General features: G+C 41.4%; 3 pseudogenes; 2 read left to right on the forward strand and 1 right to left on the reverse strand.

Annotated features, from left to right (window-relative positions):
- The first annotated feature begins 26,136 nt into the window (after positions 1-26,136).
- LOC118881526 lies at positions 26,137-27,909 on the forward strand (annotated as a pseudogene).
- A 10,097-nt stretch (positions 27,910-38,006) lies between these two features.
- On the reverse strand, positions 38,007-56,439 carry LOC118881600 (annotated as a pseudogene).
- Positions 56,440-64,848: 8,409 nt separating this feature from the next.
- On the forward strand, positions 64,849-65,319 carry LOC118881977 (annotated as a pseudogene).
- The last annotated feature ends 6,770 nt before the right edge of the window (positions 65,320-72,089 follow it).

Raw genomic sequence — 72,089 nt, forward strand, 5'->3', positions numbered from 1 at the left:
TGCGCACTTGAGAAAAATGTGTATTCTGTTGTTTTTGGGTGGAATGTCCTATAAATATCAATTAAGTCCATCTTGTTTAATGTATCATTTAAAGCTTGTGTTTCCTTATTTATTTTCATTTTGGATGATCTGTCCATTGGTGAAAGTGGGGTGTTAAAGTCCCCTACTATGATTGTGTTACTGTCGGTTTCCCCTTTTACAGCTGTTAGTGTTTGCCTTATGTACTGAGGTGCTCCTATGTTGGGTGCATAAATATTTACAATTCTTATACCTTCTTCTTGAATCGATCCCTTGATCATTATGTAGTGTCCTTCTTTGTCTCTTGTAATAGTCTTTATTTTAAAGTCTATTTTGTCTGATACGAGAATTGCTACTCCAGCTTTCTTTTGATTTCCATTTGCATGGAATATCTTTTTCCGTCCCCTCACTTTCAGTCTGTATGTGTCCCTAGGTCTGAAGTGGGTCTCTTGTAGACAGCATATATATGGGTCTTGTTTTTGTATCCATTCAGCCAGTCTGTGTCTTTTGGTGGGAGCATTTAATCCATTTACATTTAAGGTAATTATCGATATGTATGTTCCTATTCCCATTTTCTTAAATGTTTTGGGTTTGTTATTGTAGGTGTTTTCCTTCTCTTGTGTTTCTTGCCTAGAGAAGTTCCTTCATCATTTGTTGTAAAGCTGGTTTGGTGGTGCTGAATTCTCTCAGCTTTTGCTTGTCTGTAAGGGTTTTAACTTCTCCATCAAATCTGAATGAGATCCTTGCTGGGTAGAGTAATCTTGGTTGTAGGTATTTCTTCTTCATCACTTTAAGTATATCCTGCCACTCCCTTCTGGCTTGCAGAGTTTCTGCTGAAAGATCAGCTGTTAACCGTATGGGGATTCTCTTGTGTGTTATTTGTTGTTTTTCCCTTGTTGCTTTTAATATGTTTTCTTTATACTTAATGTTTGATAATTTGATTAATATGTGTCTTGGCATGTTTCTCCTTGGATTTATCCTGTATGGGACTCTCTGTGCTTCCAGGACTTGATTAACTATTTCCTTTCCCATATTAGGGAAATTTTCAACTATAATCTCTTCAAATATTTTCTCAGTTCCTTTCTTTTTCTCTTCTTCTTCTGGGACCCTTATAATTCGAATGTTGGTGCATTTAATGTTGTCCCAGAGGTCTCTGAGACTGTCCTCAGTTCTTTGCATTCTTTTTTCTTTATTCTGCACTGCAGTAGTTATTTCCACTATTTTATCTTCCAGGTCACTTACCCGTTCTGCCTCAGTTATTCTGCTATTGATCCCTTCTAGAGTATTTTTAATTTCATTTATTGTGTTTTTCATCATTGCTTGGTTCCTCTTTAGTTCTTCTATGTCCTTGTTAAATGTTTCTTGTACTTTGTCTATTCTATTTCCAAGATTTGGGATCCTCTTTACTATCATTATTCTGAATTCTTTTTCAGGTAGACTGCCTATTTCCTCTTCATTTGTTAGGTCTTGTGTGTTTTTACCTTGCTCCTTCATCTGCTGTGTGTTTCTCTGTCTTCTCATTTTGCTTATCTTACTGTGTTTTGGGTCTCCTTTTCACAGGCTGCAGGTTAGTAGTTCCTGTTGTTTTTGGTCTCTGTCCCCAGTGGCTAAGGTTGATTCAGTGGGTTGTGTAGGCTTCTTGGTGGAGGGGACTAGTGCCTGTGTTCTGGTTGATGAAGCTGGATCTTTTCTTTCTGGTGGGCACGTCCACATCTGGTGGTGTGTTTTGGGGTGTCTGTGGCCTTATTATGATTTTAGGCAGCCTCTCTGCTAATGGATGGGGCTGTGTTCCTGTCTTGCTAGTTGTTTGGCATAGGGTGTCCAGCACTGTAGCTTGCTGGTCGTTGAGTGAAGCTGGGTCTTGATGTTGAGATGGAGATCTCTGAGAGATTTTTGCCGTTTGGTATTATGTGGAGCTGGGAGGTCTCTTGTGGATCAGTGTCCTGAAGTTGGTTCTCCTACCTCAGAGGCACAGCCCTGATGCCTGGCTGGAGCACCAAGAGCCTTTCATCCACATGGCTCAGAATAAAAGGGAGAAAAAATAGAAAGAAAGAAAGAAAGAAAGAGGATAAAATAAAATAAAATAAAGTAAGGTAAAATAAAATAAAGCTATTAAAATAAAAAATAAGAAAAAATTAAGAAAAAATTTGTTAAGAGAAAAAAAAATTTAATTTTTTAAAATAAAAAATAAGAAAAAATTACTAAGAAAAAATTTATTAAGAAAAAAAGATTTTTTAAGTAAAAAAAAAAAAGGACGGACCAAACCCTAGGACAAATGGTGAAAGCAAAGCTATACAGACAAAATCTCACACAGAAGCATACACATACACACTCACAAAAAGAGGAAAAGGGGAAAAAATAGTATATCCTGCTCCCAAAGTCCACCTCCTCAATTTGGGATGATTCGTTGTCTATTCAGGTAGTCAACAGATGCAGGTACATCAAGTTGTTTGTGGAGCTTTAAACCACTGTTCGAGGCTGCTGGGAGAGATTTCCCTTTCTCTTCTTTGTTCGTACAGCTCCCGGGGTTCAGCTTTGGATTTGGACCTGCCTCCACGTGTAGGTTGCCTGAGGGCGTCTGTTCTTCGCTCACACAGGACGGAGTTAAAGAAGCAGCTGCTTCAGGGGCTCTGGATCACTCAGGCCGGGGGGAGGGAGGGGTACGGATGCGGGGCGAGCCTGCAGCAGCAGAGGCCAACATGACGTTGCAGCAGCCTGAGGCGTGCCGTGCGTTCTCCCGGGGAAGTTGTCCCTGGATCACGGGACCCTGGCCGTGGCGGGCTGCACAGGCTCCCCAGAAGGGCGGTGTGGATAGTGACCTGTGCTCGCACACAGGCTTCTTGGTGGCGGCAGCAGCAGCCTTAGCGTCTCATGCCCATCTCTGCGGTCCGCGCTGATAGTCGCGGCTCGCGCCCGTCTGTGGAGTTCGTTTAGGCGGCGCTCTGAATCCCCTCTCCTCGTGCACCAGGAAACAAAGAGGCAAGAAAAAGTCTCTTGCCTGTTCAGCAGTTCCAGACCTTTTCCCAGACTCCCTCCCGGCCAGCTGTGGTGCGCTAACCCCTTCAGGCTGTGTTCACGCTGCCAACCCCAGTCCTCTCCCTGCGATCTGACCGAAGCCCGAGCCTCAGCTCCCAGCCCCCGCCTGCCCCGGTGGGTGAGCAGACAAGCCTCTCGGGCTGGTGAGTGCTGGTCGGCAGTGATCCTCTGTGCGGGAATCTCTCCGCTTTGCCCTCCGCACCCCTGTGGCTGCGCTCTCGTCCTCGGCTCTGAAGCTTCCTCCCTCTGCCACCCACAGTCTCCGCCCACAAAGGGGCTTCCTAATGTGTGGAAACCTTTCCTCCTTCACAGCTCCCTCCCACTGGTGCAGGTCCCATCCCTATTCTTTTGTCTCTGTTATTTCTTTTTTCTTTTGCCCTACCCAGGTACGTGGGGAGTTTCTTGCCTTTTGGAAGGTCTGAGGTCTTCTGCCAGCGTTCAGTAGGTGTTCTGTAGGAGTTGTTCCACATGTAGATGTATTTCTGATGTATTTGTGGGGAGGAAGGTGATCTCCATGTCTTACTCTTCCGCCATCTTGCCCAGACCCCTCCTTTCACTTTAAATTTAAACCAGATCGTTCATCTTTTTTACTGATGTGGTAAATGGAACCTCTTCTTCTACTATATTCTAACTAGTTGCTATTTAGAGGCTATTTTGTTCTACATGTAATTTTGTACCTGCCACTTTACTGATTGTCTCGCTACCTGCAAGATTTTTTCATTCGATTTTTTGGAGTTTTCTGAGTATACAATTATATACCATCTCCAAAATATTGATGGTTTTATCTTCCCTTTTCTAATTTTTAAATTCCTAAAATTATTCTTTTATCTATAATTGCATTGACCTCCAGAAGAACATTAAATAATATGATGCTAGTGGACTGCTTGTCTCCTCCCTAACTTAAACAAGAATGTTTCTAGTGTTTTCCCATGAATCCTGGTACGTATGTCTGGGTTGAGATGGATGTATTTTATCCTTTTAAAAATGTGCCCAGCTCTTCATTTTTACTCAATACTAAGTAGCAGGTTATCCTTGGTTTAAAATGCACACTTTTTATAAAGAACCTATCACACCTATTTACCAGAACTTTAGATCTGGGACTAAATAAAGTGTAGTTCAACTTCAATGTCCATCTACCAGCTAGTCTTCATAGTCCTATTGAGTCTCATGTAAGTCATTGATAAAGTGGGGGTAATACTCCCCTCATAGAATACTGATAAATTTAATTAAGAATAAATCTAAAGCACCAACATAGTGTCTGACATATACTAAATGCTGAATAAGTTGTAATTTTTTCAATTCTCCTTAACAATACAGTCCTCTCTGAGTTTTCTTCTTGATGTAATCATGATGAGAATTTTCCTTGATCCAGAGGATAAATCTTATTTGGTTAAAACATATTATATTAATATTATTAATACATTTGATAAATGTTAATATAGTTAACAAAATAGAATTTTATTTATATGTTTGTAACATGGATTTTTTAGATTGGTCTTACCCGTATTGGATTTGGGAATTTAAAATATGCTTGCATTGCAATATTTTTTCTATATTTTGGAACATCTACTGTGTTGATGTCTGGGGGTAGGTGGGGATTTCTCGCTCAAGGTAAGAGCCATGGATTCTCGAATTCCAGACCACGTTAGAATGTGTTGACACTGCACTGCTTTTAGTCAGCACAAGGAGGCAGCATTGGAAAGGAAACCATAGCAAAGCTTTTCTCTAGCTCATGAAATGTTGATATGATTGGAGCCTGAGTTAAAACACTTTTGAAGGAGTTTAGTTCTTGCCATTTCAGTCTCTTTAGAGACTTATTTATAAAATAGTGGGTGTGTTAAAAAGAACATAGTAATCCTTCAGTAAATGATATGAGTCAGCACAGCTAACCCCCTCAGCCCTCATGTCTTTACTCAGATACTGTCCCTGACCACCCTATGTGAAACTGCAGCCTCCCACTCCTGACCCACCTTACTGTGTTCTACTTCTTTTCCATGCCATTTATTAAGTCTGCTATATTAGATAATTTAATCTATCATGCTTATGGTTTATTTGGTTTCCCTCTAGTCCCCTACTAGAATGTAAGCTCTATATAGTGGCATTCTCTCTTTTGTTCATTGATGTATCCCAAGTGCCTAGAACAGTGTCTGGCACAAAGTAGATTCCTAATAAGCGTTTGCTGATTGAATGATTGCATGGTGGTGGTGATGGTGGTGATGTTGGTGGTGGTGGTGTTGATGGCAATAGTGGTGCTGATAGTGGTGGTGGTGTTATTTATAATGACAGTGGCAAGGGTGGTGGTGGGGAGGTATTGGAAGTAATGAGGCAGTGGTGCTGGAGGGGCAATGGTAGTGGTGGTAGCAATGGTTGAGGAAGGGTGCAGTGAAGATGAGGGGAGGCAGGTGACAGTGGTTGAGATGGTGATGATTGTCATGATGTTATGGTTGGTTAGGATCCCCTGAGAAGTTGGAATCTAAGCCTGAGGCTGGATGAAGATTTCTAGAGGCCCCAACACCTAAAAGGGCTTGTCAGCACATGAGCACAAGCCCTCAGTTTCTAGGCCGAGGTGGGGAAGATTGTTCACACACACAAACAAGAATCTGTCTTCCCAGCCCTCCAGGAAAGGGTGTTGTGCAAGGGAGTGGCGGAGAAACCAGAAAGACACATGCAGTTATCACTTACCCAACTCATAACTCAGGCTTTCAGGTTTAAAAAAAAAGATTTTCTGACAACACATTTCAGGCTCTAAGGAGAAGAAAATATATTGAAAATTATGGCTAGGCCCAAGAAGAAGGTTGCAGACAGGCCTGCAGGAGACTTCAAGGCAAGAGGATCAAGGAGGAACTGCTCACCTCACATCTAAATATGTAAAATGATAAATCGACTATTAAATGAAATGCGTCTGTGCTACACTAACATACACACCCTCATAAAGGCCTGCAAGACATGGTTAGACGCCCAGAACTCCATACCAGATCAGGGAGAAGACCCCAGCGGCCCCTCCCTCCTCACCCAATCTCAGAGGGGCTTCTCACACATGTGCTTGGACACCTCAATCTTCACACCTCATATCTAACCACACCCTGCACAAAAGCTGCCCCTTGGTCTCCCTCTTACCTAGGGCTGTGCACAAGGGCAGTGCAGTGCACAACTGGGAAGACAGGCCTGGCAAGCATGCTTAGGGTATCTGAGTTGGGAATTCCAGAATCCAGATACCGGGAGTACATACTCCTGGTGTCAAAGGAAGGGCGCAAGGTCTTCCAGATGCTTGGCCAGGTGGGCTCTTCCCACTCTGAGAGGGCCATGGTGAGGGCTAAAAAGGAGCCTCCAAAGCCCAAGGCCTGGGGTCAGTGACCCTCTTCTCCTGGCTGCAGGAACCACTGGGACCATTATTGCTTTGTTTGGCTCACGAAATGCATCTCTGTTCAAAGAAAGTCTGAAGAATGAAGTCATAGTGAGGTCCAATACAGCTGGGGGAATGCAGAAGAAAGGACCATGGGCACGAACTGACAGTGCTGACACTAACATCTTGGAAAGTCACTGCCATGCTTTGGCAACCCCTCTCCACTCTCCCAACATCTCTCAGGTCAGCACAAAGGGAAGGAATGCCTGGTCTCAAAGAACACCTCATTTGGCCTTGTGTAGAAGCCTGGCAGCCTCCTGCCCTGGCCCATTTTCTCTCCTATAAATGTGAAGGACTCTCAGCCTTTGCTCGGGATCCTCTTCCTTCTCTCAGTTGCTCTCCGACACCTCCCACTCCCCGCCTCCAGCAATCCCTTCATGTTCAGAGATTAACTGTCAATTATCACACAGCTGCATTTCTCTCCCCAACTTCAGGGCTAAAGCTCCTGCCATGTCCGCGGGATCATCTGAGATCTGCTTCTTATTCCCAATATATTCAAACAACCTCACTTTCTTCCCCCAAACAGCAGTTCTGCACCTGCTTCCCACACCATGTGATGGGTGGATCTATCTAACTTTCTCTTCTCACTTAGGCTCAAAATTTCTTTTAGATAGAGGTAGTGGTTGCAAAACATTGTGAATGTACTATGTGCCACTGAATTGTACAAATGGTTAGTTTTAACTTTTGAAGCGTCCCTGCAGCCCAGAGTCACAACAGCCAGTGATGCCTCCCAAGTTAGCTAAACCTTCCTTCCATTTACTACATGGCCTCCTGCTGTGGGTCCCCATTGCTGCCAAAAGGGCATGGAGGTGAATGCCTTGATTTTGTGCCAGAGCTGGGGGACAGGGGCCATGGGCATGAATGAACCCTGTCTTGTGAACCACTCACAAAGCTTCCACAGCAAGCTCTTTTGACAAGAGGCACCCATGCCAGAGAAGATATGTCCTTTGCAAAATGTCTTCTGGGAATTCCCCCAGGACCTCCCAGCCATGATGTTCCTAGCTGAACACTGTGCCTCCTCCAGTGACTACAGATCCGTCTTTAAACCTTCATGGGTGGGCTATGCGTCCCTTGCTTTAAATGGGCAGGATTCATGGAGTCTGAAGTCTTGTGTCTTGGCCTACATAACATCAACATCTCCAGCCCCTGGAAGATGGAGCAGCTGTAACAGATTCATTCTTGAGACATGGAGTCAGGAACCCGATGTCTTTTCTATCTGGCCTTCTTGTTCTTCCAGGTATACACCCCTGATCGGAGGAGGTCTTGAGGACAAGGCACTTCTTGGACACTCTTTCAAAAGGCAACATGCATTTCAATTATATCGCCCCGCTGAACTGACTTTCCCAGGGCTGCACCAGTGTTCATTGTTGTCAGGTTGTACTTTCTGTCCTTCTTGGCCATGTAAAGAGACTGTATCTCAGCTCTAGCTCCCTGAGATAAAGGTAGAATGTACACCTTATCTCTGTTCCACTCCTCCCTTGCTTCCCCCCTTGGGAACAGGCCCCCAATTAGGGACAATGGATTCACTTGACTGCCTGGCAAATTGCAAGAACCCTCTGTGCCTGTGCATTAATGCACACTGCTTTGCCAGACAGTCCTCTCCCTCACTGTGCTCAGAAGTTGCCAATCACAGGGCCAGCCGCCTGAAGATTTATAAACCACATTTGTGTCCAAGGACCAAGTTTTACTGTGAGAGCCATGGCCTTCCCTCTGCCAAATTCTGTTCTCTGAAGATTAGTCTAATTTAACCAGCTGTTGCTAAGCCTAGACTCTAAGTTTTTCTTTAGTTCTGAGTAATGGTTGCCATAACATCAGTACTACCAGCCCAGGGCTTCTCAAACTTCAACTAAGGCAAAAGAATCACCCAGAAGGCTGGTTAAAACAGATTCTTGAGCTCCACCCCTGGAGATTCTGATGCAGTAGGTCTGGGGCAGGACTTATGAATGTTCATTTCTAACAAGCTTGCAGGTGATAATGATGCAACTGGTCCTCTGCCCACACTTGTGAGCAGCATGGCACTATGTATGCTGAGGTGCTGAGATCTAGTAATCTCTAAGCCTTTGCTGTGTGCCTGGCACTGAACTAAGCATTTATTATTGGGATGACCCATTTCATAGATGAGGTACAGAGAGATTAAATGACTTGTCCAATGTTCCAAGCCTAGGAAGTAGTGGAATTGTGTTCAGATCCTTGTCTGCCTGCTCTACCATCTATACCCACCATCGCTGATCATAGGTATGGCCTGCCCCTCCATATTACCTTGAGATATCTGCAGCACCCTGTAGGTAGTCTCACTTCTTCCAGCCTCCCCACTCCAATACAACTTACTGTTAAGATAACATTCTCTCTTCTTTTTAATTGCAGAAAGATATGCATAATGTAAATTTTACCATTTAAACCATTTCTAAGTGTATAGTTCAATGACATTAAAAACATTCACATTGTTGTGCTACCATCACCACCATCCATCTCCAGAGCTCTTTTCATCTTGCAAAACTGATATTGCACCCATTAAACAATAACTCCCCATTTCCCCCTGCCCCTAGCCCCAGCAATCACCATTCTACTTTCTGTCTCTATGAATTTGACTACACTAGATACCTCATATAAGTGGAATCATACAGTATTTTCCTTTTGGGACTGGCTTATTTTACTCAGCGTAATGTCCTCAAAGTTCACCTGTGTAACATGTGTCAGAATTTCCTTCCTCTTTAAGGTTAAATAATATTCCATTGTATGTGTGTACCATATTTGTTTATCCATTCATCCATCAATAGACATTTGGGAGACTTCCCTGGTGGTGCAGTGGTTAAGAATCCGCCTGCCAATGCAGGAGACACAGGTTCAATCCCTGGACCAGGAATATCCCACATGCCACGGAGCAATTGAGCCCAATTGCCACAACTACTGAAGTCCGCGTGCCTAGAGCCCGTACTCTGCAATAAAAGAAGCAACCACAATGAGAAGCACGTGTACCAGAATGAAGAGTAACCCCTGCTCACCACAACTAGAGAAAGCCCGTGCAGCAGTGAAGACTCAATGCAGCCAAAAGTAAATAAATAAAATAACAAATTTATTTTAAAAAATAGACATTTGGGTTGCTTCCATCTTTAGGCTATTATGAAAAAAGCTTTTATGAACATGGGCGTACAAATACCTCTTTCAATTCTTTTGGGTATATACCCAGAAATGGAATTATTACTGGATCATATTGTAATTCTATTTTTAATTTTTTGAGAAATCACCATAACACTCTCCCAAGTGGCTGCACCATTTTACATTTCTATCAGTAATGCACAAGTGTTCCAATTTTTCCACATCCTCAACAACTCGTTATTTTCTGGGCTTTTTTTTTTTTTATCTTAATAAGTGTGAAGTAGTGCAAGATAACATTCTTAAAGCAAAGTCTGATTGGTCATTTGCTTCTTGGGCTCCAGATGTGTAAACAACACAGGGTTGGTACAGAAGGGAAGACACAGATGACCCACACTAACTTCTGCATTCAAGAATCCATTAGCAGGGGGAGCTTCAAGATGGCGGAAGAGTAAGATGCAGAGATCACCTTCCTCTCCACAAATACATCAAAAATACATCTACGTGTGGAACAATTCCTACAGAGCACCTACTGAACGCTGGCAGAAGACCTCAGACCTCCCAAAAGGCAAGAAACTCCTCACGTACCTGGGTAGGACAAAAGAAAAAAGAAAATACAGAGACAAAGGAATAGGGATGGGACCTGCACCAGTGAGAGGGAGCTGTGAAGGAGGAAAGGTTTCCACACACTAGGAAACCCCTTCGCGGGTGGAGACTGTGGGTGGCGGAGGGGGGAAGATTCGGAGCCACGGAGGATTGTGCAGCAACAAGGGTGCGGAGGGCAAAGCGGAGAGATTCCCGCATGGAGGATCAGTGCCAACCAGCACTCACCAGCCCGAGAGGCTTGTCTGCTCACACGCCGGGGCGGGCGGGGGCTGGGAGCTGAGGCTCGGGCTTCGGTCGGATTTCAGGGAGAGGACAGGGGTTGGCTGCGTGAACACAGCCTGAAGGGATTAGTGCACCACAGCTAACCGGGAGGGAGTCCGGGAAAAAGTCTGCAGCTGCCGAAGAGGCAAGAGACTTTTTCTTGCCTCTTTGTTTCCTGGTGCATGAGGAGAGGGGATTAAGAGCGCCGATTAAAGGAGCTCCAGAGATGGGTGCAAACAGCGGCTATCAGCACGGACCGAAGAGACGGGCATGAAACGCTAAGGCTGCTGCTGCCTCCACCAAGAAGCCTGTATGCAAGCACAGGTCACTGTCCACATCTCTGCTCCCGGAGTCTGTGCAGGCCGCCACTGCTAGGGTCCCGTGATCCAGGGACAACTTCCCCGGGAGAACGCACAGAGCGCCTCAGGCTGTTGCAACGTCACTCTGGCCTCTGCCCCCGCAAGCTCGTCCCGCATTCCGAACCCCTCCCTCCCCCCTGCCTGAGTGAGCCAGGACCCCTGAAGCAGCTGCTCCTTTAACCCCGTCCTGTCTGAGCAAAGAACAGAGGCCCTCAGGCGACTTACACCCAGAGGCAGGTCCAAATCCAAAGCTGAACCCCAGGAGCTGTGCAAACAAAGAAGAGAAAGGGAAATTTCTCCCAGCAGACTCAGGAGCAGAGCATTAAATCTCCACAGTCAACTTGATGTGCCTGCATCTGTGGAATACCTGAATAGACAACAAATCATCCAAAATTGAGGAGGTGGACTTTGGGAGCAAAGATATATATATATTTTTTCCCTTTTTCTCTTTTTGTGAGTGTGTATGTGTGTGCTTCTGTGTGTGATTTTGTCTGTATAGCTTTGCTTTTACCATTTATCCTAGGGTCTGTCTGTCCATTTTGTTTGTTTGTTTGTTTGTTTTTTAATTACTTAAAAAAATTTTTTCTTATTACTTATTTTCTATTTTAATAACTTTATTTTATTTTATTTTACTTTATTTTATTTTATTTTATTTTATTTTATCTTCTTTCTTTCTTTTTCTTTTTTTTCCTCCATTTTTTTCTGAGCCGTGTGGATGAAAGGCTCTTGGTACTCAGGCAGGTGTCAGTGCTGTGCCTCTGAGCTGGGAGAGCCAAGTTCAGGACACTGGTCCACAAGAGACCTCCCAGCTCCACATAATATCAAATGGTGAAAATCTCCCAGAGATCTCCATCACAATGACAAGACCCAGCTTCACTCAACGACCAGCAAGCTCCAGTGCTGCACACCCTATGCCAAACAACTAGCAAGACAGAAGCACAACCCCATCCATTAGCCTAGAGGCTGCCTAAAATCATAATAAGGCCACAGACACCCAAAAACACATCACCAGACGTGGATCTTCCCACCAGAAAGACAAGACCCAGTCTCATCCACCAGAACACAGGCACTAGTCCCCTCCACCAGGAAGCCTACACAACCCACTGAACCAATCTTAGACACTGGGGACAGACACCAAAACAACGGGAACTATGAACGTGCAGCCTGTGAAAAGGAGACCCCAAACACAGTAAGTTAAGCAAAATGAGAAGACAGAGAAACACACAGCAGATGAAAGAGCAAGGTAAAAACACACCAGACCTAACAAATGAAGAGGAAATAGGCAGTCTACCTGAAAAAGAATTCAGAATAATATTAGCAAAGATGATCCAAAATTTTGAAATAGAATAGAGAAAATACAAGAAACGTTTAACAAGGACCTAGAAGAACTAAAGTGCAAACAAACAGTGATGAACAACAAAATAAATGAAATTAAAAATTCTCTAGAAGGGATCAATAGCAGAATAACAGAAGCAGAAGAATGGATAAGTGACCAGGAAGATAAAATAGTGGAAATAACTTCTGCAGAGCAGAATAAAGAAAAAAGAATGAAAAGAATTGAGGACAGTCTCAGAGACTTCTGGGACAACATTAAATGCACCAACATTCAAATTATAGGGTCCCAGAAGAAGAAGAGAAAAAGAAAGGGACTGAGAAAATATTTGAAGGGACTATAGTTGAAAACTTCCCTAATATGGAAAAAGAAGTAGTTAATCAAGTCCTGGAAGCACAGAGAGTCCCATACAGGATAAATCCAAGGAGAAACACTCCAAGACACATATTAATCAAACTATCAAAAATTAAATACAAAGAAAAAATATTAAAAGCAGCAAGGGAAAAACAACAAATAACACACAAGAGAATTCCCATAAGGGTAACAGCTGATCTTTCAGCAGAAACTCTGCAAGCCAGAAGGGAGTGGCAGGACATATTTCAAGTGATGAAGGAGAAAAACCTATAACCCAGATTATTCTACCAAGCAAGAATCTCATTCAGATTTGATGGAGAAATTGAAAGCTTTACAGACAAGCAAAAGCTATGAGAATTCAGCACTACCAAACCAGCTTTGCAACAAATGCTAAAGGAACTTCTCTAGACAGGAAACACAAGAGAAGGAAAACACCTAAAATAACAAACCCAAAACAATTAAGAAAATGGTAATAGGAACATACATATCGATAATTACTTAAATGTAAATGGATTATATGTTCCAACCAAAAGACATAGACTGGCTGAATGGATACAAAAACAAGACCCATATATATGCTGTCTACAGGAGATCCACTTCAGACCTAGGGACACATACAGACTGAAAGTGAGGGGATGGAAAAGGATATTCCATGCAAATGGAAATCAAAAGAAAGCTGGAGTAGCAATTCTCATATCAGACAAAATAGACTTTAAAATAAAGACTATTACAAGAGACAAAGAAGGACACTACATAATGATCAAGGGATCGATCCAAGATGAAGGTATAACAATTGTAAATATTCATGCACCCAACATAGGAGCACCTCAATACATAAGGCAAATACTAACAGCCGTAAAAGAGGAAATCGACAGTAACACAATCATAGTAGGGGACTTTAACACCCCACTTTCACCAATGGACAGATCATCCAAAATGAAAATAAATAAGGAAACACAAGCTTTAAATGATACATTAAACAAGATGGACTTAATTGGTATTTATAGGACATTCCACCGAAAAACAACAGAATACACATTCTTCTCAAGTGCTCCTGGAACATTCTCCAGGATAGATCATATCTTGGGTCACAAATCAAGCCTTGGTAATTTTAAGAAAATTGAAATCATATCAAGTATCTTTTCCAACCACAATGCTATGAGACTAGATATCAATTACAGGAAAATATCTGTAACAAATACAAACACATGGAGGCTAAACAATACATTACTTAATAACCAAGAGATCACTGAAGAAATCAAAGAGGAAATTAAAAAATACCTAGAAACAAATGACAATGAAAACATGACGACCCAAAACCTATGGGATGCAGCAAAAGCAGTTCTAAGAGGGAAGTTTATAGCAATACAATTCTACCTTAAGAAAAAAGAAACATTTCAAATAAACAACCTAACCTTACACCTAAAGCAATTAGAGAAAGAAGAACAAAAAACTCCCAAAGTTAGCAAAGGAAAGAAATCATAAAGATTAGATCAGAAATTAATGAAAAAGAAATGAAGGAAACGATAGCAAAGATCAATAAAACTAAAAGCTGGTTCCTTGAGAAGATAAACAAAATTGATAAACCATTAGCCAGACTCATCAAGAAAAAAAGGGAGAAGACTCAAATCAATAGAATTAGAAATGAAAAATGAGAAGTAACAACTGACACTGCAGAAATACAAAAGATCATGAGAGATTACTACAAGCAACTCAATGCCAATAAAATGGACAACCTGGAAGAAATGGGCAAATTCTTAGAATTACACAACCTGCCGAGACTGAACCAGGAAGAAATAGAAAATATGAACAGACCAGTCACAAGCACCGAAATTGAAACTGTGATTAAAAATCTTCCAACAAACAAAAGCCCAGGACCAGATGGCTTCACAGGCAAATTCTACCAAACATTTAGAGAAGAGCTAACACCTATCCTTCTCAAACTCTTCCAAAATATAGCAGAGGGAGGAACACTCCCAAACTCATTCTACGAGGCCACCATTACCCTGATACCAAAACCAGACAAAGATGTCACAAAGAAAGAAAACTACAGGCCAATATCACTGATGAACATAGATGCAAAAATCCTCAACAAAATACTAACAAACAGAATCCAACAGCACATTAAAAGGATCATACACCATGATCAAGTGGGATTTATCCCAGGAATGCAAGGATTCTTCAATATACAGAAATCAATCAATGTGATACACCATATTAACAAACTGAAGGAGAAAAACCATATGATCATCACAATAGATGCAGAGAAGGCTTTTGACAAAAATCAACACCCATTTATGATTAAAACACTCCAGAAAGTAGGCATAGAGGGAACTTTTCTCAAAATAATAAAGGCCACATATGACAAACCCACAGCCAACATAATCCACAATGGTGAAAAACTGAAACCATTTCCACTGAGATCAGGAACAAGACAAGGTTGTCCACTCTCACCACTATAATTCAACATAGTTTTGGAAGTTTTAGCCACAGCAATCAGAGAAGAAAAAGAAATAAAAGGAATCCAAATTGGAAAAGAAGAAGTAAAGCTGTCACTGTGTGCAGATGACATGATACTCTACCTAGAGAATCCTAAAAATGCTACCAGAAAACTACTAGAGCTAATCAATGAATTTGGTAAAGTAGCAAGATAAAAAATTAATGCACAGAAATCTCTAGCATTCCTATACACTAATGATGAAATATCTGAAACTGAAATCAAGAAAACACTCCCATTTACCATTGCAACAAAAAGAATAAAATACTTAGGAATAAACCTACGTAAGGAGACAAAAGACCTGTATGCAGAAAATTATAAGACACTGATGAAAGAAATTAAAGATGATACAAATAGATGGAGAGATATACCATGTTCTTGGATTGGAAGAATCAACATTGTGAAAATGACTCTACTACCCAAATCAATCTACAGATTCAATGCAATCCCTATCAAACTACCACCGGCATTTTTCACAGAACTAGAACAAAAAATTTCACAATTTGTATGGAAACACAAAAGACTCCGAATATCCAAATCAATCTGGAGAAAGAAAAATGGAGCTGGAGAAATCAGGCTCCTGGACTTCAGACTGTACTACAAAGCTACAGTAATCAAGACAGTATGGTACTGGCCCCAAAACAGAAATATAGGTCAATGGAACAGGATAGAAAGCCCAGAGATAAACCCACACACATATGGTCACCTTATCTTTGATAAAGGAGGCAAGAATATACAGTGGAGAAAAGACAGCCTCTTCAATATGTGGTGCTGGGAAAACTGGACAGGTACATGTAAAAGTATGAAATTAGAACACTCCCTAACACCATACACAAAAATAAACTCAAAATGGATTAAAGACCTAAATGTAAGGCCAGACACTATAAAACTCTTAGAGGAAAATATAGGCAGAACACTCTAAGACATAAATCTCAGCAAGATCCTTTTTGACCCACTTCCTAGAGAAATGGAAATAAAAACAAAAATAAACAAATGGGACCTAATGAAACTTCAAAGTTTTTGCACAGCAAAGGAAACCATAAACAAGACGAAAAGACAACCCTCAGAATGGGAGAAAATATTTGCAAATGAAGCAACTGACAAAGGATTAATCTCCAAGATTTACAAGCAGCTCATGCAGCTCAATATCAAAAAAACAAACAACCCAATCCAAAAATGGGGAGAAGACCTAAATAGACAATTCTCCAAAGAAGATATACAGATTGCGAACAAACACATGAAAGAATGCTCAACATCATCAATCATTAGAGAAATGCAAATCAAAACTACAATGAGATATCATCTCACACTGGTCAGAATGGCCATCATCAAAAAATCTACAAACAATAAATGCTGGAGAGGGTGTGGAGTAAAGAGAACCCTCTTGCACTGTTGGTGGGAATGTAAGTTCATACAGCCACTATGGAGAACAGTATGCAGGTTCCTTAAAAAACTACAAATAGAACTACCATACGACCCAGCAATCCCACTACTGGGCATATACCCTGAGAAAACCATAATTCAAAAAGAGTCATGTACCAAAATATTCATTGCAGCTCTATTTACAATAGCCAGAACATGGACGCAACCTAAGTGTCCATTAACAAATGAATGGATAAAGAAGATGTGGCACATATATAAAATAGAATATTACTCAGCCATAAAAAGAAACGAAATTCAGTTATTTGTAGTGAGGTGGATGGACCTAGAGTCTGTCATACAGAGTGAAGTAAGTCAGAAAGAGAAAAACCAATACCGTATGTTAACACATATATACGGAATCTAAAAAAAAGGTCATGAAGAACCTACAGGCAAGACGGGAATAAAGACACAGACCTACTAGAGGATGGGCTTGAGGATATGGGGAAGGGGAAGGGTAAGCTGAGTGAGACAGTGGCATGGTGAGACAGTGGCATGGACATATATTCACTACTAAACGTAAAATATGTAGCTAGTGGGAAGCAGCTGTATAGCACAGGGAGATCAGCTTGGTTCTTTGTGACCACCTAGCGGGGTGGGATAGGGAGGGTGGGAGAGAGGGAGACGCAAGAGGGAAGAGATATGGGGATATATGTATATGTATAACTGATTCACTTTGTTATAAAGCAGAAACTAACACACCATTGTAAAGCAATTATACTCCAATAAAGATGTTAAAATAAATAAATAAATAAAAAATAAACCTATGGGAATCAAAAAAAAAAAGAATCCATTAGCAGAGGTCAAGCAGGAAAATAAGCAACTGTGATGTGGAGGAGGAAGTGTCTGGGGCCATGGGGAAGGGGCAGGAAGAGAGATGTCACCATCTCAGAAGGGAAGGTTGCTCCTGCCTGCATGGGAGGAAAATGGGGCAAGTCTTCATGGAGGCAGTGACATTTGAGACAGGCCTCGAAGGGTGAGCATGGTTTGGCTATGGCAATGGAGGATGGGCATCTTTGGCACAGAGTTGATGTTAACCAAAACCAAAAACAGGAAACTCTCAGGGAGGGGATGTGATGAGCAGAAAGGAGGGCATTTTGGTTGAAGCATTGGAAACAGAAAGAGTGGTAAAAAGAGCTAATGTTGGATTGGTAAATTGAGACTAGCTCATAGGGGCCCTTGAAGCAGTTTGTGCTGCACTTCATGTGCAGTGGCGAGTCACGGAATATTTTTGAGCAAAAGTGTGACATGAGACAGTGCAATGTAGTGGTTATGAGTTGAACTGCCTGGATTCAAATATAGGACAAGTTACTGTGCCTCTCTGAGCCTCAGTTTCCCATCTACAAAACGGGGATAATAATTGTATCAATCTCCTAGAGTTGTGAGAACTAAATGGATAAAGCCCTTACAATAGGGCTTGGCATTTAGTGTTACATAAGAGTTAGCTTTTATTAATTCAACTTGAGCTCTGTCTCATGAAAAATAATTTGGCGTCACTAATGTGAGTTTAGATGGAATTGGAAAACAGGAGGCTCTAAACCCAGAGGCCCATGAGTAATGAAACAAGTGATGACAATGTCTGACCTAACCAAATGGAGGTGAGACTGGATGGAATGGAAGCCTGTAGAATCGTTGAGAAGGGAGGCGAAGGCTCAGTCTGAAGTTTGGGTTGGACAGAGGTGGGGAGTGGAGGATCCAAGGGAAAGAGAAGTCTTGAATCTAAATGGTGAAGAGGAGAATGATGATAGATGGGTAACTCAGGATCATGGGGCCAGGCAGGATGGGGGAGACCATGGCTCCCACAGGGCTCGTGAGGTAAGATATAACCATTGGAAAGCTCTAAGGGTGAAGGTGTATTTGGACCTTAAAAAAGCACTGAGGGCTGAAGATTTAGTTTGAGGAGAGCTCATTCAGGAAGGAGAGCAAAAGCTCCAAGGTCCAGTGAGATTCCCAAAGGAAGGTGGATTGTACATGGAGAGAAGAGGGGAGGGGAAGGAAGGAGGGAAAGGGAGAAGACAACACCAGAGGGGAGAAGGAGAGAGGAGGGTAAAGAAGGCCAAGAGCAGTTTCCAGGCTGGTAATAAACTTTATCGGCTATGATGTCAAACCTGAGTTCAAGCCCAGCTCTGCCAATAACTAGCTGTGTGACCTTGGATCAGTTCCTTAATCTGTGCCTCAGTTCCTTAATCTGTAAACTGGAGATGATAATAGAACATAATATACAGAGCAGTTAAGAGAATTAAATGAGATAGCATCCATAAAGCCTCACTGATTACAATGCCTGGCACCAGGGCAGAGCCTAAGGAATGGTAGCTAGTATCATTATGATTATTGTAAAATCTGGGTTAAATGGATAGAAGAAGGAGGTAGAGATAGGGAAAGGGTGGATGGAGTGTAGCTGCTGTTAAAAAAAAAAAAAAAAAGACAGAAACCAAACAACCAAACAAACAAAACCCAGGCGAGAGTGGTAGAATAGCAGGCAAGGCAGGGAGACCTTTAGGAAAGCAAGACTGGTGAGCAGATGTCAGGTGCCAAACAACTCAGAGACCTCTAGGAGGATAAGAACTTGGACAGTACTTTGGGATATGGGAATTAATACATCTCTAGTGATTTCCAAAAAAAGCAATGTGGAACCTCTATACTGTTCTCCATAGTAAAAAGCTAAAAGTAGAACTACCATACGACCCAGCAATCCCACTACTGGTCATATACCCAGAGAAAACCATAATTCAAAAAGAGTCATGTACCACAATGCTCACTGCAGCTCTATTTACAATAGCCAGGACATGGAAGCAACCTAAGTGTCCATCGACAGATGAATGGATAAAGAAGATGTGGCACATATATACAATGGAATATTACTTGGCCATATAAAGAAATGAAATTGAGTTATTTGTAGTGAGGTGGATGGACCTAGAGTCTGTCATACAGAGTGAAGTAAGTCAGAAAGAGAAAAACAAATACCGTATGCTAACACATATATATGGAATCTAAAAAAAAAAAAAAAAAAAAAAAGTTATGAAAAACCTAGGGGCAGCATAGGAATAAAGACACAGACATAGAGAATGGACTTGAGGACACAGGGAGAGGGAAGGGTAAGCTGGGATGAAGTGAGAGAGTGGCATAGACTTATGCATACTACCAAATGTAAAATAGATAGCTAGTGGGAAGCAGCCGCATAGCACAGGGAGATCAGCTCAGTACTTTGTGACCACCTAGAGGGGTGGGATAGGGAGGGTGGGAGGGAGATGCAAGAGGGAGGAGATATGGGGATATATGTATATGTATAGCTGATTCACTTTGTTATAAAGCAGAAACTAACACACCATTGTAAAGCAATTATACTCCAATAAAGATGTTAAAACAAAAAAGGCAATTTGATTTTAAAAATAAAGAATAAGTGGGAAAGATAGTTGGAAAGGTAGGTTAGGGTCTCCTATGGAGAGGGAGTGGGAGAGAGTAGGCGAGTTTGAATGTTTGGCTGGAGAGTCTGGATTTTATATTTAGGCAATTGTACAACTTGGGAGGTATTTGAGCAAGAGAAATCCTGGTGCTGGTTTGGGATGATGTGTCTGGGTCTGGCAGAGAGAAGGGAGGGCTGAGGCATCAGTGGCCAGAGTGCCATACCCATCCAAATGAATATTAGAATTTGATTGACAAGGGCCTAAAATTCCCATGTTGAGATTTAAACCACTCAATTGCTCCAGAGACTAATCCATGTTGACTTATATTTCACCCCATCCCTAAAAAAGCAATAGGGAGAATAATATGCAAAGCTCCCAAATCTTATACTTGTACAAACTGGAAGCAGTGGGGGAGAGACAAAGGAGAGGAGTTGGGAGGAGAATATTGCAGGACTCAGCCAGGCCCAGGAAAGTGGAAGTTGCAGCTATTGGGATTTTTTCAGATGAAGGCTCCCACAAACAATACTGGAAGACTCTGAGGATCTGTAAATAGTAACTTTTATTTGAGAACCTCTCCTTCTGGAGGGTGCTTGCTGACCATTTAATCTCAGAAGATGACCTCATCTGAGCCAGTTGCCAGATCTTATCATGATCCTTCAAATAATCACACAATGGCAATGAGAGCCAACCAGGGATGACTCATAACCAGCCCAGTTCATTGGAAATACCTGGGGCTTGTGAGCTGGCCACTGGGGTGGTTAACAAAACATTGGGGGCTTCTAAGAAATTTTGTAGTGTTGCTTATTCACAACTGAGGACCAAAAGCCATACTTCTGTTTGTGATTAGCAAAGTGGTCTCAACACATCTGTCCTTAGTCAGACAACTTCAGAAGATGCTCCCTCCCCATATGTCTAACTTCTCTCCAACTCAGACAGAGTTATGAGGGGTGGTCAGACTAGGTGGAGCTGGGGCTGGGGATGCTGTTCAAGATGCAGTTTATTGGATTAATTTTTGGCAGGAAGAACATAGCGTTGATCTTCACACCATGAAACTCTGTCTGGAGAACAAGGCTCTCAGGAGCCATTGCTGCTCTCCCTGCTGGGAGGGCTTGAGAATCTATTACATGGGATGAACAATATGAACAGAGCTAGAATTTTATTCCTGCTTCAAGACCCCTTGAGTCACTGTATTTCCAAAGAAAGGGCTCATTTCATAAGACTCCAAGGAAGTGGGCCCTGGATTTCTAAGAGGAGGAAATATAATGTTCTTTTAAAATTATATTTGGTATTGTGCTGTAAGAACTGTTTAGATATTAATCTCTTATAGGATATATCATTTGCAAATATTTCCTCCCATTCAGTAGGTTTTTTCCATTTTGTCGATGGTTTACTATATAAAACCTTTTAAGTTTAATTAGGTCCTACTTGTTTATTTTTGTTTTTTCTTCTTTGCCTGAGGATACCAATCCAAAAAAATACTGCTATAACTTATGTCAGAGTGTTCTTCCTATGTTTTCTTCTAGGAGTTTTATGGTTTCTGGTCTTACATTTAGGTATTTAATCCATTTTGTTTATTTTGGCATATGGTGTGAGAAAATATTCTAATTTCATTCTTTTACCGGTAGCTTCCCAGTTTTCCCAGCACCTCTTATTGAAGAGACTGTCTTTTCCCCATTGTATATTCTTGCCTCCTTTGTTGTAGGTTAACTGACCATAAGTGCATGAGTTTATTTCTGGGCTCTCTATTCTGTACCATTGATCTATGTGTCTATATTGTGACAGTACCATACTGTTATGCTTCCTGTAGCTTTGTAGTACAGTCTGAAGTCAGGGAGTTTGATAACTCCAATTTTGTTCTTTTTCTCAAGATTGCTTTGGCTATTAAGGGTCTTTTGTGGTTCCATATAAATTTTAGAATTATTTGTTCTAGCTCTATGAAAAATGTTCTGGGTATTTTGATATGGATTGCATTAAATCTGTAGATTGCTTTGGGTAGTATGGACATTTTTATTAATATTAATTTTTTCAACCCATGAACATGGGCTATCTTTCCATTTCTTTGTGTCATCTTCAATTTCCTTCATTAATATTTTGTAGTTTTCCTATTTTGTAGTTGGAGTATATCACCTTCTTGGTTAAATTTACTCCTAGGTATTTTATTTTTTTTGATGCAACTTTAAATGGGATTGTTTTCTTGCTTTCTCATTCTGATATATAAGCAGCTCATACAACTCAATATGAAAAAAAACAAACAACTCCATTAAAAATTGGCAGAATACCTGAATAGACATTTTTCTACAGAAGACATACAGATGACAAATAGGCACGTGAAAAGATGTTCAACATCACTAATCATCAAGGAAATGCAAATCAAAACCACAGAGATATCACCTTATACTTGTCAGAATGGCTATCATCAAAAAGACCACAAATAACAAATGTTGGTGAAGATGTAGAGAAAAGGTAACCCTAGTACACTTTTAGTGGGAATGTAAACTGGTACAGCTATTATGGAAAATAGTATGGAGGTTCCTCATAAAATCAAAAATAGACCTACCATATGATCTAGCAATTCCACTCCTGGGAGTGGAATTTCCAAAGAAAATGAAAACACAAATTCCAAAAGATGTATGCACCCCAAAGTTCATAGCAGCAACAACATGATGGACCTGGAGGGTATTATGCTTAGTAAAATAAGTCAAACAGAAAGACAAATACTATGTATTATCACTTATATGTGGAATCTAAAAAATAAAACACATGAATAAATGTGACAAAACAGAAACAGACTCATGGATATGGAGAACAAACTAGTGGTTACTGTGGGAAGAGGGATGCAGAAGGGGCAAGATAGGGGTAGGTGATTAAGAGGTATTGATACAAACTACTATGTATTAAGTAAATAAGCTACAAGGATATATTGTACAATGCAGAGACTAGAACCAATATTTTATAATAACGTTAAATGGAGTATAATCTACAAAAATATTTAATCACTATGTTGCAACCTGAAGCTAATATAATATACTATACTGATCAACTATACTTTAATAAAGAAAGATACTTAATTCCCCCAAATAAATAAATAAAATTAATTGTATTTGGATCTTTGTAGTCTAACTAAGGGAAATGATTCCCTTTGCATCTTTCTGCCACAGGACTACATGGTAACAGATGTGTGTTCAGTGAAATGCATCCATCAGGGAGCCTGGAACACAGCTGGTGCTCATTAAATGCTTTCTTCCATCTGCCCCAGGTGGCCCTGAAAATTTCCATATCAGATCCAAGTTGTGTATACGTGTTTATATCAAAGTAGGGGCTGTGGTCTTAAATATCTCCATCCAAATTGGGACCAAAAAACAAAAAAACCCAGACTCTGTAGCAGCTTTAAAGATATTTGTGACTCATTCAATTGAATCTTTTAATTTGGAAAATAATACAATTGTGAGAGGTCCCCACATGTCAGCAGAGAGTGGACATGTCCAAGCATATTGGTTTCTAAAGTGAATATTCAAAGTGAAAGTACTTGCAGAAAAAGTATAAAGGATCATATAAAGATATATTCTCCTGTTTTTGATGATTGTTAAGAGGGATATCTTTCCTGCTTTATTTCTTCATTTGAAGGGATTTTCCAAAACAGTGAGGCCAAAAATTCATCCATGTGAATTATCTTTAACTAATGAACAGTTGCCTTATGCCACAAACGCACAATAAGGTATTGGTAGTGTCACGTGGTGAGAAATTCCATACAACCATTTGGTAAGGGGGAACCTCGTGACTTTGTGAGTTGTACAAGAATCCAAGGCGATTACAATTGCCCAGAAAACAGAAGGGGGTGTCTGTTTCTAGTTCACCATAGTTAGGGGGAGATACCTGGTGCTATGTAGTTCATTTAAAAGCAGGCAGTGGAGACTGGGTGTCCAGGTCCCTCCAGTGTAGCCTCCCTGGAGTGCCACAAGCCAGCAATGACACCTCCCATATCTTGCTTTCAATTCTCTGTCTCTTTGTAAGAACATGTACTTAAACAGTGGGTCCTAACTTTGTGATGCATGGTGTCCCCATATTTTTGTCTCTCTAAATCCCCAGTGTTTAAGCATACAAGGTCATTAATTCCCAACTGCATTAATTTCCTAAGGCTGTTATAACAGAGTATCACAAACTAGGTGGCCTAAAACAACAGAAATTTGTTTTCTCACAGTTCTAAAGGCCAGAAGTTCACAAAGTGTCAGTACTTTTGGTCTTTCTGAGGACTCTATGAGAGGATATGTTTTATGCTTCTAGTCATAGCCAGCAATCTTGGTGTTCCCTGTCTTGTAGATGCATCATTCAAATCTCTGCCTCCATATTTCTACTAACAGTCTCTTCATATGGCTGTCTTCCTTCTGTGTCTATGTCCGAATTTCCCTCTTTTTATAAAGACACCAGTCATTTGGGATTAGAAGGCTACCCTACTCTAGTATGACCTCATCATAACTTAATTGTATCTTCAATGACCCTTTTCCCAAATAAGATCACATTTTGAGGTACTAGGATTAGGACTTCATCATATCTTTTGGTGGGGGTGGGAGAAGGGACAGGGGAGAACACAATAATTCTACCCATAAAACCAACTTACTATTTCCCTCTATTGGGTTCTATGTTTTGAAATATTTTGTTTACCAAACAAAATGTACTTAATGGTTATTCATTTTCCTGGGTGTTTTTAAAACATCAAAGTCATCCAAATAGGTTTCTTATCCCAGAAGAAGATGGCATAAAATCATTTTTCCCTGGTTTACTTCTCTGAATACAACTAAATACCTTGAAAATTACTCAGTAGACAATGATAAAAGAATTCTGAAAGCTGGAAGGAAGAAGGCAGACTGGCTGGGAGCCCCCAAGACTTGAGGAACCACAATGCAGTGAGTCTGCTTGGTTTTCTTTTTATCTCCCATGTACGTCCAGATTGGGTGCCAGAGAGGTATGGAACTCAGAACCACCAATAGACATAGACAACAAAACCCAAGAAAAGCCTGCTCTCTCTGGCCAAGGGGTGGGGTGGGAAGCCCACAGAGAACTAGTGGACAACTAGGTCCAACTAGACCAAGTCCACAGCTGCAGCCCCTGCAGGCAGTCTAACCCACCAGAGCTCTGCTTTTCCTTGCTCTCCACCAAGGTGGCACAACACTAGATGTTCCACAGAAGTACTTTCTAACCCCACAGTTGGCACCAGCTAAGATTAAGCAGGAGCCCCAGCAACACCAGAACAAAGCAGATAAAAATAGAAATCAAAGGGCTCAGAAAACTAAACTGTCATTGATACAAATGCTCACAAAAGTAGATCAGAACTTATACACCAAACATAAACAGGGTGACTGCTCACTAAAAGAGAAGATTTAGGATCAAGAGTCTCCTAACTGAAGAATCAAAATGTCCAGGATAAAATGAAAAACACTTACTCAGGAAAATCACAATTTGAATGAGAAAAGACAGCAAATGTTAATACTAAGATGAATCAGATACGGAGTTATCTGACAAGGATTTTAAAGTAGTCACCATAAAAATGCTTAGACAATGAATTACAAATTCTCTAGAAGTAAATAAAAAAAGGACATGTCAACAAAGAATAAAAGGTATAAAGAGAAACAAATGGAAATTATAGAACTCAGAAATACAATAACCAAAATTTTAAAACTCATGGATGGGTTCAGTAGTAGAGTGGAGATGACAAGGATAGAATCAGTGAACTTGAGGACAAATCAATCTAAATAATGAAGAGAAAATAGACTGGAAAATAAGTTAGCAGAACCTCAGGCTTTGTGGGAGGATAACAAGATCCATCATTCATATCATTGAAGTCCCAGGACAGAAGAAAGAACATGGGACTGAAAAAGTATTTGAAGAAATAAAAATTTCCCAAATTTGGCAAAACACATAAAATTGTAGATCCAAGAAGCTGAACAAACTACAAATAGGATAAACCAAATAAAATTCACACCAAGACACATCATAATCAAACTTCTGAAAACTAAATACAAAGAAAGAAAAATCTTAGAAAGCAGGAGAGAAACAATATATTGCCTATAAGGGAACACCAAGTTGAACAAGAACAGGTTTCTCATCAGAACAATGGAGGTACAAGCTTCCAAGACTAAACTAGGAGGAAACAGAAAATATGAACAGACCAATCACAAGTACTGAAATTGAAAGTGTGATTTTAAAAACTTCCAACACTTCAAGATGATGGAGAAGTAAGACGTGGAGATCACCTTCCTCCCCACAAATACATCAAAACTACATCTACAGATGCAGAGTCCATGGACACGGCTGTGAGACAGCCACCCGAGACTCTCCGGCCTGCACCGGGCCTGGCCATGGCAGCCCTCCACCCGCCTCGCGTGATCTCTGTCTTGGCTCCAGTTTTTTATGCCCCGCAGAAGAAGTTCAGCTGGTGGTGGCCCCAAAGCCCAAACTGAATCCTTTCCAGCCTGGTGACAGCAAACCTTCCTCGGCCACTGGGGCCCAAAGTGCACAGATGGGCCAGGTGGCCAAGATTCCCCCGCCACCCCCAGAAGACTTTCCCTTACCGCCTCCTCCCGCGCTTGGGGAGGCCAATGATGCCGAAGGCGCTCTGGGAGGTGCCTTCTCACCTCCCCCTCCCCCAATCGAGGAACCATTTCCCACTGTGCCTTTAGAGGAGGAGATCTTCCCTTCCCCACTGCCTCTGCTAGTGGAGGAGGGAGGGCCTGAGGCCCCCATACAGCTCCCACCACAGCCCAGGGAGAAGGTGAGCAGTACTGATCTGGAGATTGACTCTCTGTCTTCATTGCTGGATGACATGACCAAGAATGATCCCATCAAAACCTGGGTGTCATCTGGATATGTATCACCACCAGTCACCACTCCATTCATTTCCAAGTCCAGTTCTAAGCCTGCAACTGGGGGCACAGCACCTCTGCCTCCCTGGAAGTCCCCTTCTAGCTCCCAGGCTCAGCCTCAGAGCCAGACACATTTCCATGTGCAGCCCCAGCCCCAGCCCCAGCCCCAGCCCCAGGCCAGGTCTCAGATCCAACTCCATGCCCAGCCCCAGCTCCAGGCCCAGCCCCAACCTGTGCCTTTGGCTAACACCCAGCCTCGAGGTCCCCATGCCCCATCTCCAGCCACCAAGTTTTCTCCAGTGACTCCCAAGTTTACTTCTGTGGCTTCCAAGTTCAGCCCTGGAGCTCCAGGTTGACCCGGGTCACAGCCCGATCAGAAGTTGGGGCCCCCTGAAGCTCCCTCTTCCACTGGCACAGGCTCCCCTCAGCCCCCCAGCTTCACCTATGCTCAGCAGAAGGAGAAGCCCCAAGTGCAGGAGAAGCAGCACCCAGTGCCCCCACTGGCTAAAAACCAAAACCAGGTGCACCCCTCTGGGGCCCCAGGACCTTTGACTCTGAAAGAGGTGGATGAGCTGGAGCAGCTGACCCAGCAGCTGATGCAGAACACGGAGCATCCTCAGAGGCAGAACGTGGCCATCAACGAGTTCTGTGGCCAGTGTCACCAGCCCCTGGCACATGCTCAACTTGCAGTGAACACTCTGGGGAAGCTGTTCCACATCACCTGCTTTACCTGCCATCAGTGTGAGCAGCAGCTGCAGGGACAGCAGTTCTACAGCCTGGAGGGGGCGCTGTACTGTGAGGGCTGCTATACTGACACCCTGGAGAAGTGCAACACCTGTGGGCAGCCCATCACTGACCACATGCTAAGGGCCACAAGCAAGGCCTACCACCCGCAGTGCTTCACCTGTGTAGTCTATGCCTGCCCCCTTGAGGACACCTCCTTCATAGTGGACCAGGCCAACTGGTCCCACTGCATCCCCGACTACCACAAGCAGTATGCTCCCAGGTACTCCATCTGCGCAGAGCCCATCATGCCCAAGCCTGGCTGAGAGGAGACTGTGTCTGTGGTTGCTCTGGACAAGAACTTCCATATGAAGTACTACAACTGTGAGGACTGTGGGAAGCCACTGTCCATTGAGGCAGATGAAAACAGCTGCTCCCCTTGGATGGCCACGTGCTCTGCTGGAAATGCCACAATGCCAGAGCCCAGACCTGAGTGAGGACTGGCCCCCTTCTTGACTGCAAATCCATTCCCCATTAGCAGACCATCCACAATGAGACCACCCCCTCTTCACCCTCCCAACAGTTATTTTTTGATGTCCAACCCCTCCTTCCATACCAACCCCCACCCCAGTATCCCTTGTGCTCTGATCCAGGGACCCAACATGGCCTAGGGCTGCAGAGTCCCTGACCTGAGGTCCAGTCCTCCCCAATCCTGCAGGGACCACCCACCATAGTCTAGGTACCCCACCTGAGCAGGCACCAGACTGAGTGCTGCTGCTTTCACTGATATACTGATGCCCTTGACTGGCACTCAAGCAGCCTCTTACTCTGCTTGCTGAGGGCCAGGAAATGTCCTGACCTGCTGGGAGGCTGGGCTGGGCTCACCAGCCTGGACGTTCCCACCAACCCCTGTGCTGCCAGGTTGTAGCTACAGCTACAAATAAAAGATGTTTCCAGAAAAAAAAAAATACATCTACATGTGGAACAACTCCTACAGAACACTTACTGGATGCTGGAAGAAGAACTCAGACTTCCCAAAAAGCAAGAAACTCCCCACGTACCTGGGTAGGGCAAAAGAAAAAAGGAAAAACAGAGACAAAAGAATAGGGACAGGACCTGCACCTCTGGGAGGGAGCTGTGAAGGAGGAAAAGTTTCCACACAATAGGAAGCCCCTTCACTGGCGGAGATGGGAGGTGGGCCAGGGGAAAGCTTCAGAGCCACAGAGGACAGAGCAGCAACAGGGGTGCAGAGGGCAAAGAAGAGAGATTCCTGCAGAAAAGATCAGTGCCAACCAGCACTCACCAGCCTGAGAGGCTTGTCTGCTCACCCACTGGGGCGGGTGGGGGCTGGGAGCTGAAGCTCGGGCATCGGAGGTCAGATCCCAGGGAGAGGACTGGGGTTGGCTCTTGAACACAGCCTGAAGGGACTAGTGCACAACAGCTAGCTGGGAGGGAGTCTGGGAAAAAGTTTGGAACTGCCTAAGAGGCAAGAGACCATTGTTTCGGGATGCACGGGTAGAGGGGATTCAGAGCACCGCCTAAACGAGCTCCAGAGATGGGCGCAAGCTGCGGCTATCAGTGCGCACACAGGCATGAGATGCTAGGGCTTCTGCTGTAGCCACCAAGAATCCTGTGTACAAACACAGGTCACTATCCGCACCTCCCCTCCTGGGAGCTTGTGCAGCTCACCAGTGCCAGGGTCCCGTGATCCAGGGACAACTTCCCTGGGAGAACACACGGTGTGCCTCAGCCTGCTGCAACATCATGCCGCCCTCTGCTGCCACAGGCTCATCCCGCATTCTGAACCCTGCCCTCCCCCGCCCCCCCCACCCTGGGACTGAGTGAGCCAGAGCCCCTTAATCAGCCACTTCTTTAACCCGCTCCTGTCTGGAAAAGGAACAGATGCCCTCTAGTGACCTACACATAGAGGCAGGGCCAAACCCAAAGCTGAACCCCAGGAGCTGTGTAAACAGAGAAGAGAAAGGGAAAATTCTCCCAGCAGCCTCAGGAGCAGTGGATTAAATCTCCACAATCAACTTGATGTACCCTGCATCTGTGGAATACCTGAATAGACAATGAATCATCCCAAAATTGAGGCAGTGGACTTTGGGAGCAACTGTAGAACTGGGGTTTGCTTTCTGCTTTCTGCTTTCTAATTTGTTTCTGGTTTTATGTTTATCTTAGTTTAGTATTTAGAGCTTATTACCACTGGTAGATGATTTGGTTGCTATCTTCCTTTCATATATTTTTTTTTCTTTCCTTTTTCTTTTTTTTGGAGTGTGTATGTGTATGATTCTTTCTGCGATTTTCTCTGTGTAGCTTTGCTTTTGACATTTGTCCTAGGGTTCAGTCTGTCAGGTTTTTTTCTTTTTTTTGTATAGTTTTTAGGGTTTGTTATCATTGCTGGATTTGCTTTTTGGTTTGGTTTTGCTCTTCTTTCTCTCTTTCTCTCTTTTTTTAAATTAATTTTTTATTTTTAATAATTTTTTTATTTTAATAACTTCATTGTACTTATTTATTTATTTTTCTGTCTTTTTTTTTTCTCCCTTTTCTTATGAACCATGTGGCTGAAAATGTCTTGGTGCTCTGGCCAAGTGTCAGGCCTGAGCCTCTGAGGTGGGAGAGCCAAGTTCAGGATATTGGTTCACCAGAGACCTCCCAGCCCCACATAATATCAAACTGTGAAAGCTCTCCCAGAGATGGCTATCTCAATGCTAAGACCCAGCTCCACTCAATGACCAGCAAGCTACAGAGCTGGACACCTTATGCCAAGCAACTAGCAAGACAGGCACACAACACCACCCATTAGCAGAGAGGCTGTCTAAAATCATAATAAGTTCACAGACACCCAAAAACACACCACCAGACGTGGTCCTGCCCACCGGAAAGAAAAGATCCAACCTCATCCACCAGAACACAGGCATCAGTCCCCTCTACCAGGAAGCCTACACAACTCACTGAACCAACCATACCCACTGGGAGCAGACACCAAAAACAATGGGAACTACGAACCTGCAGACTGCGAAAAGGAGACCCCAAACACAGTAGGTTAAGCAAAATGAGAAGACAGAGAAAGAGACAGCAGATGAAGGAGCAAGGTAAAAACCCACCAGACCAAACAAATGAAGAGGAAATAGGCAGACTACCCGAAAAAGTATTCAGAATAATGATAGTAAAGATGATCCAAAATCTTGGAAATAGAATGGAGAAAATACAAGAGACGTTTAACAAAGACCTAGAAGACTAAAGAGCAAACAAACCATGATGAACAACACAATAAATGAAATGAAAAATTCTCTAGAAGAAATCAATAGCAGAATAACTGAGGCAGAAAAACGGATAAGTGACCTGGAAGATAAATTAGTGGAAGTAAGTACTGCAGAGCAGAATAAAGAAAAAAGAAGGAAAAGAATTGAGGACAGTCTCAGAGACCTCTGGGACAACACTGAATGCACCAACATTCGAATTATAGGGGTCCCAGAAAAAGAAGAGAAAAAAAAGGGACAGAGAAAATATTTGAAGAGATTATAGTTGAAAACTGCCCTATTATGGGTAAGGAAATAGTCAATCAAGTGCAGGAAGCACAGAGAGTTCCATACGGGATAAATCCAAGGAGAAACATGCCAAAACACATATTAATCAAACTATCAAAAATTAAATACAAAGAAAAATATTAAAAGCAGCAAGGGAAAAACAACAAATAACATACAAGGGAATCCTCATAAGGTTAACAGCTGATCTTTCAGCAGAAACTCTGCAAGCCAGAAGGGAATGGCAGGACATATTTCAAGTGACGAAAGGGAAAAACCTATAACCAAGATTATTCTACCCAGCAAGGATCTCATTCAGATTCGACAGAGATATTAAAACCTTTACAGACAAGCAAAACTAAGAGAATTCAGCACCACCAAACCAGCTTTACAAAAAATTCTGTAGAAACTTCTCTAGGCAGGAAACACAAGAGAAGGAAAAGACCTACGATAACAAACCCAAAACAATTAAGAAAATGGTAATAGGAACATACATATCGATAATTACCTTAAATGTAAATGGATTAAATGCTCCAATCAAAAGACATCGACTGGCTGAATGGATACAAAAAAAAGACCCTTATATACAAGAGACCACTTCAGACCTAGGGACACATACAGACTGAAAGTGAGTGGATGGAAAAAGATATTCCATGCAAATGGAAATCAAAAGAAAGCTGGAGTAGCAGTTCTCATATCAGATAAAATAGACTTTAAAATAAAGACTATTACAAGAGACAAAGAAGGACACTACATAATGATCAAGGGATCAATCCAAGAAGGAGATATAACAATTGTAAATATTTATGCACCCTACATAAGAGCACCTCAATACATAAGACAAATGCTAACAGCCATAAAAGGGGAAATTGACAGTAACATAATAATAGTAGGGGACTGTAACACCCCACTTTCACCAAGGGACATCCAAAATGAAAATAAATAAGGAAACACAAGCTTTAAATGGTACATTAAACAAGATGGACTTAATTGATATTTATAGGACATTCCATCCAAAAACAACAGAATACACTTTCTTCTCAAGGGCTCATGGAACATTCTCCTGGATAGATCATATCTTGGGTCACAAATCAAAACTTGGTAAATTTAAGAAAATTGAAATTGTATCAAGCATCTTTTCCGACCACAACACTATGAGACTACACATCAATTACAGGAAAAAAATCTGTAAAAAATACAAACACATGGAGGCTAAACAATACACTACTTAATAACCAAGAGATCACTGAAGAAATCAGGAGGAAATCAAAAAATACCTAAAAACAAATGACAATGAAAACACGATGTCCCAAAACCTATGGGATGCAGCAAAAGCAGTTCTAAGAGGGAAATTTATAGCAATACAATCCTACTTCAAGAAACAAGAAAAATCTCAAATAAACAATCTAACCTTACACCTAAAGGAACTAGAGAAAGAAGAACAAACAAAACACAAAGTGGGCAGAAGGAAAGAAATCATAAAGATCAGAGCAGAAATGAATGAAATAGAAACAAAGAAAACAATAGCAAGGATCAATAAAACTAAAATCTGGTTCTTTGAGCAGATAAACAAAATTGATAAACCATTAGCCAGACTCACCAAGAAAAAGAGGGAGAGGACTCAAATCAATAAAATTAGAAATGACAAAGGGGTAGTTACAACAGACACCGCAGAAATACAAAGCATCCTACGAGACTACTAAAAGCAACTCTACGCCAATATAATGGACAACCTGGAAGAAATGGACAAATTCTTAGAAAGGTATAACCTTCCAAGACTGAACCAGGAAGAAATAGAAAATATGAACAGACCAATCTCAAGTAATGAAATTGAAACTGTGAATAAAAATCTTCCAAGAAACAAAAGTCCAGGACCAGATGGCTTCACAGCTGAATTCTATCAAACATTTAGAGAAGAGCTAATACCCATCCTTCTCAAACTCTTCCAAAAAATTGCAGAAGAAGGAGCACTCCCAAACCCATTTTATGAGGCAACCATCACCCTGATACCAAAAACAGACAAAGAGACTACAAAAAAAGAAAATTACAGACAAATATCACTGATGAATATAGATGCAAAAATCCTCAACAAAATACTAACAAACAGAATCCAACAACACATTAAAGGGATCATACACCATGATCAAATGGGGTTTATCCCAGGAATGCAAGGATTCTTCAATATACACAAATCAAACAATGTGATACATCATATTAACAAACTGAAGGAGAAAAACCATATGATCATATCAATAGATGCAGAAAAAGCTTTTGACAAAATTCAACACCCATTTATGATAAAAACCCTCCAGAAAGTAGACATAGAAGGAACTTACCTCAACATAATAAAGACCATATATGACAAACCCACAGCCAACATCTTTCTCAATGGTGAAAAACTGAAATCATTTCCACTAAGATCAGGAACAAGACAAGGTTGCCCACTCTCACCACAATTATTCAACATAGTTTTGGAAGTTTTAGCCACAGCAATTAGAGAAGAAAAAGAAATAAATGAATCCAAACTGGAAAAGAAGTAAAACTGTCACTGTTTGCATATGACATGATACTATACATAGAAAATCCTAAGGATGCTACCAGAAAACTCCTAGAGTTCATCAATGAATTCAGTAAAGTTGTGGGATACAAAATTAATACACAGAAATCTCTTGCATTTCTATACAATAACAAGGAAAATCAGAAAGAGAAATTAAAGAAACAATCTCATGTATCATTGCAAGAAAAAGAATGAAATACCTAGGAATAAACCTACCTAAGGAGGCAAAAGACCTGTATGCAGAAAACAATAAGATACTGCTGAAAGAAATCAAAAATGACACAAACAGATGGAAAGATATACCATGTTCTTGGATTGGAAGAATCAATATTGTGAAAATGACTATAGTGCCCAAAGCAAACTACAGATTCAATAAAATCCCTATCAAATTATGTAAGGCACTTTTCACAGAACTAGAACAAAAACTTTTACAATTTGTATGGAAACACAAAAGACCATGAATAGTCAAAGCAATCTTGAGAAAGAAAAACGGAGGTGAAGGAAGCAGGCTCCCTGACTTCAGACTATACTCTAAAGCTAGAGTCATCAAAACTGTATGGTACTGGCACAAAAACTGAAATATAGATCAATGGAGCAATATAGAAAGCCCAGAGGTAAACCCACGCTCATATGGTTACCTTTTCTTTGACAAAGGAGGCAAGAATATACAATGGAGAAAAGACAGCCTCTTCAATAAGCGGTGCTGGGAAAACTGGACAACTACATGTAAAAGAATGAAATTAGAACACTCCCTAACACCATACACAAAAATAAACTCAAAATGGATTAGAGACCTAAATGTAAGGCCAGATACTATAAAACTCTTAGAGGACAACATAGGCAGAACACTCTTTCACATAAATCTCAGCAACGTCTTTTTGATCCACCTCCTTGAGAAATGAAAATAAAAACAAAAATAATCAACTGGGACCTAATTAACCTTAAAAGCTTTTGTACAGCTTAGGAAACAATAAACAAAATGAGAAGACAACCCACAGAATGGGCGAAAATATTTGCAAACGAAGCAACCAACAAGGGGTTAATCTCCAAATATATACAAACAGCTCATGCAGGTCAATATCAAAACAAAAAAACAAGAACAAACAAACAAACAAAAATCCCAATCAAAAAATGGGCAGAAGATCTAAATAGACATTTCTTCAAAGAAGACATACAGATGGCCAAAAAGTATATGAAAAGATGCTCAGCATCTCTAATTATTAGAGAAATGCAAATCAAAACTACAATGAGGCATCACCTCGCATCGATCAGAATGGTCATCATTAAAAAGTCTACAAACAATAAATGCTGGAGAGGGTGTGGAGAAAAGGAACTCTCTTAGACTGTTGGTGGGAAGTAAATTGGTACAACCATTATGGAGAACAGTATGGAGGTTTCTTAAAAATTAAAAATAGAGCTACCATATGATCCAGCAATTTCACTCCTAGGCACATATCCAGAGAAAACCATACTTCGAAAAGATTCATGCACCCCACTGCTTATTGCAGCACTATTTACAACAGCCAGGACATGGAAGAAACCTAAATATCCATCAAGAGAAATGGATAAAGAAGATGTGGTACATATATACAATGGAATATTACTCAGCCATTAAAAAAAAACCCATGAAATAAGGACTTCCCTGGTGGTCCAGTGGTTAATACTTTGCCTTCCAATGCAGGGGGTGAGGGTTCAATCCCTGGTCAGGGAGCTAAGATCCCATATGCCTCGTGGCAAAAAACAAAAAACAAAAAACAAAAAAAACAAACCATAAAACAGAAACAATATTGTAACAAGTTCAATAAAGACTTTTAAAATGGTACACATCAAAATATCTTTTTAAAAAATGAGATAATGCCATTTGCAGCAACATGGATGGACCTAGAGATTATCATACTAAGTGAAATAAGTCAGAAAAAGAAAGACAAATATCATATGGTATCACGTATATGTTGAATCTAAAAAAGGTGATTTAAATGAACTTATTTACAAAATGGAAACAGACTCACAGACGTGGAAAACAAACTTATGGTTACCAAAGGAGAAGGGTGGGGGGATGGGTAAATTAGGAGTTTGGGAGTAACATATACACACTACTACATATAAAATAGATAATCAACAAGGACCTAGTGTATAACACAGGGAACTCTACTCAATATTCTGTAATAACCCATATGGGAAAAGAATCTGAAAAACATGGATATATGTATATGTATAACTAAACCACTTTGCTGTACACCTGAAAATAACACAACTTTGTAAACCAGCTATACCTCAATATAAAATAAAAATTAAATTATAAAATAAAAATAAAATCTAAAGAAAATAAGAGAAATGGGGACTTCTCTGGTGGTCCAGTGGTTAAGACTCCATGTTTTCAATGCAGGGAGTATGGGTTTGATCCCTGGGCAGGGAAGTTCTGCATGCTGCATGGTGCAGCCAATAAATAAATAAACAAACAAACAATTAAATAAATAAAAGAGAAATGGTAATGTATGCCCACACACACAAAAAATCTAAGTACTTACCTCAAGAAAATTTTAATATGAAGACTGAGAAAATTTTTTTATCATGAAAGAGTGTTAAATTTTGTTCAATTCCTTCTCTTCATCAATTGATATTATCATACGAATTTTCTTCTTTAGTTTGTAATATAATGGATTTCATGGATTGATTTCACATATTAAACCAGCCTTGCATACCTGAAATTAATTCCACTTTGTCAGGGAATATTGTCCTTTTTATAGTCTGTTGTACTCAATTTGCTAAAATTTTGTTGAGGATTTTGTGTTTGACTGTATGAGAGATACTGGTCTTCTAATTTTCTATATTTTTTTTATTGTGCTCTCTTAGTTGAGTTTTGGTAGTAAGGTAACAGCAACCTCATAAAACAAATTGGAAAGTGCCCTCCTCTTCTATATTCTGGAAGATATTATGTAAAATTCATGTTAATTCTTCTCTGAATGTTTGTTAAAACTCCAATGAAGCCATCTTAATGTGGGATTTCTTTTTGGGGGGAGATTTTAAATCATAGATTCAATTTCTTTAATAGTTATAGGCTATTTAGGCTATCTATTTCATCTTGGCTGAGTTATGATAGTCTGTGGTTTCTGAGGAATTTTGATCCCTTTCTTCTAAATTGTCAAATTATGATTGTGAAATTGTTTACACTATTCCCTTATTACCCTTTAACGGCTGCAGAATCTGTTGTGATATTCCTTATTTCAATCCTGATATTGGTGATTTGTGATTTATTTTTTCAAAGAATCAGTTCTTTACATTCTTTTTTTAAAATATTCTTTTCCATTATGGTTTATCACAGAATATTGAATATAGTTTCCTGTCCTATACAGTAGGACCTTGTTGGTTTATCCATTTTATATATAATAGTTTGCATCTGCTAACCCCAAACTCCCACTCCATCCCTCAGCCATCACCCCCTCTTCCTCTTGGCAACCACAGCTCTGTTCTCTATGTCTGTGAGTATGTTTCTGTTTCATAAAAGTTCATTTATGTCACATTTTAGATTCCACATATAAGTGATATCATATGGTATTTGTTTTTCTCTTTTTGGCTTACTTCACTTAGTATGATAATCTCTACTTCCATCCATCTTGCTGAAAATGGTATTATTTCACTCTTTTTTTATGGCTGAGTAGTATTCCATTGTACACAGGTACCACATCTTCTTTATCCATTCATCTGTCAATGGACATTTAGGTTGTTTCCCTGTGAATACTACTGTGAATAGTGGTGCTATGAACATAGGGGTGCATGTAACTTTTTGAATTATAGTTTTGTCTGGCTATATGCCCAGGAGTGGGATTGCTGGATCATATGGCAACTCTATTTTTAGTTTTTTGAGGAACCTCCATACTGTTTTCCATAGGCTGTACAAACTTAACAGTCCCACCAACAGTGTAGGATAGTTCCCTTTTCTCCACACCCTCTCCAGCATTTATAGTTTGTAGTCTTTTGGTGATGGTCATTCTGACCAGTGTAAGGTGATACCTCATTGCAGTTTTGAATGCAGGTCTCTAATAATTAACACTGTTGAGCAACTTTTCATGTGCCTGTTGGCCATTTGTATGCAAAGAACCAGCTTTTTATTTCACTTATTTTCTCTATTGTTTTCTTTTTTCCAATCTATTTCTGCTTTTTATTTTTTCTTCTTATTGTTTGCTTTGAGCTTATTTTGCTCTTTTTTTTAAACAACTGATTATCAATTTATTAAAAATGTTGATTTGGGCTTCCTTGGTGGCGCAGTGGTTGAGAATCTGCCTGCCAACGTAGGGGACATGGGTTCGAGCCCTGGTCTGGGAAGATCCCACATGCCGTGGGGCAGCTGGGCCCGTGAGCCACAATTACTGAGCCTGCATGTCTGGAGCCTGTGCTCCGCAACAAGAGAGGCCACGATAGTGAGAGGCCTGCGCACCATGGTGAAGAGTGACCCCCCGCTTGCCACAACTAGAGAAAGCCCTTGCACAGAAACGAAGACTCAACACAGCCATAAAAATAAATTAATTAATTAATAAAAAATTTTTTTAAATGTTGATTTAAGCATCGGCAATGGTGACTTCAACCTCGACTCCTGGCTCAATACTGATGGAAATGATCTGCTTAACAATCTCAGAAGGACTGTGCAGGTCAATGAGTCACTTGTGGATCCTCATTTGGAACCTTCACGACAAGGAGTTTTCCTGGTAGTTATTCTCAGAGTCTTGGTAGGCATCCGAACCAGTCCTTTCACTCTGAGATTCTTTTCCTTCTCACCTCTGATCAGGTCATCACATACCTTCTCCAAAGACTTCGTGTTGCGGCTGGTGAGGGTGATTTTAATCTGGTGAATCGCTACCTCTGGCTCCAGGGAAGTCTTTCCGCTAAGCCATGACTGCGGTGCAACTTCCTGACCTACCTGTTCCTGGGTGAGAGCAAACAGCGGTTAGTCAGGCGCAGGAGTGGGAGTCCCCGGGCTCCGCTGCAGTGGTGACCGCATCTTCCTCAAAGAGTTGCTTTTTTTTTTTTTTAATACACAAAATAATTTTGAGAAAGAAGCTATAGTAATCAAGACTGTGGTATTGGTGGAGAGGTAGATACATAGATCAATGGAAAATAGTGGACAATACAGGGCTTCCCTGGTGGCGCAGTGGTTGAGAATCTGCCTGCCAATGCAGGGGACATGGGTTTGAGCCCTGGTCTGGGAGGATCCCACATGCCGCGGAGCAACTAGGCCCGTGAGCCACAATTACTGAGCCTGCGCGTCTGGAGCCTGTGCTCCGCAACAGGAGAGGCCGCGATAGTGAGAGGCCCGCGCAACGCGATGAAGAGTGGCCCCCACTTCCCGCAACTAGAGAAAGCCCTCGCACAGAAACGAAGACCCAACACAGCAATCAATCAATCAATCAGTAAAATAAATAAATAAATAAGAACATGAATTTCTTAAAAAAAAAAAAATAGTGGACAATACAGAAATAAATCTACATAAATATGCCTAATTTTTAACAAAGTAGCAAAAGGAATCCAATGTATTCATTTTCAATAAATGGTACTGAAGGAATTGAAAATCTATTGGCAAAAAAATAAACCTCCATTTATATATTTTTTCTAGAAAAAGAGCAGGAGAAACTCTTTAGGACCTGGGACTAGGCAAAAAGTCAAGTCCTTGGGCTTGACACTAAAAGCACAAACCATAAAAAGAAAATTCATAAAGCAAAAATTGATACATTAGACCTTATAAAAAATTTAAAATTTTGTTCTGTAAAACTCCCTGTGCAGCAGATGAAAAGAGAGAAAAATATTTACAAACTACATATCTGACAAAGAGCTAGTATCTAGAATATATAAAGAATTCTCAAAAATCAACAATAAAAAAGCAAACAATCGAATTAGAAAATGGGCAAAAGACATCATTAACACTTTACTGAAGGAGATTCTGTAGCAAGTAAATACATGAAACGATATTCAACATCATATGGCATTAGAGAAATGCAAATTAAAACCACAATGAGGTATCACTGTATACCTATCAGAATGGCTAAAATAAAAAACAGTGATAACACTAAATATTAGTGAGGATGCAGAGAAACTGAATCACTCATACATTGTTGGTGAGGCTGTTAAATGGTACAGTCACTCTAGAAAATAATTTGGAATTTCCTTTTAAAACTGAAAAATGGAGGAGTTCCCTGGTCACTTAGTGGTTAGGACCCCAGGTTTTCACTGCTGTGGCCCGGGTTCAATCCCTGGTCAGGGAACTGAGATTCCCGCAAGCCATGTGGTGCAGCCGAAAAAATAAATAAATAAATAAAAACTGAAAAATGGGATTACCTTATGATTAGCAATTGTGTCTTAGGCATATATCCAAAAGAAACAAAAATGTATTTTCACACAGAAACTTGCACACAAATATTTGTAGCAGTTGTATTTGTATTTATTGTCCAAACCAGAAATTACTCAGATGTCCTTCAAAGGGTGAATGGTTAAAAAACTTTGACACATTCATACCATAGAATACGACTCAGCAATAAAAAGAAATTAATTACTGCTGATATACACAAAAACTTGGATGAATCCTAAGGAAAATTATGCTGAATGAAGAAAACCAATATCAAATATATATATATATATAAAACATGTGTATATATATATATATATATATATATATATATATATATATATATATATATGGCATAATTATAGAAATGGAGAAGAGAGTAGTGGTGGCCAAGGGTTAGAGATGGGAATTAGGGTATGTGTGTGGGGGGCTATAAAGAATTATCATGAGGGAGTGTTGAAATGATGGTATAAGTTTAGTATCTTGAGGTTACACATGTGATCAAATTACTCAGAGCTATACACAAACACACTCTAAGGAGTGCATATATAACTGGTGAAATCTGAATACATTCTGTGGTTTGTACCACTGTCAATTTTCTGGTTTTGATATTGTACTATAATTCTGTTAATTTTGGAGGAAGCTGGGTAAAGGCCACATGGAATCTCTGTGTAAATTTCTTTGAAACTTCTAGTGAATTTATAGGTATTTCAAAATAAAAAAGTTTTTTTTTTTTAAAAAAAGCCATCAGATAAATACTTCTTGGACACACGGATTGAAACAATTCTAATCAAAGTTTAAAAATTTGACAATTTAGAGAAATCTCACTGCTTGTGTTTTTCAGAATCTTAGATCTTAGAGATCTGATATACTACTTCAGTCATTCTCAAAATGTATCTTTTACATACATCAGCATCACCTAGGAACTTGGTAAAATTGCAAATTCTCGTTCCACACCCCAGACTTAACAAATTAGAAACTCAACACTGGGTCCCGGCAAACCGATTTTAAAAAGCCCACCAAGGGATGCTGATTCACACTCAAGTTTGAAAACCACCATTCCAATGGGTGCTCCATAAATGTCAATGATAATGATGTTATGGGGCTTACCCTGGTGGTGCAGTGGTTAAGAATCCGCCTGCCAATGCAGGGGACACGGGTTCGAGCCCTGGTCCAGGAAGATCCCACAGGCCGCGGAGCAACTAAGCCCGTGCACCACAACTACTGAGCCTGAGCTCTAGAGCCCACGTGCCACAACTACTGAAGCCCGCATGCCTAGAACCCGTGCTCCACAGCAAGAGAAGCCACTGCAATGAGAAGCCTGCGCACTGCAATGAAGACCCAAAACAGCCAAAAATAAATAAATAAAATAAATAAATTTATTTTAAAAATAATAATGATGATATATTTTATATTTGAATCACCCTTTTTCCTAGTGGAGACCCTCTGTCAAAACCACAGTCCAGGCCACCGCTTTTCCAAGCTGCCAGTGACTCACACCGATACATTCTCCATATATGTTTTCAACAGGGAAATCTTTCAAAAACCACCATCCTAGGTCACTAAAGCACACAAGCTTCTACTAAAGATGTAATTTCCCATAAAAGCCAAACTGTAAAGGGAACATTTGTTCCCATTAGACTTGGCTTAATGAGCACTCTTGGAACTACCTAAACCCTTTATCTTCCACCCAGAAGTGATACTACGAGAGCTGAAATTACATATAAATCAGTAGTGCCTTAAGCAATTTACAAAAGAGTCCCCAAATGTAAGTTACATAAGTATAAATAATAATATTAATATCTCCCTCATCTTGTCTTTATCTCTAGGACTGGGAGGATCAAAGCCACCTGAGAAGTGCAGCTTCAAAGATCTCTCCCAGGGCTTCCCTGGTGGCGCAGTGGTTGAGAATCTGCCTGCCAATGCAGGGGACACGGGTTCGAGCCCTGGCCTGGGAAGATCCCACATGCTGCGGAGCGACTAGGCCCGTGAGCCACAATTGCTGAGCCTGCGCATCTGGAGCCTGTGTTCCGCAATGGGAGAGGCCGCGATAGTAAGAGGCCCGCGCACCGCGATGAAGAGTGACCCCCACTTGCCGCAACTAGAGAAAGCCCTCACGCAGAAACAAAGACCCAACACAGCCATAAATAAATAAATAAATAAAATTTAAAAAAAAAAAAAGATCTCTCCCATTCCAGGTCTGGGAATGGGCACGCTGCAACAAGCCTCTCCATCCTCAGTTTCCACACTTCATAACCAGTAAAGGCTCCAAATCACCTAAAGTGGTTGTAAGAAACTTTCTACATATGATACCTTTTTTATAAAATTAATGGCACTCATTCCAATAATGGCTTCAGCAGAGAAAACCCCCTTTTCAGTGCAATGTATCCCATTGTTGTTTCATTTTCCTCCATCACTAGAAGTGCCCTAATTGTATATTTTAATGAATAAAATTGACTTCCAACAAATTTTGCTTTGAGTAGCTTTTATGTATTAAGACAGCCCTAGAAATAATTGGAGACTCTGGGAGAGGTGACAAGAATTGGGAAGCAGGGAGCTAGTGGTAAAGCAGAGTTGGTAATCCTATCTCAAAATTTGGTTGGATTTCTTATGCAGTGACAAGGATGGGGGAGAATCTGAGGCCTGAGGGTAGGGTTACCCATCTGATAGGCTATATTGGCTCTGGAGTTGTTGACCAGGTCAGAGGCTAAATGACTACAAAAGTGTGATTCAAGGTTAGACCAGCAGGGAGATGGACCCCACCACCCCAGGGAGTATCCAGCTGAGCAGCATGTGGCACTGGGCCAGTGTCAGTCAGTATCACTGTAGTGGGTCCAGATGTTCATGGATAGGACTCCTGGACCAAGAGGAGGTCAGGTAGAGCTAGACAGGCCCCTGCTCTGAGTTGGGGGGAGGGGAGGAAGTGAGAAGCAAGCCCCCAAATGTGCTGCAGCCCACAGTGGAGATGGTAGGATGAAAGAGGACTTTGACTCTGCACCTATCCACCACTCAAACCTCTATCAGGATGGCACATCATTCTCAAAAACTTTAGCTCAGGGAGTGCTTTAGTACCTTGTCCCTGTCCAGACTAATGGGGAGGGACTCACTGATGAACACTTCTGGGAAGAAGGAGGAATAAGGGATGCACAAAGGTGGTTTAGGAACTTCTGGTTTCCATAGATTATCCTGGAACCTCGAATGGGGCATTTGGAAGGCTCAGTTTGGAGCAAAAAGACAGCAGCAAGGGAGGTAAGTCATGGAATGACATCAACACTATTAAAGGCACTGCATCCCATCATTTTAAAGCAGCAGTTCTCAATTCTGGCTGCACATTGGAATCACCTAAGGAGCATTTAAAATTCCCAGTGCCTGAGCCTCACTCCACACAATTACTTCAGAATTAGGGATGGGGCCTAGCCATTGGTAATTTTTAAAGCTCCCCTGGGATTCTGATGTGGAGCCACTGTTTTGTTCTAGACCTTCACTACTTTAAGTGTGATCCCCCAAACCACAGCACTGGTACCCTCTGGGAACATTATAGAAATGCCAGGCCCCACCCCAGACCTGCTGAAGAGAATCTGCATTTGGACGAGATACCCCAGGCACACTGCAGCTTGAGAAGCACTCTTCTTAGTGAACATTGAGAGCAGTGGGTCTCACCACTGGGTGCCCATTAGAATTACCTGGGAGGTACATTTATCCTGTCAGGGAAGAAGAAATTTTCCTCTACCCTTCTAGGTTCTTCTGGCTGGTCTAAGAATTAAGTTGACATGGGATAGATCAACAGGAGAAAAGCAAACAAAAGATTAACAACATTTTATATGGGAGAGACCCAGGAGAACTGAGAAACTCACCAAAATGGCCAAAACCCTCACCTTAAACACCAACCCAGCCCTACTAAACACTGACTTAGCAACTAAGTACAATCAAGTAGGAGGACGGAAAGGGGAAGATGGTCCAGCACCTGCAGCCATGCTGGGGTGAATTGGTCACCTGAGGGCCAGGTTACCTGGGCAACCAACTCCTCACCCTCAGAGGCACAGAGCTGGGGGCAGCAGAAGCCTGCAGAAGTGAAGCTGCTGAGGTTGAAGGCCTACCCTTCCATCCCCACTAGTGGCTCACAGTTGACCTGGAAGCTGAACCTTTCAAACAAACCCCCAGGAGATGTCAATTCTCCTCAGACCTCACATAATGTAGAAAGGTCTACGCAGCCTCACACCCCTGAGAGGCTATTAGTGAAGAGACAGATTTCTTAACATCCAGCACAAATCTGCTGCTCTAAGCAATGGGAACTGTGAATGGGGCGGGCAGGGATAAGGAAGAGCAATGTTGAACTTTACCTGAGCTCCTAGAAAACAACAATGGTTAAGAAATCCTCTCACACTTCTGTTTTCCTGGAAACCACGCAAGATGGCAGTTCTCTTGCTCTCTCTACATCCCCTCCTTGACCAGTCCCTGCTTGACCTACACCCTACTCACTTGACTGACCTCCCTCTTAGCCATAGAGCCTAATCAGTAACTGCCTATATGCTTGTTCCCCACAACCCAGCCCCCCACCCCCTAATCCCCATACTCCCTCATCCCACCCTACCTAGTGATTGTTCTAATCTTTAGATCAGAATGGCTCTACCCTGCTAGTTTATCAAAGAGTCTCTGAGGAACATGCCCTTCTGCTGGTTTCCCTGGTAACCAAAGAGCCAACCTGAAGTCAATTCCCCCTGTAACTGGTAATACACCCACTCCCATAGCAAGGACTGTGGACATGTCCTGCCTGACATCTGCCATATACAGTAGGCTGTTGCTCAGGATCTTGCTTTGGACATGTAAGATCCCCTATCTAATAAACCATTGATGTCTCTGTTGCTGACTGTGGGCTCTTTCTTAGGTCTTGAGGTTGGCAAATACAGAGCTTGCTGGCCTGTGGGGTGCAGCTGTGGATGAAAAATGTTACCTGCCATATCCGCAAACAAAGGATACTGTGTTCATCAGGCCATCAGCCACTACAGCCACTATTGACAGTGAGCTGTAAGGAAATTCAGGACGGAGACAAGGAGGTTGCCTGCTGCCAATACTTCAGCCACTGCAGCCACCCTCAACTGTGCACCCTGAGGGGATTCAGGATGGAGAGAACAGGATATTGGCCCTAGATAGCTAAAGTGCATTTCAAAGGAATGATTTCAGTGAGCCTAGACTCTTATATTTTCCCAGCATAGAAAAGCACTAAATTCATTAACTTGAGATGTCTGGTTTTCTTTAGTTAACAGTAATCTTTTAATATTCTGACTACCTGGTTTTTGTTGCAAAACTCCTATATATCCTGGCTCTTCCCGTACGTCTTCAACGCAGTCCCTTAGAGTGATCTGAGAGACTGTCTTCCAAGCTTTAGTCCTCAGAAAATCCTCCTTATAAAACATAATTCTCAACTTTTAGGTTGTGCATTTTTTTTCAGTCAACAATTTTGGCAATCACAAAGGGACCCAGAGCAGATCTCCCTCCTTTGCCTAAACTCTACAAGGATCTGGAGCCTGGTACAAGCAGAGGTCTCTTGGTCCTGTCTACCTCCTTGGAGAGTCCAGGCATATTTGGGTGAGTCTATCCTGGTTCATGGATCTCCCATTATTGGTTGATAATTCTAAATTTTATTCAGTGGTGTTAAACTCCTCTCTGGAGGAGTAGGTTTTCCTTGAAACTTAGTTTCAAGAAGTACCTGGGTTATCCTCTGTAAAAGACACTGGGAAAGATTTTGCTCAGTTTAGACACAGTGGTTTTATCCTCAGTTGAAAGACTGGGAAGACTTTGGTCATTTGAAAGAACACTGAATAGGTTGGACTGGGTAATTAGGGGGAAGAATGACCTCTCGTTTTTCCTTGAATTGGCTACCTTAATAGAGTTTGCTGAAATAAAACTGAAATCGTATGAGACCTTTCAGCTCTGAAGAAGGGGACATCTCCTCTCAGCCAGCAATTGCTTCCTCAGGTAATTGAGAAACTCGCAAAAGTGGTGGAGGCAAGTCCTCGTACCATGCAGCAGTCCCTATAGGGAAACCCATTCATTTTAATTAAAGCTTGCTCTGCCAGGGACATGAATAAGAACTGGCCATTCCATGATCTGAGCACCCATGGTGGTCTTATAATAACAGAGGAAGGGGCTTCCCTGGTGGCGCAGTGGTTGAGAATCTGCCTGCCAATGCAGGGGACACGGGTTCGAGCCCTGGTCTGGGAAGATCCCACATGCCGCGGAGCAACTAGGCCCGTGAGCCACAATTACTGAGCCTGCGCGTCTGGAGCCTGTGCTCAGCAATGGGAGAGGCCGCGACAGTGAGAGGCCCGCGCACCGCGATGAAGAGTGGGTCCCGCTTGCCGCAACTAGAGAAAGCCCTCGCACAGAAAGGAAGACCCAACACAGCCAAAACTAAATAAATAAATAAATAATAAAAATAAAAGGAATTCCTTTAAAAAATAAAAAAGATAACAGAGGAAGAACCCAAGACACATAAGAGGAGCTGAAATGACTCTGGGGTATAATGTAGAGCAGTTAAGCTCAAGCACAAGCACAAGCAGCACATTGGCCCATCACATTATTCTCACAAGTGATTTTGATTTTATTTCAACAAACCAACCTCAGAATGGGGAACAAGGTTTTCAAAACAAAAGAAAAAGGGACAACATATTGCCTGCCTCCAATACCCCGGCTAGGTTTATGTACATACAAAACTTACACTTACAAGTACTTGCTTAATTGGGAATTAAAGAAAATTTTGCCCTGAAAATGACTAAAATGGGGCTATTTTATAGTGTACACAGTTAAATTAGAAAAAACTGTCTTGATAAAACATCTTTTCAGAATTCTGACTTTAAAGAAACAAAGCCCTTCTAGGGGGAACTTGCATTTCTCTTCCTGTGTCTTTGACATGTAAATGTTCTACCTGATCTTCGGAGTTGTGTGTATGTGTGCACGCGCATGTGTGTATTTTGAGAATTTGGTCTCTTCCATGAAAAAGGTACACATATGGTATACATTTGGTAGCCAACTGAATAGACTGGGATTCTGAGTATTCTTTTGTGTGACTGTACCAACTCTCAGGGGCTTTTTGCCATCTTAACCTTCATTGTGTCAGCCTGTAAAACAAAGGCTTTTACTTTCTTAAAGTATTTTTGGGAGTAAACTTTCTGGATCTAGTTTAGGCAGCATCCTTCACACTCTCTTGTGGGGAAGCCTCTTGTGTCTCATTGGTTTGAGTCACTATTAAGATATATCTCATTAATGGCCAAATGATGGATCCTTTAAACTGAAAAAACTCTAAATTGGTAAATTTCTATAGACTGCTCATTATAAACAGCTATTTTATTGGTACCTATGAGGAAAATTAATCAAATTATATTAAATTTATATATATATAAAATGGTTAGCTTAAGAACTCCCTTAGTTTAAAACAAGCAAGAAAAACCAGTTTGGGAAGCCTTATTTGTGTTCTCCTCTTCTCCTCAGCGGATCTTACAGATGCTAATAAAAACATTAGAATAGGGGCTTCCCTGGTGGCGCAGTGGTTGAGAATCTGCCTGCTAGTGCAGGCGACAGGGGTTCGAGCCCTGGTCTGGGAAGATCCCACATGCCGCGGAGCAACTAGGCCCGTGAGCCACAACTACTGAGCCTGCGCGTCTGGAGCCTGTGTTCCGCAACAGGAGAGGCCGCGATAGTGAGAGGCCCGCGCACCGCGATGAAGAGTGGTCCCCGCTTGCCGCAACTAGAGAAAGCCCTCGCACAGAAACGAAGACCCAACACAGCCAAAAATAAATATAAAAATAAATAAATAAATAAATAAAAGATTACCATAAAAAATAGAATAATTAACGTTAATTAGGTTGATTAACAGGAAAATAAGGAGAAAAAAAACTGACACTTTTTCCCAACACGGTAGAAATTTTAAAGGGACTTATTTCAAATGGATAAAGAAATCTTTAGATGGTTATTTTAAAATGGGATAAATAAAACAGGTGTTAATGGGATTAAATCAAAGGTTTGATACAATACTACCTAAGATTGGATGGGCCAAAGGGACCCCCCCATTGACCCCCAACATTAAAGGGCTCCAAACAAGTCTTCTTTATTTACCCCAGTTATATATATATTTAAAAGGCTGGGAGAAAATTACAGAGATACCTGATCAACAATTACTTGGGGCAATATTTAGGCCAATTAATCAAGTTAAAGGATTGACAAAAGGGCCAGAGTACCTTGGCTCAACCCCCCCCAGAACCTTTTATACAAAAATAGATTAAAAGGTCAGGATAAAAAGAAAGGTTTCTAGGACTCCTTGTAAGATCAACACTTGTTGATTGGATCTGAATGGAAACTAACGGTAAAAGTATAAAAGTTGATAAAATTGAGTTGAAAGTTTATAAAAATTGGTATATTTAAATGGGCTTTATATAAGATAGGTGCTGCTCCAAGGACAATGGTGCTTCAAGGACAAAGGACGACCCTGCCTGAAAAAGTTTCAGCGTTACACCCCCTACTGGACTCTTAATCACCCTCCCCACCATGTTGCCAAGGTTATGAAATTCCTGAGCCCACCTGGGCGATGCCTATAAAAACTGATCAATAGCACATGTTCAGGCTCAACTCTCCCAGACTACTAGGAAGTCAGCCTGCTGTTCTGGCAGTGACCCTTCCCTCTAATAAATTCTATCTTCTTTACATTCTGCCTTATGTCTGGAAATTATTTTCCAACCCGCGTTTGGACCACGACAAGATTGTTCCATCACTTTTGCTTAATTATATTGTGGGATAGACATGTTTCACTGGAGAATGCTTCCCCTGCTTGGTATTATAAAAGAGGGCATATGAATCTGCCCCTAGGGAAATATTAATTAAACATACTAAAGAAAACCAATAGGGTTACCTGAGCCCATATAAGATAAAGCCGAGAGCTAATATTTGGGGGCTAATAATAATAGAGATTTTGCTCTGGGTCTAACTTGTGTACTCAGAAAGAGAGCCTTGGTTGAATGCCTTATACAAGTTTTTGAAGGCATGATAAATTAAACCCACCCTAAAGTTCTAAAACACAGAGCTCTGAAATTTCAGTTTAGTTGGAAATCTCACTGATATAGAAAAACAAATTAAAGAAAATACATTTGGGCAAATCAATCTTTTAATATCATTTATGTGACAGACCAGTTCTCTGGGGAGTTAAAAGCAACTGTCTTTGTCTTGCAAATCTCTACAAATCAGAAGTGTAAATACAGCACACAGTGACCTGAGACTGAACCTAATTACCTCAATCAGGTAGAACCTGAAACCAAGGGGAAAAAAGGGAAAAGGTGGCTTTTTAAACTCACACCGGTAGAAAGGCTCCCTCAACCAAAATCTAATTCATATCCTCCTTAAGGGTTTATCAAGGACAAATACAAATCTTAAGTCTTTTACACAAACAATAAAGTCTTAGTCATCTGAGCAAGCAAATTTAATTTATTCCTACTGTTATTTATAAAATAGTACGTTTATATTGTAATACCTGATTCATAACTAAGTTTTTATTTTTTTATTTTTTAAATTTATTTATATATGTATTTATTTTTTAGTCATGCCACATAGCTTGCGGGATCTTAGTTCCCCAACCAGGGACTGAACCCCGGCCCCTGGCAGTGAAAGAGCAGAGTCCTAACCATTGGACCACCAGGGAATTCCCCATAACAAAGTTTTTAAAGTGAAGCTATGAGATCTCTAGTTTTGTCTGTTTATATGGCTGTGTGTACATTATATGTGATGTCTGTACCTCTGGAAAATATTATCAAAATTAAATGTATAAAAGAGCTCTATTTAGTTGACTTAAAAGTAAGCACTTACAAACTAAACATTTCTAAATATGAAAGAAACTGGCCAGAATAAATTTCAGGTTCACCTGATCTAGGAAATACTCAATATTAAATTAACATCTGGTATGCTAGCTTAAGCTAGTTTAAGCTTACTGGTTTAATCAATATAGACATGTTTTACTTTTATTGTACCTAGGTTTCCTGAATGTCAATACGTTCATGATATTTCTGTAACAGAGTTTGTCAATAACAACAACAAAATTAGCTCGGTTTGGTAATATTTTCATAGGTTATAAAATAAATGTAAATGAGATAAGAATTTTCAGATAAGAATAAGAATTTGAGATAAGAATTTTCATAAATAAAATAAATGTAAATGAGAAAAGAATTTGAACTCTTTAGGAATACTTACGCTTTGGGTATATCTGTCTAATCTAGTTTCTCCAGATTTTGGTAAAGAGTTTTGCTAAATGATGGGAATTCACTGAATATCTAGGTCATTTCAAATAAGATAAAATACTGGAACATTAATTGCTAAATAGGTCTAAATTTACCTACTTTTGTCTCCTTACAAGAGGGAAACTAAAGGTATTTGGGTTTATTAGACACGTATATTGTACCTCATTGAGGAAAGAAATTATGTTATATGTTTCTAGAGGTTATGGGATACTCCAATCAGAAAATGCCGGTATGACAAACAGTTTACAATTACTTGCTGCTTGTTGGTTTTTGCTAGAGATTAAGATTTTTAAGGGTTAAAATTTGTAGTATGTAATTAAAGCTACTAAAGATAATAAGGGGAACATTTCCATATACAAAGAAAGTAGGATGTGTGTTTTCAGCAATGAAGGTATGGAAATATATTTTGTTAAGGGGAAAGAATAATTCTCTCCTAGAGCTGGTTATTTCTGGATAAAAAAAATAAGGGACAAACTAATATGGATACAAAAAGTTGTGGAAGGTTTGCAGAAAGGGAACCCTGTAAAAGAAGTTTTGTACATAGTCAGGCTGGAATTAGACTAAATTTAATTAGGTAAATGGGCTTTGTTATTAAAAGTAGGCTGGTACAAGACTGGACTTGGTTCCTATCTCTCTGTTAAGAGAACAAAGTTTTCTTGGAATACTGCTTTTGATAACAGATTGTGTGAGTTTCTTTGCCTCTCAGTGATCTGTACTTGGTTTTTTGTTTCTTAAATCTTTTGTCACTTTGGTTAAGTGAACAAGTATTGTTCCACAGTGATCTATGATCCTATCTGATCAAGTGTTTTGAGACCTTTTTGATATGTTTGACAAACTTCTCAAATATCAAATTCTAACAAGTTATTTTGACCTCTAGCTAACTCTGAGATGTTTCAAAGGAACCCTGAGACATCTCAGAGAGGAATATTAAATTAATATTATTTTGGCTTATTTGGTATGTTAAATTACCTAAGAAGCATTGTCAAATGATTGGAGATGAACGTTTGGTTATATTGTATGGATAAATGTCATTAATACAGGTATTCTAAAATTTACATGGAATTCTTAAAAATATGATATGCTCTGGGATAATGTTATCAGTCACAATTCTAGTTATTATCTTAAAATGTATGTCCGAGAAATATCCAAGTTTCTTGTCAATTGCACTGTGATCAGATCTTTCACCATGTAGTCTTTTGTCGTTTATACACAGTCAGTGTTTTACTCTGATACTCATAAAATGAAGATATCAAAGAAAATTCATAAAAAGAACTTTTTTTTACAAATATAAGTTCTGATAACTTTTAGATCATACCACTAAACTGGGTAAAAATTTACAAAACTCTAATGGAAACCCGAAGATTTCATCCAGATCATCAGGAATTAATTACATGGTACTGAATGAACTGATAAGTATGATTTATAATTTTATGACTTTTTCTGAAATATACTTTTTTTTATAAGATTATGTATTTGTTTATTTATTTATTTTTGGCCGCATTGGGTCTTCATTGCTGCACATGGGCTTTCTCTAGTTGCGGCGAGCGGGCTCTGCTCTTCGTTGCAGTGCACGGGCTTCTCATTGTGGTGGCTTCTCTTGTTGCAGATCACGGGCTCTAGGCACGCAGGCTTCAGTAGTTGTGGCACTCGAGCTCAGTAGTTGTGCACACGGGCTTAGTTGCTCTGCGGCATGTGGGATCTTCCCGGACCAGGGCTCAAACCCGTGTCCCCTGCAATGGCAGGAGGATTCTTAACCACCGCACCACCAGGGAAGTCCTGAAATATACTGACTTTTAATCTTTGTTTTCCAGAAAAACCTTTCCTCTTATGCTGTGACCCACACAAGTTGATAAGTATACCTTTGTAAAGAAAGATAAAACATGTATCTTTTTCTCTCTACCTGATCATTCCAGAATTTGGCTTCTCCAGCTGGCTCCCCTGTGGACTTGATGGTTTACTGCAACCAGATTACAACTAGTTATACTAATTATTGTTTTAATTTGTTCTCTTTTTTTCCAAATTGTTTATTCTTTGTGTCTCTCTCTGCTGCATTATGACTTTATTACTTATCCTGTCTAGTTTATAAGACTGTCTTTTGCATTACCCAATGTGTAACTAGGACTGTAGCAAAATTAATGATGGCTAAAAGTCTTGAGACTGTTGATTATATATAAAAAACTCCACATAAGGTAATTGTAATGGTGAAAATCTAGACATGGGAAGAATCAACAAGGCAAAACATTTCCTGGATCATAATAGACTAGTAAGATAGGAGAGCCAAAGAATTTTAGATTATCAACAGGGCCTGATCCAAAAAAGATCAGCACATTGAATGGCATATCAGCAGAATCCTTGCCTGATCTAGGAATGAACCATCTTAGCACTGTGGGACAAAATTTGTCATAAAAAGCCTCCCAAACTTTGTTGAATTTATGACCAAGGGGAGGCACTGTGGATGAAAAATGTTACCTGCCATGTCAGCAAACAAAGAATGGTCATCAAGCCATCAGCCACTATAGCCACTATTGACAGTGAGCTCTAAGGGAACTCAGGATGGAGACAAGGAGGTTGCCTGCTGCTAATCCCTCAGCCACTGCAGCCACCCCTGCACCTTGAGGGGATTCAGGATGGAGAGAAGCAGGATATTAGCCCTAGATAGCTAAGATGCATATCAAAAGAATGATTTCAATGAACCCAGACTCTTGCATCTTTCCATACATAGAAAAGCACTAAATTCATTAACTTAAGATGTCTGGTTTTCTTTAATTAACAGTAATCTTTTGAAGTTCTACCTGGTTTTTGTTGCAAAACTCCTATATATCCTGGCTCTTCCTTTACCTCTTTGGCGCAGTCATTTAGAGTGATCTGAGAAGCTGTTTTCTGGGTTTAGTCCTCAGAAAATCTGCCAAATAAGATATAATTCTCAACTTTTAGGTTGTACATTTTTTTCAGACACAGCCCAACCATCCCTTTCCCATAAGACTTAGATAAGACTCACAGATGCTACCTCCACCTTGGCCAGACACAGACCCTCCAGATTCCCATTCTTTGCCTCATAAGTGATTGGCTGAACTGCTTGCCCCCAATCATCAATAGGAACAAAATGCTTGTTAACCAAACTTTGCTTAAGATCATCTCCTTCCCTCAGGTCCCTGAACTTTGGCCCACCCTCAGCCTGAACCAGCATACAGCCCCTATTGAGAATGTCCTGGCCTCAGGGTAAAATATCCTCTGATACACCGTCTGATGTCACTCCCCTTTATCCCATGTCCCTACCCCTGTGCTTTCTATTCTTCTCCCTATAAAAGATAAACCCCTCTTTGCCTAACCATTGAGACACACAGATTTTATGGTCAGAGTGCTTTCCCTCTGCCCCACTCCCTTTCCCTTTCAATAGTACCTTCTCTTCCCTTCAATAATCCTTTCAAATAAAGTCTCTTTTTATAGAGAGCAGACATGAGAAATCATTTGACAGGGGAAATGGAGAAGCTAGGGGGTAGCTATTTGGAAAAGTCACCCTGAGGACAGCATGAGGAAGCTGTGTTTGGGGAGGGTGAGAAGGTGAAGGATGGGAAGCAGGGTCCTAAGGACTAGCTGAGGATGATAACCTTTTGCCCAGGGTCAGCAGCAAAGAACAGGACTGAGGATCCAGGGGGTTGTGAGAGTGAGGGGGTCTGCTACCCCAGACTCAGGCCTGGATGCCATTTAAAATGCTCCCACCTCTTCTTCCCTGCTCCTCACTCCCCTAGCATGGGACACTGATGTGAATGGGCCCAACAATGGCCAAATAATGGAGACTGTAGACTGCCTCCTACCTGCTCCCACCACTGCAAACTTTCCTCTTGTAATTAACCCCTCACTCTCCTATACCCTAGATTTCTCTCCCATAGACCAGCTCCTTCCTAGCACTCAAACATTTCCCTCATCTTAAACAATTTCCTCTTTGACTCCCAGTCCAGAGGTTGTCCTATTTCTCCACAAATAACCAAATTTATTTAAATGAGTTGTCTTCATCACTTCATTCCCTCACCTCCCAGCCAAGCCTCCCACAGAGAAAGTTGCCAGCAGACCTCACAGTTACACAGCATCTCCCTGTAGCCACATTTGCAGGCTTGTCTGACTTGACCCAACAGAGTTCCCCAGACTTGACCCTCCTCCCTGAAGCTTCTCCAGTAAGTTCATTGGTGCCACAATTTTGTTACTCCTATCTCTCTGGTTTCTCCTGAAACTTTGCTGTTTTCCCTCCCTTGCCTGGGCCTTGCTTGTGGTCTCTCTTTTCTTTTCTCCCCTAGCTATACTCTCTCCCAGGGTTCCAAGTATCACTTACATGCTGATGACCACTGGACTTAAATTTCCAGCTCGGCACATTCCCCTGAGTTCTAAACACATTCTCCCAGCTGCCTACCCTGCATCTCACCCTCAGAAAATGGCACCTCAATTCACATGGGAGTTGGTTGTCAGGTTTGCCTTTCCCTCACTCCCCACTCCCAAATCATCAGCAAGACTCATGGCTACTTCTTCTGAAATCTGCTGCTTCTCCTCATGCCCACTGCCACCACTCTAGTCTAGTCCAGGCTGTGGGCATCTCTCCCTGGACTTCTATGAGCCTCTCAGCTTCCATTCACCTTCTCCAAACTGGTCACCCTGCCCCGCTTAATTGCCATAGTGATCAGGTCCCTTTCCTGCTGAAAACTTTGATGGATTTTCACTGAGCTTCAGTGATAACCCTAAGTCCTAAACATGACCTACAAGGCCCAGCATCCTATGCTGTGTGTCCCCTTCTCCCCCTTCCTTTGCTCACTGTGCCCCAGCCATTTCCTGAACTCACAGAATTCTTTTCTACCTTAGAACTTTCCTCATGCTCTTCCAACTGTTTTGGAGCACCTGCCTTCCCATTTTCTGCTTGGTTAATGCCAACTTATGTCTAAGTCATATCCATATATACTCAAGAAGGCCGTTCTGTCCTCCCCAGAGTACACCTGTCCTTATGATCTCTGTCACACCTGAGCTTCTCCTTCCCAGTACTTATTATGTGTGGATTCTGGCTATTTATTTCTATAAATAGTTGTTTAATATCTATTTCCTCCATTTAACTCTAACCTAGGGGAGTGATCCTGTCTGTTTTCATCACAACTATAACTCCTAGTTCTTAGTATAGCACTAGACACAGAATAGGGGTTCAATAAATGGTTCTTGAATGAACACTAAGTATTTTACAATAATAAATAGACACACACCACAAGGACATGGAGTGCCCATTCCCCCACTGCTGTGAGTGTTGACTGCCAATGTCACACAGCTGCCCCATTTCTTTGGAGAACTGCCCTCAGCTGAGGAGAGCTGCCTCATGGCAACCTTCAACCCCACATATTACAGGCTTGCTCCCTTGCCTCAAGGTAAGGTGAGCAGAATAAGGAAGGGAAAACCAACACTTTGTGATGCCATTCATGCTCTATAGCTCCCCATGGGATCAGGCTGAAGCTAGACATCACCTGGTCTTTCCTTAGCAGCTTCTCTATGCTGCTCACCTAACCAGTATTTCTTGAGAGCTCCTCCTTAATAAACCACTGAACAAGAATCTCGGTCTCAAGCTCTGCTTCTAGAAAACCCAATCTAAAACACCTATAATGTGGAGGAAAATATGTGGAGTCAGGGATGAGAAGGAAAAATGAAATGAAGAGAAGTGAAATGAAAGGAAAGAGAGACCTTGTATGAACTAGTGCATGCCCCAAGAATTGAGGTGGATAAATCAACTCTCTGCATCTTTAGTCCCTCCACAAAATTATTGAATGAATGACTGAGTGGAGAGAGGAGAGAAGGGGAGAAGAGGAGAGCCCTGCTTCTTCCCCCACTTCTCCCTTATATTCACCATTCATCCCCTGTCCTTTCACCCCACCCTGACATCACACACACCCCTCCCTTACTGCTCTGCAGGAGATGCAAATGCACACTCTCCAATCCCTTTGGGTTTCTCTTTTAGTGCCCCTGGGAGGTAATAATGTGTTCAGTGAGGCCAGAAGGGATCTGGTGGTCCCCAATTCTTTAATGGAATCTCAGCCCCTCCTAAAGGAAGAGAAATGGACATTAGGTTCATATGAGGCAGGAGACAGATGGGCCCCCAGGCCAAACGGTTGAGTTCGTTTCTTGTGGACGACACTCTGAGACGAGATGGGAATAACAGAACAATTGAAAGAGGAGGCAGGGCCCTGCCCAGATAGAAGATAAGAGACCACATATTCCTCATTCTTGAAGTCAGGAGACCTCCCCGACTACACATGCGCAGAAAAGCTCTTGGAGGTCAAAAGGGGAGTGATGCCAACTAATGCTCACTTACCCATAGGCCTCTTTGGTAGAATCCATCTTGGCTAAGAGATGCATGCTCACACATGGGAAAATCCTGAGATACAACAAATATGGACTCTGAACCAGGCAAATCAAAATGATTGGTCAAAGGAAGCATGGAAGAAATGCCCCATAAAAGTGATTCAAACTGCTATGAGGGCGCGACTCTCTCTCTGAATCCACCTGTGTCTATCCACACGTACTCTTTTTTTCTTTTAATAAATACTTTACTTGTTTCACTACTTTCCGTCTTTGGGGGAAATTCTTTTCTGCAAAGCCGTAGGGCCAGGCCCTTGTCACTGACCACTGGTCTAGTGGCTAGGATTCGTTGCTCTCACCATCCCAAACCGAACTCAATCACTGGCCGGGAACTGAAACCCTGCTTCAAGCCACTGCAGGCTGAGGCCACCCGAGATCACATAAGCCTTCTTTGCCCTGGAACCAGCCAGTATGCCCTGTGTGTCCCGTAACACAATCTTTTGTTAATCACTAGCTAGGGCACTGGGTAAAGCAGTGTTTCAAATCCTGGCCCCCTGGGCTAATGGCATTTAAGAGACATAAATATTTTGCCATGGTGACACTGTAACAGATTAAATTACAAATCCTCCTGGAGCAAAGCTGCTTTAACAAGGTTAGACTTGCATGAGGAGAGCAGAGGAAGTTCCATGCCCTCTCAGGACAAAGTTGGGACCAGTGGATCTGAGAGGTGGTAGGGAAGTGGAATAGCCACTACTCCTATCTCAGGCCAACATTTCTTGGCACTCTGGGCTTCCTGAGTCAATCTTGCCTCTAGAAATGGAGTGTCTAATCCAAAGCTTGTCACTGAAAGATATCTTGTGTCATTCTTTTATCCAATGCCTTGCCAGTCATTATGTAGCCTGCATCGCTCTGCATAATTAATGAGTTAATCCTCACTGTCATCCCCACCCCATCACCACTAAAAAGTTGTTCTTAGCTGAAAGATCCTCCAAAGCAAGTGGTTAACAGTGCTCTGCCCCAAAACATTAGAAGTGTCAAGCATGTGTTTCCTCAAAGGAAGAGAGGAGGCAAATACTCAGGAGAATTACTACTGATGCAAATCTAATCAGGGAACCCAAGATGAAATCTGGCCCTCAGTTTTAAGTAGACAAGATTGGAAAGTTATGTAATTCTCACAAATAAGCCTGTCCCTTCTAATACAAAGTGGACTTTTACAAATCCAGGTGGGCTCTCAGATTAAGTCCTGGTGGCTGTCACTTCTCACAGATGATTATAGTCAATCAGTTAAGATTAAGGTACATTGAAGAAATCCAGAAGGGCTGGGTGTGTTGTCCTGCAGGCAGTCCCTGGTGGCCTATATCATTACTGTTCAAATTATGATCCATGGACCAGGGGCATCAGCATCACCTGAAAGCTTTTTAGAAATGGACACTCAGGGAGATTGGTTCAAGATGGCAGAGTAGAAGGATGTGCTCTCACTCCCTCTTGCAAGAACACCAGAATCACAACTAACTGCTGAACAATCATCAACAGGAAGACACTGGAACTCACCAAAAAAGATACCCCACATCCAAAGACAAAGAAGAAGCCACAATGAGATGGTAAAAGGGGTGCAATCACAATAAAATCAAATCCAATAACTGCTGGTTGGGTGACTCACAAACTGGAGAACACATACCACAGAAGTCCACCCACTGGAGTGAAGGTTCTAAGCTCCACTTCAGGCTTCCAATCTGGGCATCCAGCAACGGAAGGAGGAATTCCTAGAGAATCAGACTTTGAAGGTTACCGGGATTTGATTGCAGGACTTTGACAGGCCTGGGGGAAACAGAGACTCCACTCTTGGAGGGCACACACAAAGTAGTGTGGGCATCAGGACCCAGGGGAAGGAGCAGTGACCCCATAGGACACTGAACCAGACCTACCTGCTAGTGTTGGAGGGCCTTCTGCAGAGGCAGGGGTGGCTGTGTCTCACCGTGAGGACAAAGACACTGGCAGCAGAAGTTCTGGGAACTATTCCTTGGTGTGAGCCCTCCCAGAGTCCGCCATTAGCCTCACCAAAGAGCCCAGGTAGGCTCCAGAGTTGGGTTGCCTCAGGCCAAACAACGAACAGGGAGGGAACCCAGCCCCACCTATCAGCACACAAGTGGATTAAAGTTTTACTGAGCTCTGCCCACCAAAGCACCAGCCAGCTCTACCAACCACCAGTCCCTCCCATCAGGAAACTTGCAAAAGCCTCTTAGAGAGCCTCATCCACCAGAGGGCAGACAGCAGAAGCAAGAAGAACCACAAGCCTGCACCCTGTGAAACAAAAACCACATTCATACAAAGATAGACAAGATGAAAAAGCAGAGGGCTATGTACCACATGAAGGAACAAGATAAAACCCCAGAAAAACAACTAAATGAAGTAGAGATAGGAAACCTTCCAGAAAAAGAATTCAGAATAATGATAGTGAAGATGATGATCCAGGACCTCAGAAAAAGAATGGAGGCAAAGATCGAGAAGATGCAAGAAATGTTTAACAAAGATCTAGAAGAATTAAAGAACAAACAAACAGAGATGAACAACACAATAACTGAAATGAAAAATACACTAGAAGGAATCAATAGCAGAAAAACTGAGGCAGAAGAAAGGATAAGTGACCTGGAAGACAGAATGGTGGAATTCACTGACACGGAACAGAATAAAGAAAAAAGAATGAAAAGAAATGAAGACAGCCTAAGAGACCTCTGGGACAACATTAAACGCAACAACATTTGCATTATAGGGAACCCAGAAGGCAAAAAGAGAGAGAAAGGACCTGAGAAAATATTTGAAGAGATTATAGTCGAAAACTTCCCTAACATGGAAAGGAAATAGCCACCCAAATCCAGGAAGTGCAGAGTCCCACACAGGATAAACCCAAGGAGAAACATGCCGAGACACACAGTAATCAAATTGGCAAAAAATAAAGACCAAGAAAAATTATTGAAAGCAGCAAGGGAAAAATGACAAATAACATACAAGGGAACTCCATTAAGGTTAACAGCTGATTTCTCAGCAGAAACTCTACAAGCCAGAAGGGAGTGGCATGATATACTTCAAGTGATGAAAGGGAAGAACCTACAGCCAAGATTACTTTACCCAGCAAGGATTTCATTCAGATTCAATGGATAAATCAAAAGCTTTACAGACAAGCAAAAGCTAAGAGAATTGAGCACCACCAAACCAGCTCTACAACAAATGCTAAAGGAACTTCTCTAAGTGGGAAAAACAAGAGAAGAAAAGGACCTACAAAAACAAACCAAAAACAATTAAGAAAATGGTAACAGGAGCATACATATCGATAATTACTTTAAACATGAATGGATTAAATGCTCCAACCAAAAGACATAAGTTTGCTGAATGGATACAAAAACAAGACCCATATATATGCTGTCTACAAGAGACCCACTTCAGACCTAGGGACACATTCAGACTAAAAGTGAGGGGATGGAAAAAAGATATTCCATGCAAATGAAAATCAAAAGAAAGCTGGAGTAGCAATAATCATTGCTTTGAGTAGCAATACTCAAAGTCTACTCAGAGAAAATAGACTTTGAAATAAAGAATGTTACAAGAGACAAAGAAGGACAGTACATAATGATCAAGGGATCAATCCAAGAAGAAGATATAACAATTATAAATATATATGCACCCAACATAGGAGTACCTCAATACATAAGGCAACTGCTAACAGCTATAAAAGAGGAAATCGACAGTAACACACTAATAGTGGGGGACTTTAACACCTCACTTCCACCAATGGACAGATCATCCAAACAGAAAATTAATAAGGAAACACAAGCTTTAAATGACACATTAGACCAGATAGATTTAATTGATATTTATAGGACATTCCATCCAAAAACAGCAGATTACAATTTCTTCTCAAGTGTGCACAGAAAATTCTCCAGGATAGATCACATCTTGGGTCACAAATCAAGCCTCAGTAAATTTAAGAAAATTGAAATCATATCAAGCATCTTTTCCGACCACAACACTATGAGATTAGAAATGAATTACAGGGAAAAAACGTAAAAAACACAAACACATGGAGGCTAAACAATACGTTACTAAATAACCAAGAGATCACTGAAGAAATCAAAGAGGAAATCAAAAAATACCTAAGGACAAATGACAATGAAAACACGATGATCCAAAACCTATGGGAGGCAGCAAAAGCAGTTCTAAGAGGGAAGTTTATAGCTATACAAGCCTACCTCAAGAAACAAGAAAAATCTCAAATAAACAATCTAACCTTACACCTAAAGGAACTAGAGAAAGGAGAACAAACAAAACCCAAAGTTAGCAGAAGGAAAGAAACCATAAAGATCAGAGCAGAAACAAATGAAATAGAAACAAAGAAAACAATAGCAAAGATCAATAAAACTAAAAGCTGGTTCTTTGAGAAGATAAACAAAATTGATAAGCCATTAGCCAGACTCATGAAGAAAAAGAGGGAGAGGACTCAAATCAATAAAATTAGAAATGAAAAAGGAGAAGTTACAACAGACACCACAGAAATACAAAGCATCCTAAGAGACTACTACAAACAACTCTATGCCAAAAAACTGGACAACCTGGAAGAAATGGACAAATTCTTAGAAAGGTATAACCTTCCAAGACTGAACCGGGAAGAAACAGAAAATATGAACAGGCCAATCACAAGTAATGAAATTGAAACTGTGAATAAAAATCTTCCAAGAAACAAAAGTCCAGGACCAGATGGCTTCACAGCTGAATTCTATCAAACATTTAGAGAAGAGCTAATACCCATCCTCCTCAAACTCTTCCAAAAAATTGCAGAAGAAGGAGCACTCCCAAACCCATTTTATGAGGCAACCATCACCCTGATACCAAAAACAGACAAAGAGACTACAAAAAAAAAAAAATTACAGACAAATATCACTGATGAATATAGATGCAAAAATCCTCAACAAAATACTAGCAAACAGAATCCAACAACACATTAAAAGGATCATACAACATGATCAAGTGGGATTTACCCCAGGGATGCAAGGAATCTTCAATATATGCAAATCAATCAATGTGACACACCATATTAACAAATTGAGGAATAAAAACCATATGATCATCTCAATAGAGGCAGAAAAATCTTTTGATAAAACTCAACACCCATTTATGATAAAAACTCTCCAGAAAGTGAGCATAGAGGGAACCTACCTCAACATAATAAAGGCCATATATGACAAACCCACAGCAAACATCATTCTCAATGGTGAAAAACTGAAAGCATTTCCTCTAAGATCAGGAACAGGACAAGGATGTCCACTCTCACCACTATTATTCAACATAGTGTTGGAAGTCTTAGCCACGGCAATGAGAGAAGAAAAAGAAATAAAAGGGATACAAATTGGAAACGAAGAAGTAAAATTGTCACTGTTTGCAGATGACGTGATAATTACTATACATAGAGAATCCTAAAGATGCCACCAGAAAACTACTAGAGCTAATCAATGAATCTGGTAAAGTTGAGGATACAAAATCAATGCACAGAAATCTGTTGCATTCCTATACACTAATGATGAAAAATCTGAAAGAGAAATTAAGGAAACACTCCCATTTACCATTGCAACAAAAAGAATAATATACCTAGGAATAAACCTACTTAGGGACACAAAAGACCTGTATGCAGATAACTATAAGACACTGATGAAAGAAATTAAAGACGATACAAACAGATGGAGAGATATACCATGTTCTTTGATTGGAAGAATCAACATTGTGAAAATGAATATACTACCCAAAGCAATCTACAGATTCAATGCAATCCCTATCAAACTACCACTGGCATTTTTCACAGAACTAGAACAAAAAATTTCACAATTTGTATGGAAACACAAAAGACCCCGAATAGCCAAAGCAATCTTGAGAACGAAAAATGGAGCTGGAGGAATCAGGCTCCCTGACCTCAGACTATACTGCAAAGGCTACAGTAATCAAGACAATATGGTACTGGCACAAAAACAGAAATATAGATCAATGGAACAGGATAGAAAGTCCAGAGATAAACCCACGCACCTATGGTCAACTAATCTGTGACAAAGGAGGCAAGGATATACAATGGAGAAAAGACAGTCTCTTCAATAAGTGGTGCTGGGAAAACTGGACAGCTATAGGTAAAAGAATTAAATTAGAACACTCCCTAACACCATACAAAAAAATGAACTCAAAATAGATTAGAGACCTAAATGTAAGACTGGACACTATAAAACTCTTCGAGGAAAACATAGGAAGAACACTCTGACATTAATCACAGCAAGATCTTTTTTGATCCACTTCCTAGAGTAACGGAAATAAAAAGAAAAATAAACCAATGGGACCTAATGAAACTTAAAAGGTTTTGCACAGCAAAGGAAACTACAAGCAAGACGAAAAGACAACCCTCAGAATGGGAGAAAATATTTGCAAACAAATCAACGGACCAAGGATTAATCTCCAAAATATATAAACAGCTCATGCAGCTCAATATTTAAAAAAAAGAAACCCAATGCAAAAATTGGCAGAAGACATAAATAGACATTTCTCCACAGAAGACATACAGATGGCCAAGAAGCACATGAAAAGCTACTCAACATCACTAATTATTAGAGAAATGCAAATCAAAACTACAGTGAGGTATCACCTCACACCATTTAGAATGGGCATCATCAGAAAATCTACAAACAACAGATGCTAGAGAGGGTGTGGAGAAAAGGGAACCCTCTTGCACTGTTGGTGGGAATGTAAATTGATACAGCCACTATGGAGAACTGTATGGAGGTTCCTTAAAAAACTAAAAATAGAATTACCATATGACCTAGCAATCCCACTCCTGGGCATATACCCAGAGAAAACCATAATTCAAGAAGGCACATGCACCCCAATGTTCATTGCAGCACTATTTACGATAGCCAGGTCATGGAAGCAACCTAAATGTCCATCAACAGATGAATGGATAAAGAAGTAGTGGTACATATATACAATGGAATATTACTCAGCCATGAAAAGGAACGAAATTGGGTCATTTGTAGAGACATGGATGAATCTAGAGACTGTCATACAGAGTGAAGTAAGGCAGAAAGTGAAAAACAAACATTGCATCTTATCGCATATGTGTGGAACCTAGAAGAATGGTACAGAAGAACTGGTTTGCAGGGTAGAAATTGAGACACAGATGTAGAGAACCAAACGTATGGACACCAAGGGGGGAAAGTGGTGGGGGTGGTGGGGGTGGTGGTGGGATGAATTGGGAGACTGGGATTGACATCAGTCCACACAGATGTGTATGAAATAGATGACTAATAAGAACCTGGTGTATAAAGAAATAAATAAAATTAAATTTAAAAAAAAGAAAAAAATGGATTCTCAGGCTCCACCTTAAATCTACTGAATCAGAATTTGTATTGGAGCGGAGGAAAACAAATTATTCCCCACCCTCTTACATTCTATGACTGAAGCCCTGGAAATTAAACTGACAAAAGACAATTTAAGACAGAAAAACAGAGTTTATTAACATATGCATTGTGCATGTAGGAGAAACTCAGCGATGAAGGACTTGAGAAGATGAATAGAACTTGGGGCTTATATTAGCATCTTAATAAGGAGCAATAAATTTGTACAGAAGTGAGAAGACAAAGGAGAAGGGGTTTGAGGTTTTAAGGGGGGCAAGCTGTGGAAAGGTATATATATATGGGGGGAAACTAATGGAAGATAAGGGTTGTTTTAGTAAAGTTTGTTATGTAGATTCCTCTTGGTATTGTTCCTGGGCTGCTAAGAGTCTAGAACTGTCTTCCTCTTCCTGCTGAGAGAGGGAGACACCTTAACACATGGAAATATAAATCCTGCTCTTAAGCAAATAGAGGAAGAGGGCAAAGAGCTTGTTTGGCATGTGGTGTTTCTCAACTGTCTTCAGCTCAGAATAATCCTTATGCTAAAGTGGCATATTTTGGGGTGGCATCTGATCCCCTATACATTTTTACCCTATTCCCAGGCAATTCAGATGCATAATAAAGCTTGAGAGGTGCTAGCTTTCAGCCCTTAGAGTTTCTGGAGTGGATGTGTTCACGTGTGCAGATGCTGCTGCAAGTCAAATGACACAATGGGCCCAGTCTCTAGCTCACATCTCACCACCAACTTCACTCAACACCATAGCAGGAACAAGCTTCAGTTTCTGATGGCAATGTAGATACTAATGCCCTGATACGACATAAAGTGGAATTAGGGCCAAGAATTGGATTAGTTACTATCTATCAAAATAAAAAAAGTACATTGAACTTAGTGAGGCTGCTACTTGACACAGACAATGCCTTAGAGCCTATTAATTTATTTATGTGCTCAGATTTCTCTGGGAAATATTTAAGGTATAGTACATAAATCAACAAGATGGCTCTTTCTTTTTCAATCCCAGGCACTGTGAGATCCACGGGCTTCAGTGCAGACATGACCAAGTCCAAAAACCACACCATGCACAACCATTCCCAAAACTGGCACAGGAATGGCATCAAGAAGCCCCAGTCACAAAGATATGAATCTCTTAAGGGAGTGGACCCCAAGTTCCTGAGGAACATGGACTTTGCCAAGAAGTACAAAGAAGGGCCTTAAGAAGATGCAAGCCAACAACGCCAAGGCCATGAGTGAACGTGCCAAGGCTATCAAGGCACTCATAAAACCCAAGGAGGTCAAGCCCATAATTCCAAAGGGCAGCAGCCCCAAGCTTGGTCAACCTGCCTACATCACTCACCCCAATCTCAGGAAACATTACTGTGCCTGCTTTACCAAGGGTCTCAGGCTCTGCTGGCCAAAGTTCAAGGCTCAAACCAGGCCCAGGCTGCTGCTATGGCTCTTGCTCTGGCTTCAGATCAGACTCAGGCTCCCAAAGGTGGCCAGGCCTCCAAGAAGGCTCCAAAGTAGAGGTCTCTGCTGATTCAAGGACAGAAGGACTGGTATGACCTCTGGGCTGCTACCTGCATGGGGCTGGTGTCCTCCCGTGTTATTTGTACAAATAAACCTGAGGCAGGATCTGTCAAAAAAAATCAATCAATCAATCAAGAAGATGGACTTAGTTAAAAGTCAGAGTCAAGACAGAATAAAAACAAGAGTAGGGACATAAAATTGAATCAGGGCTGAAAATGTACACCATGAAGTCTAAACTCTTTTTTATGACTGGGCCACAAATTTAGTGCTGCATTCTAGTAACCAAACATGAGAATAAACCCAGTCAACACCATTCTCATATGATAAAAAGAAGCCAGTTGCTAAGAAGGAAGAAAGTATTCTCTGTTCCTCTTCACAGTGAAACTTCTCAGAGGTGTTGTTTACACACACTATCCCCACCTCCTTGTCTCTGGTTCTCTTTTTGACCTACTCCCCATCTGGCTTCTGCTTCCCTAGTCCACAGAAGTTGCTCTTGACAAGTTCACTGTAGTCTCCATGTTGCCAGATGCAATGACCAGTGGTCCTTTCTCTGTCCCCATCTCATTTGACTTCTTAACACCACTCATTATTAGAACATCATCCTCTTCGGCATCTGCAATACCACATTCTCCTGGTTTTCCTCCTGGTTTGCTGGCTGCTCCTTCCTTTCACATGCTGTGGTTTCTTCAGGATACTGTATCCTGGGACCACTTCCCTTCTACATCACCACTTTCCTTATGTGATCTCATACCCCTAAGGCTTTAACTGCCATCTGTGCTGAAGTCTCCCAAATGTTCATCTTGCGGATCTCCTCTCTCCTCTGGGCTCTAGATACAGATACAACTGCCTCCTCAACACTTCCACTGAGGTATACCAAATGGCATTCAAAATGGTGTTCAAACAGAAGATTCTTCATTTTATACTCAAACTAAGTCCTTCCCCAGTTGTCTCAAGAAATAGCATCACCATCCAGCCAGTAACTATGCCCAGAAGCTAGACCATCGTCCCTGGCTCCTTCTTTTCTCTAATCCCCCCACATCCAATACCTAAGTCCTATCAATTCTGCCTCCAAAAAGCCTCAAATACATCCCATCTCTACCACCACTACCTTCACCAGATGACTGCCAGAGCCTCCTCAGCTTCTACTCTCACCCTATCCAAGCCTCTCTCCACAGAGCAGTCAAAATAAGCTTTTAAATTCATACATCAATCTAGGCAATGGTCATCAAAAAAAAAGGACAACCAGAATTACGGACCTCCTAATGAAAGTACACAACACCTCCCATGAGACTGTGTCTTCAAAAATATGAAACCTATATTTAATCATGTCTCTATCCCTAGATAGTAATTTATAGGAAAAACAGGAGAAGCGTTTCTTGGATTGTTTAATGCATCACTGGGGGAAGCGTCAGAGTTGCGAGGAAGGGAAGTATAGCAATAGCCCTCTTGGGGGCCTGCAGCAGTGGGTCAGCCCAGGTGCACAGCTCTTGGACCTGATCAGAGAGGAATTGGATGAAGGAGCAGCCCAAACATCCTCTGGCTAGTGCTGCCTCAGCAATTTTTTCAGCCAGGCTCTTGATAAATGCTGGGAAACAATGCATTGCTGAGATGTTTCTCACCAACCTGCACCTGGAGGCAGCTAGGCTGAGTGATCAGGGGCTGCAAATCAGGGGCAAAAGAAACAACATACCGATGAGAACATGCTAGGCAAGGAAGGGTTTCTAAAGGCCACAGGAGCCCATGGCACTGTGGCCTACATGTGACCATGAAGGCTTCTAAACATTCTTACTGAATTCACTTAGAACAGATCTGCCTTTGAGTTAACACTTCTCTGCCCAGTGCTCTCAGAAGCCATCTATCCACTCAACTTGTTAGAAAAATAAACAGTGGTGCAATGTGATATTTGTCACATTTGAGGGTGACACCATCTTCTACAAAACCCAACAAAATGTGGGTTTTCCTTCAGCTCACAACAGTGGGGTAAACAGGATGGAATTTCTGATTAGGCTATAAACCCAGACTTAAATGGATAAGGCAGTTGCTAAGACCACATCTCACTTTTCTTTCCAGATACACAGTACAGGTGTTCCCTGGGGGAAGATGCCATATCTTACAGAATCACTGATGCCAACATATGTCAAAGTGGATGGAAAGAAAACACCATCAGCATGTAGCTTTCATCAAGAAGGTCTCCAGAAACTGTTCACAAATAACATGGAATTGATACAGTAAAAGGTAGCAGGATCTACTTTCCCTGACTTGGTGTGAATGACCTTAGGGAAGTAGCTAAAATATTTTGATATTTGATTTAGCTTTCTTTCACATAAGGGTATGGTTACAGGCCTCAATGGATTTGATATGAATTTAAAGAGAGTATATGAAATGACTAGCAAATGACTGGCAAAATGTCTGACATAGTAGACATTCAACAAATACTGACTCTAATGAATTAGCCTTACTTGCAATTCATGCTATTAGCAGTTCAAATCCCCACTGTGAACAGATAGCTTTTCTGACCCTTGGTGCTAGCACTGAGTTACTAAAAACAACAGGAATTTCTCCAAGGTGACCATCCACCCCACGCCCAGTCCTCTTTTTTCTTTCTCTAAACCTCAAATCCCCCTCAACCATTTATCCACCTTCCTCCTCCAGGAAGAATGGTGTAGCTAAGCACCTGAAATCAGAAACAGGAATTAGATCCCTGGGTTCATCTATCTAATGACCACCCTCCCCAAGAGCTCCCACAAAAAGAGGGATAATTATGATGTGAGGTGGCAGAGAAAACTAATGCAAAATGAGAATGGAAAGTAAGTGGATGGAAAATTTAAAACAAGGACAGAGGGGTGAAGAAAGAAAACATTGAGTTATAGGTATCTTAGAGCTCACATTCTACTGGGGAAATGAACAATTAACATAAGAACAAATGAATAAGCAAGAAACTTAAAGACAATATTAGCTGAGACCCTATTATATTAAAATGCCTCACCTGTCCCCTAACATCCTCTCCCCACACCATACCCACCACACACACACACACACACACACACACACACACCCCTCTAAACACAGACAACTTCACTTGGAATCAAAGCAAAAATCTCAGGGGCATGGACATGTAAGCAGTTATAAATACCCAGATTAGTAACTAGCTCCATCACTTATTAGCTGTGTGTCTTTGGCAAGGTATGTAATCTCCCCAAGGCTCAGATTTTTATCTGTAAAGCAGGCATGCTAATAGATAATTCATGGCTATAGGAATTAAATTGATCATACATACAAAGTGCTAAGCACAGTACCCCACTCACAGAAAGTGCTTAATAAATGTTAATAGTCATCTTTGTCATTGTGGTTGTCAGTTAAGTGACACCAGTCTGCCTTTTTATACTAAGGATCTTTGGTAACATAATTCATGAGTGGCTAATTTTAGTGATTGACACTACAATGCATAAAACTAAACCCTCATCCTTTGATTCCTTTTGATTGGAAAAAATCAGATAAAATATATGCCAATGCTCTGAAATTAACTTCAACTGAACATTAAAGATAAATACCTGTACTCCTTCCTACCTGTTTCCATAGTGAGGCATTTAGTCAGATGTATCAGGTGTCTCTCCCTGATAGATGGGGCCCTTGATACTGAGCAGGGCCCTGTGGGGCTCCTGGGCACAAAAGCCTTTCTGTGTTCCGCATTTCTTTCATTACAAGAAATAGGTTTCATTCAGCCTCCATGACCTTCTCTGAGTTCCAATGGGCAGATTTAAGCAGTTGTTAATTAGGGAAGAGAGGGGATGTGAGACAAGGGAGAAACAATCAAGAGAAACAATAGTGCAGCCTTGGGGCAAGGTCCTGGTTCCCCATCAAGGGATACACACAACGATATCTTTGAGCTGTTTTGCAGTTACTGAAACCCCCACCAGGTGGGAGAAGTTAACGGTTAATGACGGTGTGCTGCCCACAAGCAAGTAGACCCCAGACCAGTTGGAACCAGAAGGTGATGATGCTGACTACCACTTATCTCACCACCAACCAATCAGAAGAATGTCCACAAGCTGATCACGCCCTCTTTGAACTATTACTATAAAACTTCTCACTACCCTCTCCAAGTTGGGACACAGTTTTTTTTGTTTGTTTTGTTTTTATGAACAAAGGCAAACGTTTTTTTTGGTTTGTTTTTTGTTTATTTTTTAAATTTATTTATGTATTTATTTATTTTTGGCTGTGTTGGGTCTTCGTTTCTGTGCGAGGACTTTCTCTAGTTGTGGCAAGCAGGGACCACTCTTCATCACGGTGCGCGGGCCTCTCACTATCGCGGCCTCTCTTGTTTCAGAACACAGGCTCCAGACCCACAGGCTCAGTAGTTGTGGCTCACAGGCCTAGTTGCTCTGTGGCATGTGGGATCTTCCCAGACCAGGGCTTGAACCCATGTCCTCTGCATTAGCAGGCAGATTCTCAACCAGTGACCCACCAGGGAAGCCCAGGGACACAGTTTTGAAGGCATTAGCCTGCTATGGCTCCCTTTGCCTGGCAAAGCAATAAAGCTATTTTCTACTTCACCCAAAACTCTATCTCTGAGATTTAATTTGGTGTCAGGGTACAGAGGCCAGTTTTGGCTTCACCTTCAGGTATCAGCTTTCAGGAAGAGACACACTTTGAAACAGGGCAATGATGAGATACCTCTGCCTTGCCCCTGAGCCCATGAGTGACAAGAAAGACTAGTCCCTGTGCCTCCAGACTCCCCCAGCATACCAGGAAAGGGTAGTAGCGGTGTGCATTCTCTAGCTCCTCTACCTGGAAATTCGGAGGTGGGAATTCAGGCCATGTATAGGGCCTGCCACATATTCTAGCCCAGCCTCACAAACAATGCAGCTGATCCCATGTGGTATTGAACTCACAGCAGTGGTGGGTGGGGGGGCAAATAATTCATTCTACCTAACTGCCCCCAGTAGTTAAGGTAGAACATTATACCCCATGCAGGTAGTGATGTGCTCATAAATAGTTAACAGTCTACTCTTCAGGAAGGAAAGCCCTGATTTGTAGCAGTTGCAAATCCCCATGGTATAAATATTCCCACCATGGCTTAATTCAGGACATCAACTGGCTTGCAAATTTCTGCAAATTTAATAATCTGCTCCCATGAGCCGGAACATCTGCTTCCAGCACATCATCCCATGCATCCCCCCTTCCTTTCCTCTCATCTCTCTCTCTTTTTCTGTCTCTCTCTCCCTTCCCCCTCCACCCCTCCCTCCCTCCCCACCTTTCCTCCCTCTCTCCAAAGAATTGTGGTTCTTTCAAGATGTTTGAGTTGGTTTAGAAGTGGTACAGGCATCTGCTTCTCCCTCCAACCTTGAGACAAAAAGCATCTTTCTGTAATGAGAACTGAAGCCCTAAGCCCCCTTCTCTCCCCAAGTACCTGGGGAATCCTCCCCAGGTACTTTCAAAGGAGGAGGAGGAGAATAGCTTATTTTCAAAGCTCTCTATGGGAGAGGCATCTTCCTGGGAGCCCTGAAGACCCTATCTATCTCTGGGCAGATTGGCTATGTCAACTTCTATCTGAAAAGAGGACTAACCCTTCATCTTTGGGCAAGAAGCTATCAATTTCAGATGCAAAAATTCCCTCCTCCCCATCCTTCAGAGTTCAGGTTTGAACAGAACTAGCAAACAAAAAAACCTTCAAATGGCATTTTCCTGCTTATAGCTGCCCACACTGACTTCTCCATTACACATATTGTATCACTGACTGACTACTAATTGCTCCAGTGAGTCCTTTAGAATTAAATTGGTGATGTTCCCCATGATAAGATGGAAAATAATAGTTATGGAGGGAATGCCAGCAACTTTTGGTGGTCGTGAGAGCTTGAATGATTGTTTAGCAAATAGTCACTCCTACTCCTTCCCACCATAGGAGGCACATACTTCGTCACCCCATTGATTTTGGACTTGGCCATCTGACATGTCTTCTCCATGAAGTGCAGACAGATATGACAGAGTGCCAGCTCCAAGCCTGGGCCTTAGAAGGCCTTGTGTATTTCTGCTTGGCCACCTGGGACCTTTGACCTTCACCTTGAGAAGAACACACCCTAGGTAACAAGTCCAAAGAGTACAGGAAACGTGGAGCAGACCTGGACCCAATCTTCGCCCAGAACCTGGATTCCAGCTTCACCAGCCAAACTTCAATTGACCCTCAAACCCAGGGGTGAGAAGTAAATGACTGTTGTGTCAAGCCACTGAGTTGTGGGGAGGGTTGTTACACAGTATCACGGTGGCAAAAATGAACTAAGACAGTAGGCAACCTAGCATGTCACTGCAGAGATTAGAGTTCAGCTTGCTTCTTGGGCCCAGAAAAACAATGGGTACACTGTACTCCAAACTGCAACGTGTTGACACATGAACTCCAGTCCTGGAATACAATACAAGGCCCTGCCTACTCACCTCTTTATTTTTACTTTACTCTCCTATAATGATCACTTCACAGGATGAGACCTGGGTAGGGAGGGGAGTGGAAGGCACAAGGAAAAGTGGTCAAAAAGGGAAATCCAAAAAGAACAAAAAGCCCCCATTCTGATGGCAGTTCAACCCAAGATTGATCTCTCTCTCTCTCTCTCTTTCTCTCTTTCTCTCCCTGCCAGCACCCACCAGGGTGTTTGTCCCTTGAGTTGGTTTCAGTTGTACTCTGATAAGAGTGCTTCTCTCTGGAGAGCTCAGAGAATTAAGTGGCATCATCTCCCTATTGCTCTGGGTATAAGAGTGTGGGGGTGGAGGGTAGGAAT

This window comes from Balaenoptera musculus, chromosome 15 (assembly GCF_009873245.2).
Source record: "Balaenoptera musculus isolate JJ_BM4_2016_0621 chromosome 15, mBalMus1.pri.v3, whole genome shotgun sequence".
Classification (NCBI taxonomy): Eukaryota; Metazoa; Chordata; class Mammalia; order Artiodactyla; family Balaenopteridae; genus Balaenoptera; species Balaenoptera musculus.